This window comes from Emys orbicularis, chromosome 19 (assembly GCF_028017835.1).
Source record: "Emys orbicularis isolate rEmyOrb1 chromosome 19, rEmyOrb1.hap1, whole genome shotgun sequence".
NCBI lineage: Eukaryota > Metazoa > Chordata > Testudines > Emydidae > Emys > Emys orbicularis.
The window spans coordinates 5222776-5293666 of NC_088701.1; the positions used below are offsets into that span (position 1 = coordinate 5222776).

Sequence of the window (70891 nt, forward strand, 5' to 3'; positions counted from 1 at the left end):
GAGCCCTGAAAAGAACAACCCTGCCCTGGGTCCCAGTATGGGAGGTAAATGGATTAGACGGTCCAATGCCAGTCACCTGCTCCACCTCTGCTTTCCAAGATCCTGTCCCATAGTTCCACTCGCTGCAGTAGCCGCCCAGCATGTAGAGCAGTGATACTTGGACCTCAGTAGCTCAGGAGTCAAATTAGCCATCACCGTTACGCAAAAGAGCCACAGTAGGGTGAATTCATTGTTTCATTTACTATAGTACTATTCATATTTAAACAGTGTGATGGGAAATATTTAGTTTTATATCTATCTATATTAATCTCACAGCAAATAAGTTAGTAGCTTAGTGCAAGTTGATAACTCAATGGGTTAATAACATAGTAAAAGCATCCAGATTGGTTAATAACTTAGATCGGTTAATAATTAAATCACAGTGTTGTAATATCGTGTGCTGCAAAGAGCCAAAGGAGACACATTAAAACCTCTTGCAGCTCACGAGCGGCAGTCTGAGAATCACTGATTTAGAGAGATGATAGCTCCGGAGCAGTCCCACACGGGGCAGCCTGTGTGACACCTTCCCTCACTGCTGTGGTTTCAGGGACTCATCTAGCACTGCCGTTCGCAGATCCAGTAATGAGTCAAGGAGCAGATGGCATCGTTCCACTTCCCGTCAAAGAGCAGGGTGCCGCAGTCTTCCCCGTGCGCCCCAGAATTGTTGGGTTCCCCGGGCACCCAGAACCTGAGAAGGAAACCGAAGCCACATGAAATTGGAGGTCTCTGGTTTGAAAACCTCCTCCTTGCAGGTGCTATGAAATGAGCCAGCTCCTAGGGGACAGGTCTCCACATCACCAACGCCAATGGGCACTAACTGGTCTGATAGTTTTAACAGAGAGAGTCAAGGTGGGCATGGACTGATCTGCCTACTCACTCCTTGAGGTGATGCCTGGAGCTCACAGCCATGGCAGGTTGGTGGTAGCCACTGAATAGGGGGAAGCTGGCCCAGTCACTGCTCAAGCCGGAGCTGTTCTCAGCTTGGACAACATCAGTTTCCAGTGCATTTTACAGGTGAGGAAACTGAGGCACAGAGCAGGAAGAGACGTGCCTCACAGTCGGCCAGCAGAGCACACTCATGGGGCTGGGACTAGAACCCAGGAGTGCTGCCTCCTTGTCCACGGCCCTGTCCCCTGGGCCATGTTGCTGTTCTCCCCAGCACCGTTCCTTAGCAGGACATTCAGAATGCCCCATGGTCAAGCAGCTTTCTGCTCCCCAGGAACATCCCAGGTCCAGTCCCTGCTCTGTGCTGACCCTGGATGACATTAGCATGGAGGCAGTAGCAGACTCATAACCTTCTTTACGTGGTTTAGCCACTAAAGGGGACCAGAGACCCCTCTAGTATCAATTGCATTGGTATCAATGCTCCATCTGGCTCTTTAGCAGGACAGCAGATAAAGCAGAAACAGCTGATTGTAAGGGACAGTTCGCTCTTCAAAGAGGCTGAAGAAAGAGGAACTTGCCTAAGAGACAGGGGGCTGCCGTCCAGCCAGCGCCACTCTCCTTCCTTCGCTGAGTCGCTGAGGCCGAGCCAGTACATGTGGGGGTTAGTGATGTGGTTTGACAAAAATGTCTATGTGGGAAAACAGGTGAAGGAGACAATCATGATCCCAAGCAGAAGGTGAGGGGGGAGGTGAGGAGGTTTCATGGGGCCTGTGTTTGTGGCCAGCAGAGTCTGTCGCTGTAGATTCTCATCCCCCCCGCTGTTTTCCCAACCCTTTACATGAGGGCTGGCCACCCTACATTCCCATGATGCACCAGGCACTCCCATGATGCATTGCTTCCTCTCTTCAAGAGGAATGACTGTTCTACATCACGGGAGATGTAGACTGACTAGCTAACCTGACCTCTAAAGAATGGGGGCCTGAGGCATCCAAACTACAGCTCCCATGAGGCACTGCAGCAGCATTTCCAAATTGAAATGTTTAGATTTTCAGCCAAAAAATTGCAATATATAAATGTTTGCCCCCCAAAATGAAATTTTCCACAGGGAAAAAAAAGCTCATTTTCTGACCAGCTGTACTTCAAATGTCTCATCTCTGCCCTTAGCCCTGCAAATTTCCCCTTCACAATGGGAGGTGAACACTGGCCTGTTTTGGGCAGGAACTGTCCTTTTGTGATGTGTGTACAGCACCTAGCACAACAGGGCTCTGATTGGTACTTCTAGGTGCTACCACAATACAAATAAGTGATAATAATAAGGCTGAATATTACGCTGCTGTTCCCTGAGGGCTGTAGATAATTTTCAGTCCTTCTACAGCTGCTGAGGATCTGCCTCTGGGGACTGTGAAATCCATGGCCATAGGTCTCCTCCAGGCAGGGGAACCAAGGAATCATCTTACAGTCCCTGTTAAGTCCCATTCTGAACCCTGGTTACTGGGGGAGCCTTAAATCCAGAACTGAAGACGGGATAGCGAAATACACACGCTATGAGCTGTACTGCTCGTGAGTCAGATTTAGGTTCTGGTGACTCCAGATTCACACCAGTGTCTTGCCCACCTCTGCACTACATGGGCATCCTCCCAGCACCAACTAGTCTCCCAAAGTCCTGTTCCCAGCAGGCACTGGGTTCAATTTAAAACTTAAGGTGGATTCTCCCTCAGGGCAGGATTCCTTCTGCAATGTCTTGATGAGGAATCTGGAGTGGGGTCTTCCCTAGGATATCAAAAGGCCTTTCGTAGTGTAGAAGTGAGCGCCTGTGAAAAGCATTTTACCTCTGGGTCAGCAGCTGAAATCCTGCCTAGGTCAGAAGCAATCAAATATAATTTTTAGGTCCCCATGAAACTGTGATTTGGATTCACACGGGATTATAACTGCCCCCCCAACACACACACGCATGAAATTTTGTTTCACATCAAACCATCCACATCTGACACTGAGATTTCTTATCACAGAGCTCACTCGACATTTTTCAAATGACTAAGTATCGAGTTCCCCTCAATCCCCCTTGAACAGCAAGCTACAACCAAAAATATTTCTAAATTCCTGGAGAACTTGGGCCAGTCTGTGATCTCAGTTATGCTGGGGGTAAATCTAGAGTAACTCAAGATTCACCCTGGGGTAACAGCACAGAATCTGGCCCCTTGTGCTTAATCCCTTCCATTCTGCATGATCCACAATAGGAATCTGAGTGGCTGGTTTACCTGTTCCTCTTCGGTGTTAACGATAACCAGGCCAGACTTTTGATCCATACAGAACTGCTTAGCGTCCGGCCAGGATTTAGTCGATGTTGAAAAGAAGTAGCAACTTTTCTCAAAACGCTGCCAGCCAGGTGGACATTTCATGCAGGTGAATTCTGTGAGAAGTCAAATTATGGGACAAGCCTGCATTAGAGAGTCAAAATGCATTCTAACTGCTCACAAGCAGTTAAAGGAATTCAAGAATTTATTCAGTATTTGGACTTAAGCATGAATTTCACCCTCCTGAAAAGCTTGCTAAATAGTTTGTTGCAAATATTCATACTTTGATATTCATCCTCTGTGGGGTGGTTTTATAAGTTACATTAGGGTTACCATACGTCCGGATTTTCCCGGACATGTCCGGCTTTTTGGTCCTCAAATCCCCGTCCGGGAGGAATTTCCAAAAAGCAGGACATGTCTGGGAAAATAGAGAGGCATGGTAAGGGGACCGCCTCCTCCCTGGGCTCCAACTTTCCGGGGCCAGGCGGCGGCTGTTCGTTCTCCCCACCTGGGCAGCCGGACTCGGGAGCAGCCACTGCTGCAGCTCCCACTGCCACGGGAGGAAGCGGCCATAGCGCTCGGCGGCTGCGGCTCTGGTGCCCGGGGCGTGAACCCCTGAGCCCGCGCCTGCTGCGGGGACCCAGCTGGTGCAATCCTGCGGGCGGCCCCGGAGTGGGGGCAGCAGGCCCCAGCCCCCCCTGCCGCTCGGGTCCCGCAGGGGAACGAACGGGGCCGCCTGCGGGATTGCACCCAGCTGGGCAGCAGCCCAGACGTGACTGGCCAGGGGCTGGGCACAGCGTGCGCGCTGCTGGGTCCCCGCAGCAGGCCCAGGCTCGGAGGGTTCGGCCCCGGGCGCCAGAGCCGCAGCCGCCGAGCCCCACGTGCTTGGCCGCTTCCTCCCCCCGCAGCAGTGGCAGCTGCAGCAGCGGCTGCTCCCGAGTCCCGCTGCCCAGGTGGGGAGAACAGCCGCCGCCTGGCCCCGCGGGCCGCCCCCCTACTCTCCCTCCAGGTACCGCGCCAGAGTTCTGCCTGCGCTCGGGGCCAGGCCGGACACTCACTCACCCCGGCCCCGCGCTCCCCTGCGTCTCCCGGGCCTCCCTCCAGCACTTGCGGAGGAAGGAGGAATGGGGGGGGGGGGGTTTGCTCTGGTCACCCTGGGGGCGGAGTTGGGGCGGGGACTTTGGGGAAGGGGCGGAGTTAGGGCGGGGAAGGGGAAGGGGCGGAGTTGGGGCAGGGCCGGGGCCCCGTGGAGTGTCCTCTTTTCGCAGGATTGAAATATGGTAACCCTAAGTTACATGGCAGTGTCACCCCTCTGACATGTGGTAGCAGATGGCAGGGCCTGGTAGGTCGGTTTCCCATTGAAAATAAATCAGTGAGTTAATATTTTCCTAGTATAACTTGTTGATTTTCGCTCTGTGCACTAGTCCTGGAAAATAGGTGCCGATAAACAAAAAACAGCTGCCCCCCCAAAATATCACAGCCTGCAAACAACAACATATCATGTCTTCAAAGACTGAATACCACTGACATGCTCGGAAAGAGAACTTGCAAGCTGATGTACAGCAGCACCATCTGGTGGCTTCTGCCATACAGTATTGTATCCATCACATGTTAGTCTTCTTTATGTATTTAGCCAACTTGGGCCAAGATTATCAGCTGTGTCCATTTTCATTGGGTGAAGGGCAGATATCAGGGAATGGGTTATGGTTCCCTGAGTCTCTGGATGATTCTACACCAAATCTGGTGCCCAAGGCGTAGAACCAATGAGAGAATCGGGCAGACAGGAGGGTGGCATAGGAGACATCTGTGCTGGCTCTACAGTCACTGGGGACTCCCAGCTGGGGAGATGTGGTCAGTTTCAGTCCAGGGGGAGCTGCGCAGGCCATAGGCCTAATGGGAACATGACAGACGAAAGTGCTGTTCCCTGTTGCCTTTTACTGACACTGAGCCTTTCAGATAACGCTGTCACAGGCGTCACAGCCCTACCCGGCGACTATTTACCTGTGAGATTCTGTAACTCGTCCTGCACCCTGCTCAAGACCTGCTGGAGTCTGTCATGGTCCCTTCTCACCTCAGCCAGCTCCTTCGACATACTGTGCGTTAGGTTCCTTATCTCTGTCAGGGCAGGCAGGGGGTAGAAAAATGCCACCGGAATCAACAGGTTGATATTTCTGGGCTGGCTCAGACCTTCCTTTACAGCAGCTGGAAATGTGTCCATCTATCTGCAAATACACTGTCTGTCCCCTTTCACAGCCTTCGACCTATCTATGCTCTGATACTGGAGTCCACCATTGTATTACCTGAGCACCTCTGCTAGCCTGGGCTCGTTGATTTTCCTTCAAGCCAACTGTTGGATTCAGTGAGTGAATTTTTATGTCAGTAGGCTCACAATCAGGTAGCCCACACTCCACTTCTGCATCACAGAATCCGGCTCATGTTAGCACTGTATGGGCCTGATACCAGAAAGGCTGAGCATTCCCAAATTCCTTCTGCAGGCCCTGTGAACTCTCAGCAGCGCTGAGCGAACCAGAGTCCCCCCACAACCCCCGGCCTCTCACTCCAACGTATCTACAGGGTACTGAGACCACAATGCAGCAAAGCACTTAAAGACAAAGACAGTGATTTTCAACCTGTTTTCATTTGCAAACCCCTGAGCTTTTCAATGGTGGTGTGGACCCCTATTGAAATCTTAGGCATAGTGTGTGGATCCCCACAGGTCTACGGACCACAGGTCGAAAACGACTGCTCTGAGCATGTATCATCCCACACAGTAATCAGGAGCGTAGAGTTGTTTGACAGCTGCTATCGTGGGTAACAACTTGGGGATTGAACTGGGGTCCTCCAGGGCTAAAAGCAGGAAATACTACAGCTTGAGACAAAGCTACCCAATCATCTCCTAGATCAGCACAGTGGGGGACCTGTCACACGTGCTCACCAGTGGGTTACACATGCATAAGTGCCTTTGCTGGATCAGGGTCTGAGATCCAAAGTTCTGCTGCAGCATGAACGGGGCTCAGGATAAAACCTGGGGTGGCCCATGGGAGCAGGATGCAGCTGATCCCAAACTAAAATGGGATTATCCATACAGGGTTACCTGCTCCATCCTCACACTTCCCCTTTCTCATCCTCCTTCTCTCCTTCCATTTCAGCTTCTCCTCCACACGGGAAGATCAGACCCAGGAGTCCCTCTACAAGGAAGTAGCAGTGATCAGGCATTGGAAGGAAAAGGATGTTTCTCACCTATGGCGTCCTGGAGACGTGATGGGCCTTTCACGTGATCAGCTTGGATCTCCTCGATCCCCAGCCTAACCCCAGCCATCTCCTTGGACACTGCAGACAACAGGGGGCAGAAAAGAACTGCTGTACATGGGCGTGTCGAAGGGAGAGACCCCAGCCATGTGCAACCTCCACGATTTTATTGCACGTTTTGTGACATTTGATATGTTTCTTCAGCCCCAGCTCCTGGATTTATGCAGTTAGGAGAGAATCTCAGCTTTCATTAGAAAAAAATAATTTCTACCCTTCGTGGTAGCGGAGAACAGCTTAATAACGTGACCCAAGCATGACCCGAAAGGATCAGAAACCAGAACAGAATCAAGCCCAACATTTATTGAATTTCTAAAAAAATTAATGATTTTTAAGCCAGTCTCATGGGCTTCACTCATGATTTTTGAATGCTGGGGTTGGCAGTACAATGCCCAACCTCTTGAGAAACATCAGCAGAACATACCATTAAGAAGTCGACTGTTAAACACGTTGAATTCTTTGGACATCTTCAACTCTAAAAGGAAGATGAGAGAAGGGGGATTTTCCATTTTAAATAACAACACAGGACCTCATGCTGCCCCACTCACACGCTCCACCCCTGAGGAGTGCTGGGTAAGGACCATTCATCCAGGAGTGTGTGAAATTTATAGAGCGAGCGCAGTCGTTTGCAAGGATGTAAATGGGTTTCACTTATAGCTATTAATGATTTATATTACAATGCTGCCTAGAGGCCCCAACTGAGATTAGGGCCCCTTTGTGCCAGGTGCTGCACAAACCCAAACTGAGATTGGGCACTGTTGCTCTGGGCACTGCATAGACACAGAGCGAGAGATGGTTACAATACAAATAGACAAGAAATGTTACCCATTTCACAGATAGTGAAACTGAGGAACAAAGGAATGAAGTGACTCTGTCAAGGTCACACAGGGAGTCAGTGGCAAAACTAGGGACTGAAGCCAGATCTTGTGAATTCCAGCCCATGCCTTAGCCCCAACAGCAGCCAACCTCTGCTCAGCTGGGGCTCAGACCCTTTTTGGAGCAGCGGGATCTGAGTACTAACCCACTGTTACTGGGATGTTCTCAGTGCCCGTGACGTGCCGCACAGTGACACCCATCCTGTCCAGGTGGGTGCAGGCTCGTTACAGTGTTTAGTGTCCCAAAGGAAAATTAGGAAATCAATGACCCGTGCAGGGGGACTGTGGTAGAAAGAACAGGTCAGACCCAGGACTGCATTAAGGTAATCCAGGGGCATCAGGGACACCCAGCATGGTGGTTCCCATTGCCCTGCCTCTGTAGAATGGTTCCAACTGTAGGTGGGTTTGCAGGGACCATCTGCTGGATGATTGGGGACCCACCACTACACTTCTCCCCCGTCCAGATTATTGCTTCCTTACTTCCTTTAAACTGGGATCTTTCCTGGGGGACACAGGTCTCTGTTCCCACTCACCCAAGCAGTGACTGTTTATGGAAGTCCCAGGCACATGCCTACTCCTGGAACAGACAAATTCCATCTACGCCAAGGCTTCCCCAGCAGGACAACACTCTCAGCCAATGAGACACTGGTAGAAACGTGACTTCATCAGAACAAAATCTCACTGAACAATCAGTGATCCTAGGAGTAGGACAATGTTGTCCAACAACTTCTAAGAACTGCTTCCACCTCCTGTGGTCGTCCCACTCCCCACAATAATCTACAGTCCTGTCTTAGCTGTGGTCAGATCTCCAGCTGATGTATGTCTGCTCAGCTCCACTGAAGTCCAAGGAGCTACATCAACTTCACCAGCCCTGCAACTGACCCCGTGGGCCCATCTCTCCCCTCCCTTGAGGTGTAAGGACCAAAAAAGACTTGCGAAGTCCGACAAGGATTAGAAACATTTTCTTTATCCTCTCACCTATATAGTCCTGGTGATGTGACAGATTTCTCTTGGAATCTCTTCTTATTGTATCTCGATCCAGCTGGGCTTCGGCAAGACCCTGGGACACTGTAGATATGAGACTTTTGATTGCAGAGTAAAATTTAACAGGAGGGGAAACCCCTATCTGTGGGGACATCAGTGCTGCTGTATAGTGCACTTTCCTCCCAGTTACCACCCAAGACTTCTGATGTCCATTACCTCTTCCTAGCTGGGATCCTCTGCTACAGGTACACTGTGCTCAACACAGGGATTCATTATTCTGGACACCAGCTCGGTCCTCAGTACAATGTAGAGCTGCGTTGGGGCTGCTCTATGTTACACTGAGCTGCCAGTGGCCCAAGATGTGCGGTGCAGCTGCTACTGCTACACACGGGTGCAGAATGTGGCTGGAGAGCTCAAAGGGGCATAGCAAAGCTGAGAGTGAAAAGGCTCAGCCTTCCCAGAGCAATGCAGGGCTCTGACTGCTGTGCAGAGCAGAAAGCTGCTTCCTGCCACAAGGAGCCTGCATCGGTTTGTGTGTGGTTAGCTGGTTGCAAAGTTAAATAGGAAAGGAATGCATGTGTCGGGCCCAAGCTTTCCTTGTGTTAATGGGGAAGAGGCAATTGTGGCAGCGCACTGTGTCATGCCCCCGTTGCATTGTTGTCACTCCCAGACATTCCCTCTCCGCTAGCATGATCGGCCGACAGCCCTTTGCACTGGCCACAGAACACGACTGAAAAAAGAACATTTTTGTATGAATATTTCACAACCTTCAAAATGTCACCACAAACATGCCCCGGTTATTGATTTTGGGTGGGATTTTTCTGAGATTTACGAGCACAAGTCCCGTGGAAAGCTAGCGGAAGTTATGCTAAGGACAAATCCCACCCCTTTGAAAATCCGGTCACCTTAACTCAGAGGTGAGTGAAAGTTACCTAGCAATGGCAACTGCTCCATAATTAAGGTCACATCTGAGCCTCCAGTCTCAGCCCAATTTTGTGCCCCACTGCTAAAATCCACCCCAAACTAGTCAGAGCAGCCTCATTCTTGGCAGGTGAGATGTGAGGGCGAGGTAGAAACGAACAGGAGACTTACATTTCCCAAGGTTCACTACGATGAGAGCTGTGGCCACTGCAATGCAAATCACCAGCAGGACATACAGGATCGCAAAGGCCTTCCCTTGGGTGGAGTTGGAAAGGCAAAGAGCTGTGGGGAGCAGCACTGGTTAGATATCTCAATGCAGGATCAACCCCTCCTAACATTCCCTTTCGGGATAGACTCCCGGCACTGAACATGGTTCCCTACAAGAGAAGATGACTGAACAAAGGGAGGGGAGGGATTCACCATATGAATACCTTGAGGTAGTTCTCAGCCTTCCCTGTGTTCCATTTTCCATGTTGGGAATCCCTCTCCCTTTTAGCAATATGGGAAGGGCAGGGGAGTGTGACACCCAGATTGAGACGCTCCTGCCTTAAAGGGAGCATGGGAATCCTCTCAGGCTGTAGCGGGAAGATATGGGCAGGCTCACAGGACCAGTTTCATCCCTGGAATAGCAACACTGAAGGCACTGGAGTGACCCAGGGATGAGTTTGCCCCATGATAAGAAAGGAGTTGATGTGGATGATGGGACTATCCAGACTCAATCCAGACACTAATTTGGGGGAGAGAGAAACTCTCCTGATTGTTGGCACCGGCCAAACTCAAATAAGCAAAGCCAGGAATCGGACACAGGCCTCCTGACTCCCAGGGTAGCTCCTTAATCACAAGACCACCCTTCCTCAGGCCAGCTCACCTTTACCACCTCTCCCAGGTACGCTGCTCGCTTCCTGCACTGTCAGTTCCACCTGCTCTGAGTTGTCCCATTTGTGGTAGGAGCTGTCCGGGTGCATGGCTGCGGATGTCTATGTTCTGCTCCTGGCCGTCGGTGCAGTTTATATTGATAGGAGCCGTCATCATGCCTTTCCAGGGGAACGGACGCCTGTGGTCACACGGGTCAGGGACTCTGACCCAACCATTTCCTCTCCAGGTCAGTGCAGAATCATAGCGTCTCTGTGGTTCCAGTTTCTGGTCCTTAGACTTCCAGGCTCTGAGATTGCTCAACTCCCATTGACTTTTATCAGAATATGTTGAAATCAGCACTTCTCTCCCAGAGGCTGCTCAAGTCAATCTGCCGCCCTAGGCAAAACTTCAGTGTACCATCCCCCTCCTCAGAAGCCTAGGGTGGGAGATTTGGCTCAGTCACTCCTATATCATGAAGGAAAGGGCGGCAGTGCCAAATTCCAGTGAGTGGCAGTGTGGTCTTGCATGACATGGGGGCAGCCAGGCTAAATTTAGCAAAGAGTCCTGTTGCCCCTTATAGACTAACAGATGTATTGGAGCATGAGCTTTCGTGGGTGAATACCCACTTCGTCGGATGCATGTAGTGGAAATTTCCAGAGGCAGGTATAAATATGCAAGCAAGAGTGAGTCACGCTAGAGATAACGAGGTTAGTTCAATCAGGGAGGATGAGGCCCTCTTCTAGCAGTTGAGGTGTGAACACCAAGGGAGGAGAAACTGCTTTTGTAGTTGGCTGGTATGCCTACCTTCATGCCTCCAGCTTTCATCCCGGACACACCACACGATCCATTGTCTACAGCCAAGCACTGAGGTACAACCGCATCTGCTCCAACCCCTCAGACAGAGACCAACACCTACAAAATCTTCACCAAGCATTCTCAAAACTACGATACCCACACGAGGAAATAAGGAAACAGATCAACAGAGCCAGACGTGTACCCAGAAGCCTCCTGTTGCAAGACAAGCCCAGGGAACAAACCAACAGAACTCCACTGACCGTCACATACAGTCCCCAGCTAAAACCTCTCCAACGCATCATCAGTGATCTACAATCCATCCTGGACAACGATCCCTCACTTTCACAGGCCTTGGGTGGCAGGCCAGTCCTCACCCACCCACAGACAACCCACCAACCTAAAGCATATTCTCACCAGTAACTACACACCGCACCATAGTAACTCTAACTCAGGAACCAATCCATGCAACAAACCTTGATGCCAACTCTGCCCACATATCTACACCAGTGACACCATCACAGGACCTGACCAGATCAACCACACCATCACCGGTTCATTCACCTGCACGTCCACCCATGTAATATACGCCATTATGTGCCAGCAATGCCCCTCTGCTATGTACATCAGCCAAACTGGACAGTCCCTACGTAAAAGGATAAATGGACACAAATCAGATATTAGGAATGGCAATATACAAAAACCTGTAGGAGAACACTTCAATCTCCCTGGACACACAATAGCAGATTTAAAGGTAGCCATCCTGCAGCAAAAAAACTTCAGGACGACTTCAAAGAGAAACTGCTGAGCTTCAGTTCATCTGCAAATTTGACACCATCAGCTCAGGATTAAACAAAGACTGTGTATGGCTAGCCAACTACAAAAGCAGTTTCAGATCCAGACTAAGACGGCTACCCCTCTGATACTTGACAGGCTAAATTTGCCACTGTAGGCAACTGTTCAGAAGTCTGACACCATAGACAGCTGCCTACATTGCATGTACATAGAGCAGCCTCTGCCAGCACCTCACCTGATGGGGTCCTGTACTATTCCTTGAGACACACTAGACAAGATAGCAGGTGTCATTAGCAGAAGGTTTCATGATCAGAAAAATGTCAGTTTCTCACCAATAACTGGAGTTACAATCACTCTTCCAACTGGAAGCTTGTTGCATTTGCATCTTGATCCACAAAGGCAAATGAACACTTGAAGAACTAAGGGGACATTCTACACCAACCTGGACACCCCAAGGTCTGCTGGATCTGATAATCTCCTGTGGACTTCTCAGGGTATGTGGGAACATGTGCTAGCGACTGCAGGGCAGTGGAGTTCGCTACACCAGCTGTAACCCTGCCAGGGGCTCGTTCACACCAGCTAGTTAAGAGTTTAGTGGCAGTGTTCATTCTCTGAGCACCGCTTGTCCAGCTGAAGGAAGTCAGAGACTGTCCCATGGGTGGAACCAATGCCAAGGTATTCTGCTGATTGGCAATTTGAGTGGGCAGGCAGGCTAGCCGTGCAGGGGGATGTAGCCAGAATCCCTTCCTTCCACTTGTAATCCAAGAGCGGCCGTTGCCTTGTAGTGACTCCATGGGGACAGCAGCTCAGCATTTCACTGATAACTCTACACGCTCTCGCTCACGCCAGCACAAAATCCACTAGGTCAGTGATTACACGATCCCAAGGATGATCATGAGTACGGCCCTTCCAAATTCATGGCCAGGAAAAACATGTCACGGACCATGACATCTGGCTATTGCAGAGGGGTTGCAGGATTGCCACCCTTACGTCTGCACCACCACCAGCCACCAGCAGCTTCCTCCAGCCAGGGGAGGTTCCTGGAGGTGGGAGCGAGCCCTCAACTGGGGTGCCCTAAGCCCGGCCCCTCCCTGGCTCCAGGCCGAACGCTTGGGTTGAAGGGGGATAAAGAGGCCTTGGGTGGCTGTGGGTGGGCTTGCGGGGGGTGACCATGGCACCCCTTGGACAACAGCATCCTGGGTGGTCACCCCCCCATAATGCCGGCCCTGCTCCCCCCAATAAAGTTATGACCCCACCCATGTCACCCTCACTTCTGCACTGCTGCTAGTGGCAACGCTGCCTTCAGAGTTGGGCTTCCAGCCAGCAGCCGCCACTCTCCAGCCACCCAGCTTTGAAGGCAATGCCACCGCCAGCAGCAGTGCAGAAGTAATGGTGGCAATATCACGACCCCCGTACAGTAGCCTTGCAATCCCCCACCACCCATTTTTGGGTCAGGACACCCACAGTTTCAACACCATGAAATTTCAGATTTAAATAACTGAAACTGCGAAATTTACACTTTTTGAAATCCTTTGACTGTAAAATTGATCAAAACAGACCATGAATTTGGTAAGGCCCCAATCATGAGATTTTTGGGCAAGTAACAATTCTGAGACTAACTGTATTTTTTTTTAAAGCACCTTGAAGGTTACGTTGGAGGCAAGACAGTGGGGTCTGGTGGCAGTGGGGTTGGACTGAGGGTCAGAAGATCTGGGTTCCTGTCCCGGCTCTGTTGCAGGGTAACCCTCTGGGCATTTGTGTCCCCATCAGTAAAATGGGTATAATGACATTGACCTCCTTTATGAAGCATTTTGAGATCTGCTGATGAAGACCAGGGTACATTATATATATTAGACCTCACTGACTTGAACCACTATCACCACTTGAGTGGAAGGTGTAAGGAGCCCCTAGGTGGACACGCCTATGCCAGCACTGATTGGCTATTGGATATATTTGAGGAGGTGGCTATCAGTGGCGTTAAGCTGAACACTATTCTACTTTGAGATCCTGAATATGCCAATGACATTGTCCTGTTGGCCCAGTTCCGTGAATCGATGCAGCTGATGGTGAGCTGGTCAGGTGAGAAGTCGCATGCATTGGTCTGGCTATTAACCCAGATAAAATGAAGTCCCTGGCCATTAGCATCCAACAGCCTCCAGCTCCAAATTAGAAAGAGCTCAATGTTCACCTGTCTGGACTGTTAAATATTTGGGCAGCATCATAGACAGTCCTGGAAGATGCTTGAAAGATGTGGGTGCCCGTAGCTCATATAGCAGCAGCAGCTGCCGCGTTTCAGGTCCCTCAGGAGTCTCTGTGGGACCATCATGACATCAGGCTTGCTATGAAACTGTGGAAATTTAGAACCACAGTTATACTGACTGTGTAATCTGGAAGTGAAATGCGTGTGGTGAGGAAGGCTGAAGGACACCGGATTGATGCTGTCGATTCTCCTGATGTTGTCGTCGTTTCCATCAGCTGTTTCATATCAAGTGGCAGGACAAGATCAGAAATGAGGGTATTAGAAACTGACCTCAGCAATCGCCTGCATCAGGACTGGTTTGAGATCAGCAGCTTTCCTGGTAGGGAAGTATTATAAGATCGAAAGACCAACGAATTCCAAAGCATGTGTAAAAAGAAATGCTGCTAAACCACCAGCAATTATGTGGGAGCCAAAAGCTTATGATTGCCAGTGATGGACATAAAAGGAGTGAGCAGTCAGACCCCTCGAAGTATCTTGCCAGAGATTGACCTGGGTGGCGCTCACTTTGCAGGGGCCATGTCCCTTTGGGATTAGCCATTAATTCAAAACAAATAGAATTAAGGTGGACACTTCTGAAATATGGGGACATTTCTGACTCCAGGCAATTAGTGATTGGTTTGTGCCATGAAGCAGAAGGGCGCAGGGGTAGAGCCCTTATATTTATTTTTTTATCCTGCCTAATGTAAATGGTTCTTTTTATGCTTAATTTAAATATGGCCTGATTCTTAGTTACATGAAAGTCCCTTTAAATCAGTGCAAAGGGCCCTGTTTGGAAATCAGAATCGGACCCTTCACCCTCTGCCTCACTGACATCCAGTGGCAGTGAGTTCCCCTGGCTAATTCTCTGCTGTGTAAATTTTGGAGACATGTTTGTGGCAGTGCCTGCCATGTGCTAGGTGCTTTCCAGAGATGCAAGAAGGGACCGTCCTTGACCTGAGGAACTCACAGGCTAAGGATGGACAGAGAGACAGGGAGGGGCCAGGGAAGGGGAACAGGCAAACAGCCAAATGCCAATCAGCAGATTCACTAGAGACAGCCCAGCAGAGAGGGACTGAATTATACACAGAAGGCAGCATAAGGGAAATTGTACAAGGGGCAGATAAGACTGAGGAGATGGGTGCAATGAGGGTTGCAGATGACTGTACAAAGGGGAGATTAGGCTGGGACATAGAAGGAGGGCAGAGTTATTGGACAAGGGCAGACAAAGCCGGGGACGTGGGCGGGGTGAGGGGCACGGATGACTGTACCAGGGCAAACAAAACCAGGAGCATGGACGGCACAGGGGCTGTGGCAACCGGGGGTTATGAAGCTCAGCCAGAGATAAGCAGGGAGCCTCACTGTGCCTGGGTGTCTGGGCTTTGCCTCCTGTGGGGCTCCATGGTTTGCTTCCAGCAGCCTCTGCACAGAGTTTCCTCAATGTAACCATGAGGCTAATTTCTGATGAGCTTCCTCATTCTAGTTAATTTCCCTCTTCCTAGTCCCAGAGCTAGTTCTGGGCACAGTTCCATTCTTGAGTGTGTGGAACTTTATTACATAGGGCCAGATCCTTAGCTGGCATAAATGGGTGTATTGACCCCAATGGAGTGATGGCGATTTTCACAGCTGGGATCTGGCCCCATTGACTCCAATGGAAAGATGCTGTTTTATATCAGTGGGAGATCTGGCCCCCTTGTGGTCACTCTTCGGCCTTTTCTACATTATGAACTAAACTGCGAATTTAAATTGACTTTCTTATCCTAGGTTAACCCCTCGTGTGGATTCTCTCAGTCCAGCAGAAGAGTGACCTTTATTCAGTTTATTTTATGTCACTTTGGAAGGGGTTTAGGCTAAACAGAACAAGTTTGTCCACATGTGGGGTTAGATGAGGATAACAAGAGCTGTATAGCTGCATTGGCATAAGTGGTAACACTTTCCCATATAGACAAGCCTTTAGTCAGTGGCTCATCTACTGTTTCTTCTTCAACCAACTCCCAGCCTCGGTCATACTCCCCACAGATGTCTTTGTTTGTTTGGGTGGAGAGTTTCACTGTGTCCTGCAGGGTGTATTTTGCATGTCTGGGGACAGTGCTGGGGGAGGGAAGGGATACATACACGTCTGTATATCTTGAGGATGAAGGGCCAGAAACTTAGCAGATATAAAGCTGTGTAACTCCATATACTTTCATGGAGCTCAATGGATATATAGCAGCTGAGGACCAAGCCCCTGATTTTTACTGGCTATCAGAACATATGGGGAAGGGAATAATTGTATTTCTACACTGATAATTTGTGATCATGAACCTAACCCCCTTGAACCTTCATGACATCTGCTCAGAATAGCTTTGCCGGCTCTTTTATACTTGTCTCCAAGCAGCAACTCAAATGAGGATGTATCAGAGGGGTAACCATGTTAGTCTGTATCCACAAAAACAATGAAGAGTCCGGTGGCACCTTGAAGACTAACAGATTTATTTGGGCATAAGCTTTCGTGAGTAAAAAACCTCACTTCTTCAGATGCATGGAGTGAAATTTACAGATACAGGCATAAATATACTGGCACATGACAAATGAGGAAGGTCTGGATCCAATATAGTGTTAAGAGAACAAAGACTTTTTTGGTAGGACAATATAATTGCCCCCCTGATTAATGCCACCCCAATATTCAATGCCAGCATCACTCCACTGGCTCCCGGCAAACTGAAAGTCAAAGAAATATGTGTAGTCACTGGGAATTTGTTGTTCATTTGCGTTATTTCCTCCTCCAGCACCTCTTGAACAACTCACTACTGCTCACCACAATCCAGACAGAACAGCCACCAGGAAACATCGGAGAAAGGGGAATTCACTGGCCAAAGCCCATGAGTGTGTGCACTGTTTTCTGAATAGAAGATGGACGCATGATGTGCCAGTTCGTGAATGTGGAAACTTTGGAAGATTCCTCACAAGATCCAGCAGGTGTAAGAGAATGGAGAGATATATACAGAACATTTTTGAATGGCAGTTTGGCGTAGGGAGGCCACTTGTGTGGTTTCACACCAGACAGTCTTCTTTTTGTGTGGTTTCTCTCCCATCCGGTAGTGGTAAAAATTGGGGGTGTTTTTTCCAGTATCAGATGGGAGACCCCATTTTGGAGAGTGCACTTCTCTGCCCCACCCATATGACTTTGTACTGCTGCTACATCCAAGGTCAGGCCAGTGGGAGCGGAATGCTCTCAAACATGGCATCCCCCATGCAGTGTGACCTTGGACATACCATGTGGATGACATCACGCTGGCAGGGGTGAGGTAATGCCGGCAGGGGTGGGCTCATGCATTCCTAGAAGTGCCTTGATGTTTGGTATTCCAGGAACGTGAGTAGCCACCATAGCTTGGACCAACCTGTAAGAAAATCAAGCTTGGTTGAACAGAGTTCTCCAACTGTCCAAGGAAGACAGATGATCATTGCTAGAGATTCAATACTCCAAAGAATTGAAAGAAGTTTTGCAAGGAATAGGAAAACAAGAGGTGAGTGAGTTGCGCTTGCAGAGCCAAGACACCAGATATCACTCTGAGATTGGACAGGCTTCGGAAGTTGACAGGCAACCATTGGTGAGACTTCATATAAAAATTAATGTCACTGCACAGATAGTTGATGATTTCTGGGCTCTTGGAAGTGTGCTGAAGAAGAAGAATGTCCAAGCCATGTTTGAAAAAATCCTTCCTGTCCCACGAGTAAAGGAAGACAGAACACAGAAGATTATGGAAGTGAACTGCTGGCTAGGTAAGTGATGGAGGGTTATGGTTTTGTAGAACAATGGTCCACCTTCTGTAAGGAGAGGGGGCTGTATATTGTGGATGGCTTCCACCTCAGTGACAGGCTGTCTAGAGCTGGTTTGAGACAGGGTATATTTGGCCTGCTGGGGGCCCCGTAGCCCTCCTGCAACCTACTGCTCCCCAGTCCCAAAAACAGCAGGCTGAGAACAGAAGAACAGCAAAGGTGAGTCCTCGAAGACTGCCTAGAGAGGAGTCTCTGGAGCAGCCATTTTGGAAACCACAGAGACCTGGTCCTCCAAGGGCTAGAAGGGTGAGCAACAGCCAGTCAGAAACCTGCTGGCGCAGATAAAAGGAGTTCCTGCCTATAGCGGGTCAGTTCCAGGCTGAGGCCAGAGGAGTGCAGGAGGGGGCTCCTCTCTGGCCAAAGGAGCCAGACAATCAGACAGAGTTTATGGTTAGCTAACCTTACATAATTGGGATTGCAGAGAGCGTAGAACCTGAGGACGCTGGCCCTGAGACAGGGCTGGAGATAAAAGGGCCCGGTAGAAAGAGGTCCAGGGAATATAGCAGTGAAGAATTGAAGTGAGCAGTGTGTGCCTGCTGTGCATAGGGTCACTGCGTTGGAACCCAGAGTAGTGGGCGGGCCTGGGTTCCCCTTCCGGCCACAGATAAAGTGGCATAAACCCCAAGAATGGGATTGGGCATATTTGGGAGCCCAAACAAAGGGCTGAATTTAAAAGGCCCAGAGCTGGGCTGAAGACCCTAGCAAGGGCAAGGAGACTGGTTATTTGCTGGTCTCTTTAATACCCTGGAAGGGGTTCATTTGGACTTCCTGACTTGGCTGGGGGGACAACTCACTGAAGGTCAGCCAAGGTCGGTCAGCAGCCCGCAGGGGGCACCAAGAGCAAGAAAAAGGACAGTGGTACCACATCCCACCGCTCAGAGGCGCTCAAGAGGTTAGTGCCCATTTAAAGGGCTAAACCAATAGCAAAAGGGGAGGGTAAAAAGAGGGAAGATATGAGCACAGCACAAAATCAAGAGGCTGAGAACAAAATTAATCATGGAACCAAAGGACATGAAGAGAAGGAATTCTTGAATTGCCTCTATACCAATAATACTAGAGCCCTGAAAAGAACAACCCTGCCCTGGGTCCCAGTATGGGAGGTAAATGGATTAGACGGTCCAATGCCAGTCACCTGCTCCACCTCTGCTTTCCAAGATCCTGTCCCATAGTTCCACTCGCTGCAGTAGCCGCCCAGCATGTAGAGCAGTGATACTTGGACCTCAGTAGCTCAGGAGTCAAATTAGCCATCACCGTTACGCAAAAGAGCCACAGTAGGGTGAATTCATTGTTTCATTTACTATAGTACTATTCATATTTAAACAGTGTGATGGGAAATATTTAGTTTTATATCTATCTATATTAATCTCACAGCAAATAAGTTAGTAGCTTAGTGCAAGTTGATAACTCAATGGGTTAATAACATAGTAAAAGCATCCAGATTGGTTAATAACTTAGATCGGTTAATAATTAAATCACAGTGTTGTAATATCGTGTGCTGCAAAGAGCCAAAGGAGACACATTAAAACCTCTTGCAGCTCACGAGCGGCAGTCTGAGAATCACTGATTTAGAGAGATGATAGCTCCGGAGCAGTCCCACACGGGGCAGCCTGTGTGACACCTTCCCTCACTGCTGTGGTTTCAGGGACTCATCTAGCACTGCCGTTCGCAGATCCAGTAATGAGTCAAGGAGCAGATGGCATCGTTCCACTTCCCGTCAAAGAGCAGGGTGCCGCAGTCTTCCCCGTGCGCCCCAGAATTGTTGGGTTCCCCGGGCACCCAGAACCTGAGAAGGAAACCAAAGCCACATGAAATTGGAGGTCTCTGGTTTGAAAACCTCCTCCTTGCAGGTGCTATGAAATGAGCCAGCTCCTAGGGGACAGGTCTCCACATCACCAACGCCAATGGGCACTAACTGGTCTGATAGTTTTAACAGAGAGAGTCAAGGTGGGCATGGACTGATCTGCCTACTCACTCCTTGAGGTGATGCCTGGAGCTCACAGCCATGGCAGGTTGGTGGTAGCCACTGAATAGGGGGAAGCTGGCCCAGTCACTGCTCAAGCCGGAGCTGTTCTCAGCTTGGACAACATCAGTTTCCAGTGCATTTTACAGGTGAGGAAACTGAGGCACAGAGCAGGAAGAGACGTGCCTCACAGTCGGCCAGCAGAGCACACTCATGGGGCTGGGACTAGAACCCAGGAGTGCTGCCTCCTTGTCCACGGCCCTGTCCCCTGGGCCATGTTGCTGTTCTCCCCAGCACCGTTCCTTAGCAGGACATTCAGAATGCCCCATGGTCAAGCAGCTTTCTGCTCCCCAGGAACATCCCAGGTCCAGTCCCTGCTCTGTGCTGACCCTGGATGACATTAGCATGGAGGCAGTAGCAGACTCATAACCTTCTTTACGTGGTTTAGCCACTAAAGGGGACCAGAGACCCCTCTAGTATCAATTGCATTGGTATCAATGCTCCATCTGGCTCTTTAGCAGGACAGCAGATAAAGCAGAAACAGCTGATTGTAAGGGACAGTTCGCTCTTCAAAGAGGCTGAAGAAAGAGGAACTTGCCTAAGAGACAGGGGGCTGCCGTCCAGCCAGCGCCACTCTCCTTCCTTCGCTGAGTCGCTGAGGCCGAGCCAGTACATGTGGGGGTTAGTGATGTGGTTTGACAAAAATGTCTATGTGGGAAAACAGGTGAAGGAGACAATCATGATCCCAAGCAGAAGGTGAGGGGGGAGGTGAGGAGGTTTCATGGGGCCTGTGTTTGTGGCCAGCAGAGTCTGTCGCTGTAGATTCTCATCCCCCCCGCTGTTTTCCCAACCCTTTACATGAGGGCTGGCCACCCTACATTCCCATGATGCACCAGGCACTCCCATGATGCATTGCTTCCTCTCTTCAAGAGGAATGACTGTTGTACATCACGGGAGATGTAGACTGACTAGCTAACCTGACCTCTAAAGAATGGGGGCCTGAGGCATCCAAACTACAGCTCCCATGAGGCACTGCAGCAGCATTTCCAAATTGAAATGTTTCGATTTTCAGCCAAAAAATTGCAATATATAAATGTTTGCCCCCCAAAATGAAATTTTCCACAGGGAAAAAAAAGCTCATTTTCTGACCAGCTGTACTTCAAATGTCTCATCTCTGCCCTTAGCCCTGCAAATTTCCCCTTCACAATGGGAGGTGAACACTGGCCTGTTTTGGGCAGGAACTGTCCTTTTGTGATGTGTGTACAGCACCTAGCACAACAGGGCTCTGATTGGTACTTCTAGGTGCTACCACAATACAGGTAAGTGATAATAATAAGGCTGAATATTACGCTGCTGTTCCCTGAGGGCTGTAGATAATTTTCAGTCCTTCTACAGCTGCTGAGGATCTGCCTCTGGGGACTGTGAAATCCATGGCCATAGGTCTCCTCCAGGCAGGGGAACCAAGGAATCATCTTACAGTCCCTGTTAAGTCCCATTCTGAACCCTGGTTACTGGGGGAGCCTTAAATCCAGAACTGAAGACGGGATAGCGAAATACACACGCTATGAGCTGTACTGCTCGTGAGTCAGATTTAGGTTCTGGTGACTCCAGATTCACACCAGTGTCTTGCCCACCTCTGCACTACATGGGCATCCTCCCAGCACCAACTAGTCTCCCAAAGTCCTGTTCCCAGCAGGCACTGGGTTCAATTTAAAACTTAAGGTGGATTCTCCCTCAGGGCAGGATTCCTTCTGCAATGTCTTGATGAGGAATCTGGAGTGGGGTCTTCCCTAGGATATCAAAAGGCCTTTCGTAGTGTAGAAGTGAGCGCCTGTGAAAAGCATTTTACCTCTGGGTCAGCAGCTGAAATCCTGCCTAGGTCAGAAGCAATCAAATATAATTTTTAGGTCCCCATGAAACTGTGATTTGGATTCACACGGGATTATAACTGCCCCCCCAACACACACACGCATGAAATTTTGTTTCACATCAAACCATCCACATCTGACACTGAGATTTCTTATCACAGAGCTCACTCGACATTTTTCAAATGACTAAGTATCGAGTTCCCCTCAATCCCCCTTGAACAGCAAGCTACAACCAAAAATATTTCTAAATTCCTGGAGAACTTGGGCCAGTCTGTGATCTCAGTTATGCTGGGGGTAAATCTAGAGTAACTCAAGATTCACCCTGGGGTAACAGCACAGAATCTGGCCCCTTGTGCTTAATTCCTTCCATTCTGCATGATCCACAATAGGAATCTGAGTGGCTGGTTTACCTGTTCCTCTTCGGTGTTAACGATAACCAGGCCAGACTTTTGATCCATACAGAACTGCTTAGCGTCCGGCCAGGATTTAGTCGATGTTGAAAAGAAGTAGCAACTTTTCTCAAAACGCTGCCAGCCAGGTGGACATTTCATGCAGGTGAATTCTGTGAGAAGTCAAATTATGGGACAAGCCTGGATTAGAGAGTGAAAATGCATTCTAACTGCTCACAAGCAGTTAAAGGAATTCAAGAATTTATTCAGTATTTGGACTTAAGCATGAATTTCACCCTCCTGAAAAGCTTGCTAAATAGTTTGTTGCAAATATTCATACTTTGATATTCATCCTCTGTGGGGTGGTTTTATAAGTTACATTAGGGTTACCATACGTCCGGATTTTCCCGGACATGTCCGGCTTTTTGGTCCTCAAATCCCCGTCGGGGAGGAATTTCCAAAAAGCAGGACATGTCTGGGAAAATAGAGAGGCATGGTAAGGGGACCGCCTCCTCCCTGGGCTCCAACTTTCCGGGGCCAGGCGGCGGCTGTTCGTTCTCCCCACCTGGGCAGCCAGACTCGGGAGCAGCCGCTGCTGCAGCTCCCACTGCCACGGGAGGAAGCGGCCAAGCATGTGGTGCTCGGCGGCTGCAGCTCTGGTGCCCGGGGCGTGAACCCCTGGGCCCGGGCCTGCTGCGGGGACCCAGCTGGTGCAATCCTGCGGGCAGCCCCGGAGTGGGGGCAGCAGGCCCCAGCCCCCCCATCCTGCTCGGGTCCCGCAGGGGAACGAACGGGGCCGCCCGCGGGATTGCACCCAGCTGGGCAGCAGCCCAGACGCGACTGGCCAGGGGCTGGGCGCAGCGTGTGCGCTGCTGGGTCCCCGCAGCAGGCCCAGGCTTGGAGGGTTCGGCCCGGGCGCCAGAGCCGCAGCTGCCGAGCTTGGCCATCGGCCGTTTCCTCCCCCCGCGGCAGTGGGAGCTGCAGCAGCGGCTGCTCCCGAGTCCCGCTGCCCAGGTGGGGAGAACAGCAGCCGCCTGGCCCCGCGGGCCGTCCCCCTACTCTCCCTCCAGGTACCGTGCCAGAGTTCTGCCTGCTCGGGGCCAGGCCGGACTCACACTCACCCCGGCCCCGCGCTCCCCTGCGTCTCCCGGGCGTCTCTCCAGCGCTTGCGGAGGAAGGAGGAATGGTGGAGGGCGGGGGGGGGGGGGTGTTGGGGTTTTTTTTTTTGCTCTGGTCACCCTGGGGGCGGAGTTGGGGCGGGGACTTTGGGGAAGGGGCGGAGTTAGGGCGGGGGCGGGGAAGGGGCGGAGTTGGGGCAGGGCCGGGGCCCCGTGGAGTGTCCTCTTTTCGCAGGATTGAAATATGGTAACCCTAAGTTACATGGCAGTGTCACCCCTCTGACATGTTGTAGCAGATGGCAGGGCCTGGTAGGTCGGTTTCCCATTGAAAATAAATCAGTGAGTTAATATTTTCCTAGTATAACTTGTTGATTTTCGCTCTGTGCACTAGTCCTGGAAAATAGGTGCCGATAAACAAAAAACAGCTGCCCCCCCCCAAAATATCACAGCCTGCAAACAACAACATATCATGTCTTCAAAGACTGAATACCACTGACATGCTCGGAAAGAGAACTTGCAAGCTGATGTACAGCAGCACCATCTGGTGGCTTCTGCCATACAGTATTGTATCCATCACATGTTAGTCTTCTTTATGTATTTAGCCAACTTGGGCCAAGATTATCAGCTGTGTCCATTTTCTTGGGTGAAGGGCAGATATCAGGGAATGGGTTATGGTTCCCTGAGTCTCTGGATGATTCTACACCAACTCTGGTGCCCAAGGCATAGAACCAATGAGAGAATCGGGGCCAGACAGGAGGGTGGCATAGGAGACATCTGTGCTGGCTCTACAGTCACTGGGGACTCCCAGCTGGGGAGATGTGGTCAGTTTCAGTCCAGGGGGAGCTGCGCAGGCCATAGGCCTAAGGGGAACATGACAGGCGAAAGTGCTGTCCCTGTTGCCTTTTACTGACACTGAGCCTTTCAGATAACGCTGTCACAGGCGTCACAGCCCTACCCGGCGACTATTTACCTGTGAGATTCTGTAACTCGTCCTGCACCCTGCTCAAGACCTCCTGGAGTCTATCATGGTCCCTTCTCACCGCAGCCAGCTCCTTCGACATACTGTGCGTTAGGTTCCTTATCTCTGTCAGGGGAGGCAGGGGGTAGAAAAATGCCACCGGAATCAACAGGTTGATATTTCTGGGCTGGCTCAGACCTTCCTTTACAGCAGCTGGAAATGTGTCCATCTATCTGCAAATACACTGTCTGTCCCCTTTCACAGCCTTCGACCTATCTATGCTCTGATACTGGAGTCCACCATTGTATTACCTGAGCACCTCTGCTATCCTGGGTCTCATTGATTTTCCTTCAAGCCAACTGTTGTATTCAGTGAGTGAATTTTTATGTCAGTAGGCTCACAATCAGGTAGCCCACACTCCACTTCTGCATCACAGAATCCGGCTCATGTTAGCACTGGATGGGCCTGATACCAGAAAGGCTGAGCATTCCCAAATTCCTTCTGCAGGCCCTGTGAACTCTCAGCAGCGCTGAGCAAACCAGAGTCCCCCCATAACCCCCGGCCTCTCACTCCAATGTATTTACAGGGTACTGAGACCACAATGCAGCAAAGCACTTAAAGACAAAGCCAGTGATTTTCAACCTGTTTTCATTTGCAAACAGCTGAGCTTTTCAATGGTGGTGTGGACCCCTATTGAAATCTTAGGCATAGTGTGCGGACCCCCACAGGTCTACGGACCACAGGTCGAAAACGACTGCTCTGAGCATGTATCATCCCACACAGTAATCGGGAGCCTAGAGTAGATTGACAGCTGCTATCGTGGGTAACAGCTTGGGGATTGAACTGGGGTCCTCCAGGGCTAAAAGCAGGAAATACTACAGCTTGAGACAAAGCTACCCAATCATCTCCTAGACCAGCACAGTGGGGGACCTGTCACACGTGCTCACCAGTGGGTTACACATGCATAAGTGCCTTTGCTGGATCGGGGTCTGAGATCCAAAGTTCTGCTGCAGCATGAACGGGGCTCAGGATAAAACCTGGGGTGGCCCATGGGAGCAGGATGCAGGTGATCCCAAACTAAAACGGGATTATCCATGTAGGGCTCCCTTCTCCAGCCTCATACTTCCCCTTTCTCATCCTCCTTCTCTACTTCCATTTCAGCTTGTCCTTCACACGGGAATATCAGACCCAGGAGTCCCTCTACAAGGAAGTAGCAGTGATCAGGTAAAGGAAGGAAAAGGATGTTTCTCACCTATGGCGTCCTGGAGATGTGATGGGTCTTTCACGTGATCAGCTTGGATCTCCTCGATCCCCAGCCTAACCCCAGCCATCTCCTTGGACACTGCAGACAACAGGGAGCAGGAAACAACTGCTGTACTTGGGCGTGTCGAAGGGAGAGACTCCACCCATGTGCAACCTCCACGATTTTATTGCAGGTTTTGTGACACTTGATATGTTTCTTCAGCCCCAGCTCCTGGATTTATGCAGTTAGGAGAGAATCTCAGCTTTCATTAGAAAAAAATAATTTCTACCCTTCGTGGTAGCGGAGAACAGCTTAATAACGTGACCCAAGCATGACCCGAAAGGTTCAGAAACCAGAACAGAATCAAGCCCAACATTTATTGAATTTCTAAAAATATTAATGATTTTTAAGCCAGTCTCATGGGCTTCACTCATGATTTTTGAATGCTGGGGTTGGCAGTACAATGGAACTGTTTATGCCCAACCTCTTGAGAAACATCAGCAGAACATACCATTAAGAAGTCGACTGTTAAACACGTTGAATTCTTTGGACATCTTCAACTCTAAAAGGAAGATGAGAGAAGGGGGATTTTCCATTTTAAATAACAACACAGGACCTCATGCTGCCCCACTCACACGCTCCACCCCTGAGGAGTGCTGGGTAAGGACCATTCATCCAGGAGTGTGTGAAATTTATAGAGCGAGCGCGGTCGTTTGCAAGGATGTAAATGGGTTTCACTTATAGCTATTAATGATTTATATTACAATGCTGCCTAGAGGCCCCAACTGAGATTAGGGCCCCTTTGTGCCAGGTGCTGCACAAACCCAAACTGAGATTGGGCACTGTTGCTCTGGGCACTGCATAGACACAGAGCGAGAGATGGTTACAATACAAATAGACAAGAAATGTTACCCATTTCACAGATAGTGAAACTGAGGAACAAAGGAATGAAGTGACTCTTTCAAGGTCACACAGGGAGTCAGTGGCAAAACTGGGGACTGAAGCCAGATCTTGTGAATTCCAGCCCATGCCTTAGCCCCAACAGCAGCCAACCTCTGCTCAGCTGGGGCTCAGACCCCTTTTGGAGCAGCAGGATCTGAGTACTAACCCACTGTTACTGGGATGTTCTCAGTGCCCGTGACGTGCTCCATAGTGACACCCATCCTGTCCAGGTGGGTGCAGTCTCGTTACAGTGTTTAGTGTCCCAAAGGAAAATTAGGAAATCAATGACCCGTGCAGGGGGACTGTGGTAGAAAGAACAGGTCAGACCCAGGAGTGCATTGAGGTAATCCAGGGGCATCAGGGACACCCAGCATGGTGGTTCCCATTGGCCCTGCCTCTGTAGAATGGTTCCAACTGTAGGTGGGTTTGCAGGGACCATCTGCTGGATGATTGGGGACCCACCACTACACTTCTCCCCCGTCCAGATTATTGCTTCCTTACTTCCTTTAAACTGGGATCTTTCCTGGGGGACACAGGTCTCTGTTCCCACTCTCCCAAGCAGTGACTGTTTATGGAAGTCCCAGGCACATGCCTACTCCTGGAACAGACAAATTCCATCTACGCCAAGGCTTCCCCAGCAGGACAACACTCTCAGCCAATGAGACACTGGTAGAAACGTGACTTCATCAGAACAAAATCTCACTGAACAATCAGTGATCCTAGGAGTAGGACAATGTTGTCCAACAACTTCTAAGAACTGCTTCCACCTCCTGTGGTCGTCCCACTCCCCACAATAATCTACGGTCCTGTCTTAGCTGTGGTCAGATCTCCAGCTGATGTATGTCTGCTCAGCTCCACTGAAGTCCAAGGAGCTACATCAACTTCACCAGCCGTGCAACTGACCCCGTGGGCCCAACTCTCCCCTCCCTTGAGGTGTAAGGACCAAAAAAGACTTGCGAAGTCCAACAAGGATTAGAAACATTTTCTTTATCCTCTCACCTATATAGTCCTGGTGATGTGACAGATTTCTCTTGGAATCTCTTCTTATTGTATCTCGATCCAGCTGGGCTTCGGCAAGACCCTGGGACACTGTAGATATGAGACTTTTGATTGCAGAGTAAAATTTAACAGGAGGGGAAACCCCTATCTGTGGGGACATCAGTGCTGCTGTATAGTGCACTTTCCTCCCAGTTACCACCCAAGACTTCTGATGTCCATTACCTCTTCCTAGCTGGGATCCTCCGCTACAGGCACACTGTGCTCAACACAGGGATTCATTAGTCTGGACGCCAGCTCGGTCCTCCGTACAATGTAGATTTGTGGTGCAGCTGCTACTGCTACACACGGGTGCAGAATGTGGCTGGACAGCTCAAAGGGGCATAGCAAAGCTGAGAGTGAAAAGGTTCAGCCTTCCCAGAGCAATGCAGGGCTCTGACTGCTGTGCAGAGCAGAAAGCTGCTTCCTGCCACAAGGAGCCTGCATCGGTTTGTGTGTGGTTAGCTGGTTGCAAAGTTAAATAGGAAAGGAATTCATTTGTCGGGCCCAAGCTTTTCTTGTGTTAATGGGGAAGAGGCAATTGTGGCAGCGCACTGTGCCATGCCCCTGTTGCATTGTTCTCACTCCCATACATTCCCTCGCCGCAAGTGGGATCCACAGGCAGCCCTTTGCATTTGCCCCAGAACACCGTTGAAAAAAGAACATTTTTGTATGAATATTTCACAACCTTCAAAATGTCACCACAAACATGCCCCGGTTATTGATTTTGGGTGGGATTTTTCTGAGTTTTTCGAGCACAAGTCCCATGGAAAGCTAATGGGAATTATGCTAAGGACAAATCCCACCGCTTTGAAAATCCTGTCACATTAACCCAGAGGTGAGTGAAAGTTACCTAGCAATGGCAACTGCTCCATAATTAAGGCCGCAGCTGAGCCTCCAGTCTCAGCCCAATTTTGTGCCCCACTGCTAAAATCCACCCCAAACTAGTCAGAGTAGCCTCACTCTTGATAGGTGAGATCTGAGGTCAAGGTAGAAATGATCAGGAGACGTACATTTCCCACGGTTCACCACGATGAGAGCTGTGGCCACTGCAATGCAAATCGCCAGCAGGAGATACAGGATCGCAAAGGCCTTCCCTTGGGCGGAGTTGGAGAGGCAAAGAGCTGTGGGGAGCAACACTGGTTAGATCTCTCAATGCAGGATCAACCCCTCCTAACATTCCCTTTGGGGAGAGACTCCAGGCACTGGACATGGTTCCCTACAGGAGATGATAACTGGACAAGGGGAAGGGAGGGATTCACTGTAGGGTAAATACCTTGAGGTAGTTCACAGCCTTCCCTGAGTTCCATTTTCCATGTTGGGAATCCCTCTCCCTTTTGGCAATATGGGAAGTGTAGGGTGAGTGTGACGCCCAGATTGAGAAGCCCCTGCCTTAAAGGGAGCATGAGAATCCTTTCAGGCTCTAGTGGGAAGATATGGGCAGGTTCACAGGACCAGTTTTGTCCCTGGAATAGCAACACTGAAGACACTGGAGTGACCCAGGGATGAGTTTGCCCCATGATAAGAAAGGAGTTGATGTGGATGATGGGAATATCCAGACTTAACCAAGACACTACTTGGGAGAGAGAGAAACTCTCCTGATTGTTGGCACCGGCCAACCTCAAATTAGCAAAGCCAGGAATTGCACACAGTCCTCTTGACTCCCAGGGCAGTGCCTTAATCACAAGACCACCTTTCCTCAGGCCAGCTCACCTTTACCAGCTCTCCCAGGTGCGCGGCTTCCTCCCTGCACTGCCAGTTCCACTTGCTCTGAGCTGTCCCATTTGTGGTAGGAGCTGTCCATCTCCATGGCTGTGCAGATCTCTGTTCTGTTCTTTGCCGTCAGTGCAGTTTATATGGATAGGAGCCGTCATCATGACTTTCCGGGGCAACGGACGCCCGTGGTCACATTTCTCATTCTCACAATTGCCAGGCCAGGGACCGTGGCCCAACCATTTCCTCTCCAGGTCAGTGCAGAATCATAGCGTCTCTGTGGTTCCAGTTTCTGGTCTTTAGACTTCCAGGCTCTGAGATTGCTCAACTCCCATTGAATTTTATCAGAGCATGTTGAAATCAGCACTTCTCTCCCAGAGGCTGCTCAAGTCAATCTGCCATCCCAGGCAAAACTTTGGTGTTCCATCCCCCTCCTCAGACGCCTAGGGTGGCAGATTTGGCCCAGTCACTCCTATATTGTGAAAGAAAGGGTGGCAGTGCCAAATTCCAGTGAGTGGCAGTGTGGTCTTGCATGACTGGGGGGCAGTGAGGCTAAATTTGCTACTGTAGGCAGCTGCTCAAAAGTCTGCCACCATAGACAGCTGCCTATATTGTATAGAGCAGCCTCTGCGAACACCTCACCAGATGCGGTCCTGTACTATTCCAGGACACACTAGATAGGATGGCAGGTGGATTTAGCAGAAGGCTTCATGGCCAGAAAAATGTCAGTTTCTCACCAATAACTGGAGTCACAGTAACTCTTTCAACTGGAAGCTTGTGGCATGGGCATCTTGATCCCACAATGGCTAATGAACAGCTGAAGAACTAAGGGGACATTCTACACCAACCTGGAGACCCCAGGGTCTGCTGCATCCGATAATCTCCCGTAGACTTTTCAGGGTTTGTGGGAACATACGCTAGCGACTGCCGGGCATTGGAGCTCACTACACCATCTGTAACCCTGCTAGGGGCTCGTCCACACCAACTAGTTAAGAGTTTAGGGGCAGTGTTCACTCTCTAAGCACCACTTGTCCAGGTGGAAGAAGCCAGACTGTCCCACGAGTTGAACCAATGCTTATGTACTCTGCTGAGGGGCAGTTTGGCAGGCAGGCTAGCCATGCGGGGGGAAGTAGACAGAATCCCTCCCTTCCACTAGTAATTCTGAAAGGAGAAGCCCTTGGGGAAAGGATGTGCAATAACAGCAGAATCCAAGAGCAGGCGTTGCCTCGTAGTGACTCCATGGAGACAGCAACTCAGCATTTTCCTCATAACTCTACATGCTCTCGCTCATGCCAGCACAAATCCACTAGGTCAGTGATTACACGATCCCACAGAGGGTCATGAGTATGGCCCTACCAAATTCATGGCCATGAAAAACATGTCACAGACCATGACATCTGGCTATTGCAGAGAGGTTGCAGGATTGGCACCCTTACATCTGCACCACCACAACCAGCACTTCCTCTAGCCAGGGGAGGTTCCTGGAGGTGGGAGCAAGCCATCAGCAGGGGTGCCCTAAGCCCCGCCCCTCCCTGGCTCCAGGCCGAGCGCTTGGGTTAAAGGGGGTTATAGAGGCCTTGGCCTGGCTGTGGGTGTGTGTGAGGGGGTGACCATGGCACACCCTGGACCACAGGATACTGGGTGGTCACCCACCCATAAGGACCTCCCTGCCCCCCCCCAAAAAATATGACCCCACCCATACCATGTCACCCTCACTCCTGCACTGCTGCTGGTGTCAACACAGCCCTCTGGGCATTTGTGTCCCCATCAATAAAATGGATATAATGACTGACCTACTTTATGAAGCATTTTGAGATCTGCTGATGAAGACCAGGGTACATTATATATATTAGACCTCATTGACTTGAACCACTATCACCACTTCAGTGGAAGGTGTAAGGAGCCCCTAGGTGGACATACCTATGCCAGCACTGATTGGCTATTGGATATATTTGAGGAGGTGGCTATCAGTGGCGTTGAGCTGAACACCATTCTGCTTTGAGAACCTGAATATGCCAATGACATTGTCCTGTTGGCCCAGTTCCGTGAATCGATGCAGCTGAAGGTGAGCTGGTCAGGTGAGAAGTCGCATGCATTGGTCTGGCTATTAACCCAGCTAAAATGAAGTCCCTGGCCATTAGCACCCAACAGCCTCCAGCTCCAAATTAGAAACAGCTCAATCTTCACCTGTCCAAACTGTTAAATATTTGGGCAGCATCATAGACAGTCCTGGAAGATGCTTGAAAGATGTGGGTGCCCGTAGCTCATAGAGCAGCAGCAGCTGCCGCGTTTCAGGTCCCTCAGGAGTCTCTGTGGGACCATCATGACATCAGGCTTGCTATGAAACTGTGGAAATTTAGAACCACAGTTATACTGATTGTGTAATCTGGAAGTGAAATGCGTGTGGTGAGGAAGGCTGAAGGACACCGGACTGATGCTGTCGATTCTCCTGATGTTGTCGTCGTTTCCATCAGCTGTTTCATATCAAGTGGCAGGACAAGATCAGAAATGAGGGTATTAGAAGCTGAACTCAGCAATCACCTCCATCTGCACTGATTTGGGATCAGCAGCTTTCCTGGTAGGGAAGTATTATAAGATTGAAAGACCAACGAATTCCAAAGCATGTGTAAAAAGAAATGCTGCTAAACACCAGCAATCATGGTGGAGCCAAAAGCTTATGATTGCCAGTGATGGACATAAAAGGAGTGAGCAGTCAGACCCCTCGAAGTATCTTGCCAGAGATTGACCTGGGTGGCGCTCACTTTGCAGGGGCCATGTCCCTTTGGGATTAGCCATTAATTCAAAACAAATAGAATTAAGGTGGACACTTCTGAAATATGGGGACATTTCTGACTCCAGGCAATTAGTGATTGGTTTGTGCCATGAAGCAGAAGGGCACAGGGGTAGAGCCCTTATATTTATTTTTTTATCCTGCCTAATGTAAATGGTTCTTTTTATGCTTAATTTAAATATGGCCTGATTCTTAGTTACATGAAAGTCCCTTTAAATCAGTGCAAAGGGCCCTGTTTGGAAATCAGAATCGGACCCTTCACCCTCTGCCTCACTGACATCCAGTGGCAGTGAGTTCCCCTGGCTAATTCTCTGCTGTGTAAATTTTGGAGACATGTTTGTGGCAGTGCCTGCCATGTGCCAGGTGCTTTCCAGAGATGCAAGAAGGGACCGTCCTTGACCTGAGGAACTCACAGGCTAAGGATGAACAGAGAGACAGGGAGGGGCCAGGGAAGGGGAACAGGCAAACAGCCAAATGCCAATCAGCAGATTCACTAGAGACAGCCCAGCAGAGAGGGACTGAATTATACACAGAAGGCAGCATAAGGGAAATTGTACAAGGGGCAGATAAGACTGAGGAGATGGGTGCAATGAGGGTTGCAGATGACTGTACAAAGGGGAGATTAGGCTGGGACATAGAAGGAGGGGCAGAGTTATTGGACAAGGGCAGACAAAGCCGGGGACGTGGGCGGGGTGAGGGGCACGGATGACTGTACCAGGGCAAACAAAACCAGGAGCATGGACGGCACAGGGGCTGTGGCAACCGGGGGTTATGAAGCTCAGCCGGAGATAAGCAGGGAGCCTCACTGTGCCTGGGTGTCTGGGCTTTGCCTCCTGTGGGGCTCCATGGTTTGGTTCCAGCCGCCTCTGCACAGAGTTTCCTCAATTTAAACATGAGGGTCATTTCTGATGAGCTTCCTCATTCTAGTTAATTTCCCTCTTCCCAGTCCCAGAGCTAGTTCTCGGCCCAGTTCCATTCTTCAGTGTGTGGAAGCTTATTACATAGGGCCAGATCCTTAGTTGGTGTAAATGGGTGTACTGACCCCAGTGGAGTGATGCTGATTTTCACAGCTGGGGATCTGGCCCCATTGACTCCAATGGAAAGATGCTGTCTTATATCAGTGGGAGCTCTGGCCCCCTTTTGGTCACTCTTAGGCTTTTTCTACGTTATACTGGTATCAACTAAACTGTGAATTTAACTTGACTTTCTTATCCTAGGTTAACCCCTCGTGTGGCTTCTCTTTGTCCAGCATAAGAGTGACCTTTATTCAATTTATTTCATGTCACTTTGGAAGGGGTTTAGGCTAAAAAGAATAAATTTGTCAACATATGGGCTTAGATGGGGATAACAAGACCTGTATTGCTGCATTGGCATAAGTGGTAACACTTTCCCATATAGAGAAGTCAGGGGCTTATCTACAGTTACTTCTTCAACCAGCTCCCATCCTGGGTTTTGCTCCCCACCGATGTCTTTGTTTGGGTGGAGTGTTGTGCTGTGCCCTGCAGGGGGTGTTTTGCATGGCTGAGGTCAGGGCCAGGGGAGGGGAGGGCCAGGGCCAGCTCCAGTCACCAGCGCAGGAAGCAGGAGCTTGGGGCAGCCCCAATGGAAAGGGGCGGCACGTCCGGGACTTCAGCGGCAACTCAGCAGCGGGTCCCCCAGTCCCTCTCAGAGGGAAGGACCAGCCGCCGAATTGCCGCCGAAGAATGAAGCAGTGGCGGGAAAGCTGCCGCTGAAGTGACGCTGATCACATTTTTTTTTTTTACCACCACTTGGGGCGGCAAAAACGCTGGAACCGGCCCTGGGGAGGGATACTTATATGTCTATATATCTTGAGGGTGAAGGGCCAGAAACATAGCTCATGGTGCTCCATGGACTTATAGATTCATAGATTCTAGGGCTGGAAGGGACCTCGAGAGGTCATCGAGTCCAGTCCCCTGCCCGCATGGCAGGACCAAATACTGTCTAAACCATCCCTGATAGACATTTATCTAACCTACTCTTAAATATCTCCAGAGATGGAGATTCCACAACCTCCCTAGGCAATTTATTCCAGTGTTTAACAACCCTGACAGTTAGGAACTTTTTCCTAATATCCAACCTAGACCTCCCTTGCTGCAGTTTAAGCCCATTGCTTCTTGTTCTATCCTTAGAGGCTAAGATAACAAGTTTTCTCCTTCCTCTTTATGACACCCTTTTAGATACCTGGAAACTGCTATCATATCCCCTCTCAGTCTTCTCTTTTCCAAACTAAACAAAGCGAATTCTTTCAGCCTTCCTTCATAGGTCATATTCTCTAGACCTTTAACCATTCTTGTTGCTCTTCTCTGGACCCTCTCCAATTTCTCCACATCTTTCTTGAAATGCGGTGCCCAGAACTGGACACAATACTCCAGTTGAGGCCTAACCAGCGCAGAGTAGAGCAGAAGAATGACTTCTCATGTCTTGCTCACAACACACCTGTTAATACATCCCAGAATCATGTTTGCTTTTTTTGCAACAGCATCACACTGTTGACTCATATTTAGCTTGTGGTCCACTATAACCCCTAGATCCCTTTCTGCCGTACTCCTTCCTAGACAGTCTCTTCCCATTCTGTATGTGTGAAACTGATTTTTCCTTCATAAGTGGAGCACTTTGCATTTGTCTTTGTTAAACTTCATCCTGTTTACCTCAGACCATTTCTCCAATTTGTCCAGATCATTTTGAATTATGACCCTGTCCTCCAAAGCAGTTGCAATCCCTCCCAGTTTGGTATCATCTGCAAACTTAATAAGCGTACTTTCTATGCCAACTATTAAGTCGTTGATGAGGATATTGAACAGAGCCGGTCCCAAAACAGACCCCTGAGGAACCCCACTTGTTATACCTTTCCAGCAGGATTGGGAACCATTAATAACAACTCTCTGAGTATGGTTATCCAGCCAGTTATGCACCCACCTTATAGTAGCCCCATCTAAGTTGTATTTGCCTAGTTTATTGATAAGAATATCACGCAAGACTGTATAAAATGCCTTACTAAAGTCTAGGTATACCACATCCACCGCTTCTCCCTTATCTACAAGACTCGTTATCCTATCAAAGAAAGCTATCAGATTGGTCTGTCATGATTTGTTCTTTACAAATCCATGCTGGCGATTCCCTATCACCTTACCACCTTCCAAGTGTTTGCAGATGATTTCCTTAATTACTTGCTCTATTATCTTCCCTGGCACAGAAGTTAAACTAACTGGTCTGTAATTTCCTGGGTTGTTTTTATTTCCCTTTTTATCGATGGGCACTATATTTGCCCTTTTCCAGTCTTCTGGAATCTCTCCCGTCTCCCATGATTTTCCAAAGATAATAGCTAGAGGCTCAGATACCTCCTCTATTAGCTCCTTGAGTATTCTAGGATGCATTTCATCAGGCCCTGGTGACTTGCAGGCATCTTTTCTAAGTAACTTTTCTAAGTGATTTTTAACTTGTTCTTTTTTTAATTTTATCTGCTAAACCTACCCCCTTCCCATTAGCATTCGCTATGTTAGGCATTCCTTCAGACTTCTCGGTGAAGACCAAAACAAAGAAGTCATTGAGCATCTCTGCCATTTCCAAGTTTCCTGTTACTGGTTCTCCCTCCTCACTGAGCAGTGGGCCTACCCTGTCCTTGGTCTTCCTCTTGCTTCTAATGTATTGATAAAAAGTCTTCTTGTTTCCCTTTATTCCGGTATCTAGTTTGAGCTCATTTTGTGCCTTTGCCTTTCTAATCTTGCCCCTGCATTCCTGTGTTGTTTGCCTATATTCATCCTTTGTAATTTGTCCTAGTTTCCATTTCTATATGACTCCTTTTTATTTTTTAGATCATGTAAGAACTTGTGGTTAGGCCAAGCTGGTCTTTTGCCACATTTTCTATCTTTCCTAACCAGAGGAATAGCTTGGGTTTGGGCCCTTAGTAGTGTCTCTTCGAAATACTGCCAACTGTCCTCAGTTGTTTTTCCCCTCAGTCTTGATTCCCATGGGACCTTACCTATCAGCTCTCTGAGCTTACCAAAATCCGCCTTCCTGAAATCCATTGTCTCTATTTTGCTGTACTCCCTTCTACCCTTCCTTAGAATTGTGAATTCTATGATTTCATGATCACTTTCACCCAAGCTGCCTTCCACTTTCAAATTCTCAACGAGTTCCTCCCTATTTGTTAAAATCAAGTCTAGAACAGCTTCCCCCCAGTAGCTTTTCCAATCTTCTGAAATAAAAAGTTGTCTGCAATGCAGTCCAAGAATTTGTTGGATAGTCTGTGCCCTGCTGTGTTATTTTCCCAACATATATCTGGATAGTTGAAGTCCCCCATCACCACCAAATCTTGGGCTTTGGATGATTTTGTTAGTTGTTTAAAAAAAGCCTCATCCACCTCTTCCACCTGGTTAGGTGGCCTGTAGTAGGCTCCTAGCATGACATCACCCTTGTTTTTTACCCCTTTTAGCTAACCCAGAGACTCTCAACACTTCCATCTCCTATGTCCATCTCTACCTCAGTCCAAGTATGTACATTATTAATATATAAGGCAACACCTCCTCCCTTTTCCCCCTGTCTATGCTTCCTGAGCAAGCTGTATCCATCCACACCAACATTCCAATCATGTGTATTATCCCACCAAGTTTCGGTGATGCCAACAATGTCATAGTTGTATTTATTTATTAGCACTTCCAGTTTTTCCTGCTTATTACCCATACTTCTCGCATTTGTATATAGGCATCTAAAATACTGATTTGATCTTGCCTCCCAGTTTTGCCCTGACCCTCCTTTCTCTCTGCCATTGTAGCCCACGCTTCCTCCTATTTCTGACCCATCTCCCAGGTCTCCATGTTCTCCACTTACCTGTGGGCTTTGCTCACCTGTCCCCGTCGAACCTAGTTTAACACCTAGACTTATAGCAGCTGAGTACCACACCGATGATTTTTACTGGCTATCAGAACATATGGGTCAGGGAATAATTGTATTACAACTCTGATAACTTTTGATCATGAACCTAACCCCCTTGGACCTTCAAGACATCTATTCAGAACAGCTCTGAGGGTTCTTATTCAGGCAGGGACTGGGGAGTTTACACTTCTCTCCAAGCAGCCACTCAAATGAGGAATATCTGGATCCAATATAGTATTAAGAGAACAAAGACTTTGTTGGCCCCATCTGATTAATGCCACCCCATACACAATGCTAGCAGCACTCCACCGGCTCCCGGCAAACTGAAAGTCAAAGAAATGTGTGTACCTCTGACCCCACTGAGGATTACCAAAAGAAACTATACCATCTGCTCAAGAAACTCCCTAAAGAAGCACAGGAACAAATCTACACTGACACATCCCTAGAGCCCCGACCAGGGGTATTCTACCTGCTACCCAAAACCCATAAACCTGGCAATCCCGGATGCCCCATCATCTCAGGCATTGGCACCCTGACAGCAGGATTATCTGGCTATGTAGACTCTCTCCTCAGACCCTATGCTACCAGCACTCCCAGCTATCTTCGAGACACCACTGACTTCCTGAGAAAACTACAATCCTTTGGTGATCTTCCAGAAAACACCATCCTAGCCACTCTGGATATAGAAGCCCTCTACACCAACATTCCACACAAAGATGGACTACAAGCCATCAGGAATAGCATCCCTGATACCATCACGGCAAACCTGGTGGCTGAACTTCGTGACTTTGTCCTCATCCACAACTATTTCTGATTTGGGGACAATTTATACCTTCAAGTCAGCGGGACTGCTATGGGTACCCGCATGGCCCCTCAGTATGCCAACATTTTTATGGCTGACTTAGAACAATGCTTCCTCAGCTCTCGTCCCCTTACGCCCCTACTCTACTTGCACTACATTGATGACATCTTCATCATCTGGACCCATGGGAAGGAGGCCCTTGAGGAATTCTACCAAGATTTCAACGATTTCCACCTTACCATCAACCTCAGCCTGGACCAGTCCACACAAGAGGTGCACTTCCTAGACACTACAGTGCTAATAAGCGATAGTCACAGAAACACCACCCTATATCGGAAACCTACTGACCGCTATACTTACCTACATGCCTCCAGCTTTCATTCAGACCACATCACACGATCCATTGTCTACAGCCAAGCTCTAAGATACAACCACATTTGCTCCGATTCCTCAGACAGAGACAAACACCTACAGAATCTCTATCAAGTGTTCTTAAAACTGCAATGCCCACCTGGTGAAGTGAAGAAACAGATTGACAGAGCCAGAAGGGTACCGAGAAGTCACCTTCTACAAGACAGGCCCAACAAATAAAGTAGCAGAACGCCACTAGCCATCAACTACAGTCCCCAACTAAAACCTCTCCAGCGCATCATCAAGGATCTACAACCTATCCTGAAGGACGATCCCTCACTCTCACAGACCTTGGGAGACAGGCAAGTCCTTGCTTACAGACAGTGCCCCAACCTGAAGCAAATACTCATCAGCAACTACACACCACACAACAAAAACACCAACCCAGGAACCAAACCCCACTACAAACCCCAGTGCCAACTCTGTCCACATATCTATTCAAGGGACACCATCATAGGACCTAACCACATCAGCCACACCAGCCGGAGCTTGTTCACCTGCACATCTACCAATGTGACATATGCCATCATGTGCCAGCAATGCCCCTCTGCCATGTACATTGGCCAAACCGGACAGTCTCTACGCAAAAGAATAAATGGACACAAATCTGACATCAGGAATCATAACATTAAAAAACCAGTAGAAGAACACTTCAGTCTTTCTGGTCACTCAATAACAGACCTCAAAGTGGCAATTCTTTAACAAAAAAACCTTCAAAAACAGACTCCAACATGAAGCTGCAGAACTGGAATTAATTTACAAACTGGATACCATCAGATTAGGCCTGAATAAAGACTGGGAGTGGTTGGGTCATTAGAAAACCTAAACTTAATTTCCCCAATACTAATTTCTCCCTTGTCAACTGTCTGTAATGGGCCACTCTCTTACCACTTCAAAAGTTATTTTTCCTCCCTTGGTATCCTGCAGTTAATTGATTTATCTCATTAGACTGACCTACACTTGGTAAAGCAACCCCCATCCTTTCATGTATTTATACCTGCTCCTGTATTTCTCACTTCATACATCTGGTGAAGTGGATTCTAGCCCACAAAAGCTTATGCCCAAATAAATTTGTTAGTCTCTAAGCTGCCACAAGGACTTCTCGTTTTTTGGGGGAATGTGTTGTTCATTTGCCTTATTTCCTCCTTCGGCACCTCTTGAACAACTCCCCACTTCTCACCACAATACAGACAGAACAGCCACCAGCGAACACCTGAGAAAGGGGAATTCACTGGGCAAAAATTGACTTTATATGGCCAAAGCCCATGAGTGTGTGCACTGTTTTCTGAATAGAAGATGGACACATGATGTGCCAGGTCGTGAATGTAGAAAATTGGAAGATACCTCACAAGATCCAGCAGGTGCAAGAGAACGGGGAGATATAAAGAACATTTTTGAATGGCAGTTTGGCGTATGGAGGCCACTTCTCTGGTTTCAAACCAGATGGTCCTCTTTTTGTGTGGTTTGTCTCCCATCCGGTAGTGGTAAAAACTGGGGGTGTTTTTTCCCCGTATCAGATGGAAGACCCCATTTTGGAGAATGCACTTCTCTGCCCCACCAGTATGACTTTGTACACCTGCTATATCCAAGGCCAGGCTAGTGGGAGTGGGACGCTCTCAAAACCTAGTGAGGAGGGCTTTAAACTAGGTTCGACGGGGACAGGTGAGCAAAGCCCACAGGTAAGTGGGGAACATGGAGATCTGGGAGATGGGTCGGAAACAAGAGGGAGCGTGGGCTATAATGGCAGAGAGAAAGGAGGGTCAGGGGAAAACTGGGAGGCAAGATCAAATCAGTATTTTAGATGCCTATATACAAATGCGAGAAGTATGGGTAATAAGCAGGAAGAACTGGAAGTGCTAATAAATAAATACAACTATGACATTGTTGGCATCACTGAAACACGGTGGGATAATACACATGATTGGAATGCTGGTATGGATGGGTACAGCTTGCTCAGGAAGGATAGACAGGGGGAAAAGGGAGGAGGTGTTGCCTTATATATTTAAAATGTACACACTTGGACTGAGGTAGAGATGGACATGGGAGACAGAAGTGTTGAGAGTCTCTGGGTTAGCTAAAAGGGGTAAAAAACAAGGGTGATGTCATGCTAGGAGTCTACTACAGGCCACCTAACCAGGTGGAAGAGGTGGATGAGGCTTTTTTTAAACAACTAACAAAATCATCCAAAGCCCAAGATTTGGTGGTGATGGGGGACTTCAACTATCCAGATATATGTTGGGAAAATAACACAGCGGGGCACAGACTATCCAACAAATTCTTGGACTGCATTGCAGACAACTTTTTATTTCAGAAGATTGGAAAAGCTACTGAGGGGAAGGTGTTCTAGACTTGATTTTAACAAATAGGGAGGAACTCGTTGAGAATTTGAAAGTAGAAGGCAGCTTGGGTGAAAGTGATCATGAAATCATAGAGTTTGTAATTCTAAGGAAGGGTAGAAGGGAGAACAGCAAAATAGAGACAATGGATTTCAGGAAGGCGGATTTTGGTAAGCTCAGAGAGCTGATAGGGAAGGTCCCATGGGAATCAAGACTGAGGGGAAAAACAACTGAGGACAGTTGGCAGTATTTCGAAGAGACACTATTAAGGGCCCAAAAGCAAGCTATTCTGCTGGTTAGGAAAGATAGAAAATGTGGCAAAAGACCACCTTGGCTTAACCACGAGATCTTGCATGATCTAAAAAATAAAAAGGAGTCATATACAAAATGGAAACTAGGACAGATTAAAAAGGATGAATATAGGCAAACAACACAGGAATACAGGGGCAAGATTAGAAAGGCAAAGGCACAAAATGAGCTCAAACTAGCTACGGGAATAAAGGGAAACAAGAAGACTTTTTATCAATACATTAGAAGCAAGAGGAAGACCAAGGACAGGGTAGGCCCACTGCTCAGTGAAGAGGGAGAAACAGTAACAGGAAACTTGGAAATGGCAGAGATGCTTAATGACTTCTTTGTCATAGCGAATGCTAATGGGAAGGGGGTAGGTTTAGCAGATAAAATTAAAAAAAGAACAAATTAAAAATCACTTAGAAAAGTTACTTAGAAAAGATGCCTGCAAGTCACCAGGGCCTGATGAAATGCATCCTAGAATACTCAAGGAGCTAATAGAGGAGGTATCTGAGCCTCTAGCTATTATCTTTGGAAAATCATGGGAGACGGGAGAGATTCCAGAAGACTGGAAAAGGGCAAATATAGTGCCCATCTATAAAAAGGGAAATAAAAACAACCCAGGAAACTACAGACCAGTTAGTTTAACTTCTGTACCAGGGAAGATAATGGAGCAAGTAATTAAGGAAATCATCTGCAAACACTTGGAAGATGGTAAGGTGATAGGGAATCGCCAGCATGGATTTGTAAAGAACAAATCATGACAGACCAATCTGATAGCTTTCTTTGATAGGATAACAAGTCTTGTAGATAAGGGAGAAGCGGTGGATGTGGTATAGCTAGACTTTAGTAAGGCATTTTATACAGTCTTGCGTGATATTCTTATCAATAAACTAGGCAAATACAACTTAGGCTACTATAAGGTGGGTGCATAACTGGCTGGCTAACCATACTCAGAGAGTAGTAATTAATGGTTCCCAATCCTGCTGGAAAGGTATAACAAGTGGGGTTCCGCAGGGGTCTGTTTTGAGATCGGCTCTGTTCAATATCCTCATCAACGACTTAATAATTGGCATAGAAAGTACGCTTATTAAGTTTGCAGATGATACCAAACTGGGAGGGATTGCAACTGCTTTGGAGGACAGGGTCATAATTCAAAATGATCTGGACAAATTGGAGAAATGGTCTGAGGTAAACAGGATGAAGTTTAACAAAGACAAATGCAAAGTGCTCCACTTATGAAGGAAAAATCAGTTTCACACATACAGAATGGGAAGAGACTGTCTAGGAAGGAGTACAGCAGAAAGGGATCTAGGGGTTATAGTGGACCACAAGCTAAATATGAGTCAACAGTGTGATGCTGTTGCAAAAAAAGCAAACATGATTCTGGGATGCATTAACAGGTGTGTTGTGAGCAAGACATGAGAAGTCATTCTTCTGCTCTACTCTGCGCTGGTTAGGCCTCAACTGGAGTATTGTGTCCAGTTCTGGGCACCGCATTTCAAGAAAGATGTGGAGAAATTGGAGAGGGTCCAGAGAAGAGCAACAAGAATGATTAAAAGTCTTGAGAACATGACCTATGAAGGAAGGCTGAAAGAATTCGGTTTGTTTAGTTTGGAAAAGAGAAGACTGAGAGGGGACATGATAGCAGTTTTCAGGTATCTAAAAGGGTGTCATAAGGAGGAGGGAGAAAACTTGTTCACCTTAGCCTCTAAGGATAGAACAAGAAGCAATGGGCTTAAACTGCAGCAAGGGAGGTTTAGGTTGGACATTAGGAAAAAGTTCCTAACTGTCAGGGTTGTTAAACACTGGAATAAATTGCCTAGGGAGGTTGTGGAATCTCCATCTCTGGAGATATTTAAGAGTAGGTTGGATAAATGTCTATCAGGGATGGTCTAGACAGTATTTGGTCCTGCCATGAGGGCAGGGGACTGGACTCGATAACCTCTCGAGGTCCCTTCCAGTCCTAGAATCTATAAAATGGCATCCCCCATGCAGTGTGACCTTGGACACACCATTCGGACTAAGTCACGCTGGCAGGGGCTAGGTAATGCAGGCACGTGTGGGCACATGCCATTCCGAGAAGTGCCCTCATGTCTTATATTCCAGGAACGTGTGAGTAGCCACCAGTGCTTGGCCCAACCTGTAAGAAAATCAAGCTTCATTGCACAGAGTTCTCCAACTGTCCAAGGAAGACAGATGATCATTGCTGGACATTCAATCCTCCAAAGAATCAAAAGAATGTTCTGCAAGGGATAGGAGGACAACAGGACAGGACAGGGGAGAGGGGGCTGTATAGTGTGGATGGCCTCCACCTCAGTAGAAAGGGGACCACTCTTCTTGGGGACAGGCTGGCTAAAGTTGGTTTGAGATGGGGTATATCTGGCTTGCTGGGGGCCCCGTAATTCTTCTGCAACCTACTGCCCCCCCAGCCCCAAGAAATATGAGGCTGAGAGGAGAAGAGCAGCGAAGGTTAGTCCTCCAAGGTTGCCTAGATAGGAGTCTCTGGAGCAGCCATTTTGGAAACCACAAAGGCCTAGTCCTCCAAGGTCTAGAAGGGTGAGCAACAGCCAGTCAGGGACCTGGTGGCCCAGATAAAAGGAGCTCCTGACCTTAGCTGTTCAGATAAAGCACAAGCTCGGGTATTAGTTGGGGTGTCTGCTACAGACCATCAGATAACAGTAGGGAACAGGATGACCGTGTCCTTATGCACCTATCTGTAGTGAGTAGGGAAAAAATGCTGCATTATCATGGGGACTTCCGTTTGAGCTGCTGGTTCCGCCCCCTCCCAGCAGCAGCCTGCTGCCCCCCCACCCCCACCCCACAGCAGCAGTCTCAGGGTCGGCCGGAGCAGCTCCTCCTCAGCAGCCCCCAGCAGCTAGTGCTGCTGGCCCCGGCACCCCAATCTAGGAGTAGTGGCCCCCCGGGGTGTCCCACCCACCACTGCCCCCCTCCAAGTTTTAGTCAGGGGTATAAGACAAAAAAACCAAACTCTGACCTTGGAAACAGACAAGCCATTCCACTGCCTTCAATGGGAGCCGAGAGTATGCATCTAATGGAAGAACATCCCCCTAAAGATGCAGATAGGTGATTTGGGAGAATTTACAGGAGCAGCTATCGGCCCCATCTGAGATCACAGCCCCATTGTGCCGGGTGTGGCGCTGACACATAATGAGACACGCCCTGCCCCACAGGGCTCACAGGCTCAATAGACAAGAGAGACACGGGAAGGGTTATTATCTCCATTTTAAAGAGAAGGAAACTGAGGCCCAGACAGGTGAAGGAGTCAGTGGCAGAGCTGGAACTGAACCCAGGTCCCAGTCCTGTGCCTTACACATCAGATCATCTTTCCTCTCAGCGGAGACACCCGGGGGCAGAGTGAGGAGCAATGGGATGAAATTAAGAAAAGGACGTTTGAGGGCGAATGGCCCCGATTCTGATCTCACTCACATCGATGTCAGTTCGGGGTGTCTCCCCTGAAGCCAGTACAGCCGCTGCATTTACAGCAGCTGAGATCAGACTCTGGCCCAGTGTCAGGAAGAACAGCCTGGCAATGAGATCGACCAGGCCGGGAATTGCAACCTCTTGGGGGAAGGGCGGGAGCCACATTTAATGCTAGAGCCCTGAGGAGAACAACCCCGCCCTGGGCACCTGTATGGGAGGGAAATGGATCAGACGGTCCAATGCCAGTCACCTTCTCCACCTCTGCTTTCCATGATCCTGTCCCATAGCTCCACTCGCTGCAATAGCCGCCCAGCATGTAGAGCAGTGATACTCGGACCTCAGTAGCTCAGGAGCCAAATTAGCCATCACCGTTACACAAAAGCGCCACAGTAGGGTGATTTTATTGTTTCATTGACTATAGTACTATTCATATTTAAACAGTGTGACGGGAGATATTTAATTTTATATCCGTATATATTATTCTCACAGCAAATAATTTAGTAGCTTAGTGTAGGTTGATAACTTAATGGGTTAATAACATAGTAAAAGCATCCAGATTGGTTAATAACTCAGATTGGTTAATAATTAAACCACAGTGTTTTAATAGCATGAACTGCAAAGAGCTGCACGAGAGACATTAAAAAGCCTCTTGCAGCTCACGAGCGGCAGTCTGAGAATCACTGATTTAGAGAGACGATAGCTCCGGAGCAGTCCCACGTGGGGCAGGCTGTGTGACACCTCCCCTCCCTGCTGTGGATTCAGGGACTGAGCTAGCACTGCCGTTCGCAGATCCAGTAATGAGTCAAGGAGCAGGTGGCATCGTTCCACTTCCCGTCGAAGCGCAGGTGGACACAGTCCTCCCCGTGCTGCCCAACATTGTTGGGTTCCCCGGGCCCCCAGAACCTGAGAAGGAAACCAAAGCCCCATGGTATTAGAGGTGGATATGGAAGTTCTAAAAGGGAGGTGCGGGAACCAATAACTTTGGATGGAAGGACCCTGGTGGATGCCAGCTGCTTCATACAGCTCTAGCTGCCTTTAAATGTCACCATCCAAACAGCAGGGGTTGGCAGGCCAGGTGGTGCAGTAGGTGGGTAAGAGGAAGATGGATGGATGGAAGAAGGCAGAGGATGGGTGGCTGCTCATCACAACACAGAGGGCAGTCAGGGCACAAAGAGACCTATGCTTGACTGTGCCTGCACTGCAGAAACATGATTTAGATGGCTCTGCTCCTAGAGCAACTCCCACTTGTAGTTGCTGTGTATCCCAGCAGCCCTGCAAATGCTCCACTTGCTCCTGGCTTCCACAGACTGCCCCTGCTGGCAATCACCTCCCATCCCATTCCCATTGTGGCTGTGGGTCTTAGCAACAGAACAGAGTCCACATGCGTACAGCGTCTCTGGTTCGAAAACCTCCTCCATGCAGGGGGTGTGAAATGAGCCAGCTCCTAGGGGACAGGTCTCCACATCACTGCCGCCAACGGGCACTGACTGGTCTGATAGTTTTAGCAGAGAGAGTCAAGGTGGGCATGGACTGATCTGCCTACTCACTCCTTGAGGTGATGCCTGGAGCTCACAGCCATGGCAGGTTGGTGGTAGCCACTGAATAGGGGGAAGCTGGCCCAGTCACTGCTCAAGCCGGAGCTGTTCTCAGCTTGGACAACATCAGTTTCCAGTGCATTTTACAGGTGAGGAAACTGAGGCATAGAGCAGGGAGAGACGTGCCTCACAGTCGGCCAGCAGAGCACACTCATGGGGCTGGGACTAGAACCCAGGAGTGCTGTCTCCTTCTCCATGGCCCTGTCCCCTGGGCCCTTTTGCTGTTCTCCCCAGCACCGTTCCTTAGCAGGACATTCAGAATGCCCCATGGTCAAGCAGCTTTCTGCTCCCCAGGAACATCCCAGGTCCTGCCCCTGCTCTGTGCTGACCCTGGATGACATTGGCATGGAGGCAGTAGCAGACTCATAACCTTCTTTACCTGGTTTAGGCACTAAAGAAGACCAGAGACCCCTCTAGTATCAATTGCATTGGTATGAGTGCTCAGTCTGGCTCTTTAGCAGGACAGGAGATAAAGCTGAAACAGCTGATTGTAAGGGACAGTTCGCTCTTCAAAGAGGCTGAAGAAAGGGGAACTTGCCTGACAGACAGGGGGCTGTCATCCACCCAGCGCCACTCCCCTTCCTTTGCTGAGTCGCTGAGGCCCAGCCAGTACACATCGGGCTCAATGAGTTGGTTTGACAAAAACGTCTATGTGGGAAAACAGGTGAAGAAGACAATCATGATCCCAAGCAGAAGGTGAGGAGGGAGGTGAGGGGGTTTCATGGGGCCTGTGTTTGTGGCCAGCAGAGTCTGTCGCTGTAGATTCTCACACCTCCCCCTGTTTTTCCAGCCCTTTACATTGGGGCTGGCCACCCTACATTTCCCATGATGCACCAGGCACTCCCATGATGCATTGCTTCCTCTCTTCAAGAGGAGCAGGGCCGGCTCTAGGTTTTTTGCCGCCCCAAGCAAAAAAATGTTTGTCTGCCCGCCAACCCAGCCCTGGGCTACCCCCCGCACCCCTCTGCCACCCCAGCCCTGGGCTCTCCCCCCCACCCGCACCCCCCTGCCGCCCCAGTTCTGGGCCTCCCCCGCCACCTGCACCCCCTGCTGCCCCAGCTCTGGGCCTCCCCCCACCACACCCCCCTGCAGCCCCAACCCTGGGCTCCCCCTCCACCCGCACCTCCTGCTGCTCCAGCTCTGGGCCTCCCCCCACCCACACCCCTCTGCCGCCCCAGCCCTGGGCTCCCCCCCCACCCGCACCCTCTGCTGCCCCAGCTCTGGTTCCTCCCCTTTCCCCCCCACCAGTGCCCACCTACCCACACACACCCTGCTGCCCCAGCCCTGGGCTCTCCCCCCTCCACCCGCACTCTCCTTCTGCCCCAGCCCTGGGTCACTGGTAACTCGCTCCCAGGGCAGGTCATTCAGCAGGAATTTTAGATGTGCACAGAACACAGACAGGATTGGTTCCCATATGGTTACAGAACTGCAGTAAAGTGGAACAATTTTCAGCTTGTGTGATTGGAGGATATCTGGATGCATATTATAAGACTGTCCTACATAAATGAGGAAAAGTTGAGGTGCCTTTATTATTCTTTTGTTCCACTCTTTGTTTCTATGGGGAATTTGCCAATGCAAATCACTGTCTTCTCTTTAAACAAATAAAAGTTAAAGAAAAAAAGGCAATGGCTGTTGAAAATAGCAATTCCAGTCCTAATAACCACTGGGAAGCATTTCTTGCTCAATTTTATCCTAATTTTTCTACAGCAAGTTACAGTGGATCAGTATATTTGATTTGGGAGAAATGAAGTAACAGCTGCGCAAATTGAGCTTGAGCACTCCTGAATTTTGAGGGTGTTCAAATCTGGAAGGCAGGTGCTAGATTCCCTTTCTGACTATTAGCTAAATCTGGAAAGGAAAAGTCAATTTCTGCTTCCATGGCTCAGAAGTAGAAATCCTCCTACGTGCCTGGTACTGTATCTAAAGCTGCCCAGGTTCAGTAGAGCCTCCCCTCCCTTAGTTTTCATTTTAAATTCTAGTGGGATCCACGTACCTCCCTTGCTAGGCTTCAGATAGAGAGGGGCACTGTCCATTTAGTCCACCCAATTCCTTCTTTGGGGGCTGCAAGGTGAGGTCACACCAGTATCCCTAATCCAGGCTGGGGATGTCTTCTGAAGGGGATAGCTGGGGCAAAGCCTTCTACTCCTGGAGCATACTTGTTCCCCGTTCACAGTGCCACCCCGTTCTAGCAGTGAGCTCTCCATTCATAGCAAGCTGCAGCATGAGGTTTCAGCTACAATACTCCCTCCCCCTCCCTTTCCTGTTGATAGCAGCTAAGGGAATGCTGGGAAATGTAGTTCTTTCCCTGCTCCAGAGCTGGATCTAGAGGCAGGGAGCTAATGAAGGAACTACAGCTCCTAGGGCCCCCTGTTGGTTCTCTGCTCCCATGCTGGCTCCCTGCCTGCTGCCACCCCTGCAAATGGGCTGCCCCAAGCACCTGTTTGCTTTGCTGGTGCCTAGAGCCGCCCCTGAAGAGGAGTGACCGTTGTGCATCATGGGAGATGTAAACTGACTGGGTAACTGACCTCTAAAGAATGGGGGCCTGAGACATCCAAATTAAAGCTCTCATGGGGCACTGCAGCAGCATTTCCAAATTGAAATGTTTCAGTTTTCATTCAAAAATTTGCAGTATATAATTTTTGGCCCAAATAAATGAAATTTTCCACAGGAAAAAAACCGCTCATTTTCTGACCAGCTGTACTTCATATGCATCATCTCTGCCCTTTGCCCTGCAAATCTCCCCTATAAAATGGGAGAGGAACACTGGCCTGTTTCGGGCAGGGACTTTCTTTTTGTGACATATGTACAGCACCTAGCACATGGGGCTCTGATTGGTGTTTCTACATGCTATCTCAATACAGATAAGTGATAATAATAAGGCTGAATATTACACTGCTGTTCCCTGAGGACTACAGGTAATTTTCAACCCTCCTACAGTTGCTGAGGGCCTGCTTTTGGGGCCCATCAATCCCATGGCCATAGGTCTCCTCCATGCAGGGGGACCAAGGAATCATCTTACAGTCCCTGTTAAGTCCCATTCTGCACCCAGGTTACTGGGGGTACCTTAAATCCAGGCCCGAGGACAGGATGGCAAAATGGACACGCTATGAGCTGTGCTGCTCGTGCATCAGATTTTGGTTCTGGCGACTGCAGATTCACACCAGTACCTTGCCCACCTCTGCACTACATGGGCATCTTCCCAGCACCAACTAGTCTCCCAAATCCTGTTCCCAGCAGGCACCAGGCTCAATTTAAAACTTAAGGTGGATCCTCCGTCAGGGCAGGATTCCTTTTGCAAAGTCCCGATGAGGAATCTGGAGTGGGGTCTTCCATAGAACATCAAAAAGCCTTCCCTAGTGTAGTAGTGAGCTGCTCTGAAAAGCATTTCACCTATGGGTCAGCAGCTGAATTCCTGCCCAGGTCGGTAGCAATCAAATATTATTTTTAGGTCCCTATGGGACTCTGTGATTTGTATTCGCAGGGGATTAGAACTGAATCACGTGAATTTTGATTCATATCAAATCATCCATATCTGACACTGAGATTTCTGTTCACAAAGCTCACTCGACAATTTTCAAATGACTCTAAGTATCCAGGTTCCCTCAATTCTTCTTGAACAGAAAGTTACATCCAAAGATATTGCTAAATTCCTGGAGAACTTGGTCTAGACTGTGATCTCAGTTATGCTGGGGTAAATCTAGAGAACTCCAGATTCACCCTGGTGTAACAGAACAGAATCTGGCCCCTTGTGCTTAATCCCTTCCATTCTTCATGATCCACAGTAGGAATCTGATTGGATGGTTTACCTGTTCCTGTTTGTTGTTAACAATAACTAGATGAGACTCTTGACTGGTACAGAACTGCTTAGCATCCAACCAGGATTTAGTCGATGTTGAAAAGAAGTAGCAATTTTTCTCAAAATGCTGCCAGCCAGGTGGACATGTTGTGCAGATGATTTCTGAGAGAAGTAAAATTATAGGACAAGCCTGCATCGGAGAGTCAAAATGCAGTCTAACTGAAATGCAAAAACTCATCTGTGTCTCCATACTCTTTATTTACTTCTGAAATTCTCACTGGGATCAAGAAAATAATTTTCACTGAATTTGCATATTCCCTGAAATTAGATTCTTTTTTTCCTTCGACCAGCTGCTCTCAAGCTGTCAGAGACTGAATACTGCTGACATGCTTCGAAAAAGATCTTGCAAGCTGATGTACAACACCACCATCTGGTGGCTTCTGCCATACAGTATTATATCCATACCCTGTTAGGCTACATTATGTATTTAGCCAAATTATCAGCTGTGTCCAGGGCCGGCTCCAGGCACCAGCTTGCCAAGCAGGTGCTTGGGGCGGCCGCTCCAGAGAGGGGCGGCACGTCCGGCTATTCGGCGGAGGGTCCCTCACTCCGCCTGGGAGCGAAGGACCTCCTGCCGAATTGCCGCCGCAGATCGCGATCGCGGCTTTTTTTTTTTTTTGCCGCTTGGGGAGGCAAAAACCCTGGAGCCGGCCCTGGCTGTGTCCATTTCCATTACGTGTAGGGCAGGTATCAGGGAATGGGTTATGGCTCCCTGAGGCTCTGGCTGGTTCTACACCAACTCCGGTGCCCAAGGAATGGAAACAATGATGGAATCATGGTCAGGCAGGACTGTGGCATGGAAGACATCTGTGCCGGCTCTACTGCCACTGGGGACTCCCAGCTGGGAGATGTGGTCAGTTTCTGTGCAGGGGGAGCTGCGCAGGCCATAGGCCCTTTGGGAACCTGAAAGTCGAATGCCCTGTTCCCTGTTGCCTTTCACTGATTCTGGGCATTTGCGATTAACACTGTCACTGGTTTCAAGCCCTGTCTGGTGCCCCCTTACCTGTGATGTTCTGTAACTCCTCCTGCACCCTGCTCAAGACCTCCTGGAGTCTGTCATGGTCCCTTCTCACCTCAGCCAGCTCCTTCGACATACTGTGCGTTAGGTTCCTTATCTCTGTCAGGGGAGGCAGGGGGTAGAAAAATGCCACCGGAATCAACAGGTTGATATTTCTGGGCTGGCTCAGACCTTCCTTTACAGCAGCTGGAAATGTGTCCATCTATCTGCAAATACACTGTCTGTCCCCTTTCACAGCCTTCGACCTATCTATGCTCTGATACTGCAGTCCACCATTGCTTCATCTAAGCACCTGTGCTATCCTGAGCTCCTTGATTTTCCTTCAAGCCAACTGTTGTATTCAGTGAGTGAATTTTTATGTCAGTAGGCTCACAATCAGGTAGCCCACACTCCACTTCTCCATCATGGGCCTCTTCTTGGAAGTCTAAATCCATAGTCATGACACTGACACCAGCAGAACCAAGATCAGACTCCAGCTCATGTTTCCACTGGATGGGCCTGATACCAGAAAGGCTGAGCATTCCCAAATTCCTTCTGCAGGCCATGGCAGCTGTGAGCTCTCAGCAGCGCTGAGCAAACCAGAGCACCCGACCACCGCCACCACCACTCCCACGTATCTACAGGGTACTGAGACCACAATGCAGCAAAGCACTTAAACACAAAGCCGGTGATTTTCATCCTGTTTTCATTTTCGGACCCCTGAACTTTAGAATGGAGGTGAGGATCCCTTTGGAAATCTTACGCATAGTCTGCGGACCTCCACGGGTCTATGGACCACAGGCAGAAAACCACTGCTCTGAACATGTGTTACACCACACAGTAATCAGGAGCGTAGAGTTGTTTGACAGCTGCTATCGTGGGTAACAACTTGGGGATTGAACTGGGGTCCTCCAGGGCTAAAAGCAGGAAATACTACAGCTTGAGACAAAGCTACCCAATCATCTCCTAGATCAGCACAGTGGGGGACCTGTCACACGTGCTCACCAGTGGGTTACACATGCATAAGTGCCTTTGCTGGATCGGGGTCTGAGATCCAAAATTCTGCTGCAGCATGAATGGGGCTCAGGATAAAACCTGGGGTGGCCCTTGGGAGCAGGATGCAGCTGATCCAAACTAAAATGAGATTATCCATGTAGGGCTCCCGGCTCCATCCTCACACTTCCCCTTTCTCATCCTCCTTCTCTACTTCCATTGCAGCTTGCCCTTCACATGGGAAGATCAGACCCAGGAGTCCCTATACAAGGAAGTAGTGGTGATCAGACGTTGGAAGGAAATGATGTTTCTCACCTATGGCGTCCTGGAGATGTGATGGGCCTTTCACATTATCAGCTTGGATTGCCTTAATCCCCAACCTAACCCCAGCCATCTCCTTGGACACTGCAAACAACAGAGGGCAGAAAAGAACTGCTGTACATGGGCATGTCAAAGGGAGAGACCCCACCCATATGCAACCCCTATAATTTTATTTCATGTCTTGCGACAAGGGAACTGTTTATGCTGAACCTCTTGAGAAACATCAGCAGAACCTACCATTAAGAAGTCGACTGTTAAACACGTTGAATTCTTTGGACATCTTCAACTCTAAAAGGAAAATGAGAGAATGGGGAGTTTCCATTTTAAATAACAACACAGAACCTCATGCTGCCCCACGCACAAGCTCGACCACTGAGGAGCGCTGGATAAGTACCATTCATCCAGGAGTCTGTGAAATTTATGGAGCAAGCACAGTCATTTGCAAGAATGTAAATGGGTTTCACTTATAGCTATTACTGATTTAAATTACCGTGCTACCTACAAGCCCCACCTGAGATTAGGGCCCCTTTGTGCCAGGTGCTGCACAAACCGGAACTGAGATTGGGTACCCTTGCTCTGGCACTGCATAGACACTGAGCGAGAGAGTTCCAATACAAATAGACAAGAAATGTTACCCATTTCAAAGATAGTGAAACTGAGGCACGGAGAAATGAAGGGCCATTTGCTGGGTGTTTGGGGACACACTATCACACTCTGCTGGGCAGACTGTGGCGTCCACTGACCCATATTCCTGCTTCCTTTTTTCAGATGGTCAGGGGAGTGTCCTGGACAAGACGGGTCTCAGTTCCCACTCACCCAAGCAGTAGTTGTCTTTATGGGGGCCCCAGGCATGTGCCTACTCCTTGTACAGACAAATTCCGCTCATGCCCATGGCTTCCCCAGCAGGATAACACTCTCAGCCAATGAGACACTGGTAGAAACGTGACCTCATCACAACAAAATTTCATTGGATAATCAGTGATCCTAGGAGCAGGACAATGTTATCCAAAAAATCTAAGAGCTGCTTCCACCTCCTGTGGTTGTCCCACACCCCACAATAATCTAGAGTGCTGTCTGAGCTGTGGTCAGTTCTCCAGCAGATGTATGTCTGCTCAGCTCCAAGGAGCTACATCAGCTTCACCAGCCCTGCAACTGACCCCTTGGGCCCAACTCTCCCCTCCCTTGAGGTGTAAGGACAAAAAATAGATCCGCGAAGTCTAACAAGGAATAGAAACATTTCCTTTATCCTCTCACCTAGATAGTCCTGGTGATCTGACAGATTTCTCTTGGCATCTCTTTCTATCGTATCTCGATACAGCTGGGCTTCGGCAAGACCCTGGGACACTGTAGACATGAGACTTTTGATAGCAGGGCAAAATATATCAGCAGGGGAAACCCATATCTTTGGGGACATCCGTGCTGCTGTAAAATTCACTTTCCTCCCAGTTACTACCCAAGACTTCTGATGTCCGTTACCTCATGTTAGCTGTGATCCTCCGCTACAGGCACACCGTGCTCAACACAGGGACACAGGGATTCATTATTCTGAATATCAGCTCGGTCCTCGGTACAATGTAGAGCTGCGTTGGGGCTGCTCTATGTTACACTGAGCTGTCAGTGGCCCCAAGATGTGCGGTGATGCTGCTACTTCTACACACGGGTGCAGAATGTGGCTGGACAGCTCAAAGGGGCATAGCAAAGCTGAGAGTGAAAAGGCTCAGCCTTCCCAGAGCAATGCAGGGCTCTGACTGCTGTGCAGAGCAGAAAGCTGCTTCCTGCCACAAGGAGCCTGCATCGGTTTGTGTGTGATTAGCTGGTTGCAAAGTTAAATAGGAAAGGAATGCATGTGTCGGGCCCAAGCTCTCCTTGTGTTAATGGGGAAGAGGCAATTGTGGCAGCGCACTGTGTCATGCCCCCATTGCATTGTTCTCACTCCCAGACATTCCCTCTCCGCTAGCGTGATCGGCCGACAGCCCTTTGCACTGGCCACAGAACACGACTGAAAAAAGAACATTTTTGTATGAATATTTCACAACCTTCAAAATGTCACTACAAACATGGCCGGTTATTGATTTAGGGTGGGATTTTTCTGAGATTTACGAGCACAAGTCCCCTGGAAAGCTAGCGGGAGTTATGCTAAGGACAAATCCCACCCCTTTGAAAATCCGGTCACCTTAACTCAGAGGTGAGTGAAAGTTACCTAGCAATGGCAACTGCTCCATAATTAACGTTGCAGATGAGCAACAATTCTCAGCCCAATTTTGTGCCCCACTGCTAAAATCCACCCCAAACTAGTCAGAGCAGCCTCAGTCTTGGCAGGTGAGATCTGAGGCCGAGGTAGAAATGAACAGGAGACTTACATTTCCCACGGTTCACCACGATGAGAGCTGTGACCACTGCAATGCAAATCGCCAGCAGGACATACAGGATGGCAATGGCCTTTCCTTGGGAGCAGTTAGGGAGACAAAGAGCTGTGGGGAGCAACACTGGTTAGATCTCTCAATGTGGGATCAACCCCTCCTAACATTCCCTTTGGGGAGAGACTCCAGGCACTGAACATGGTTCTCAGCAAGAGAAGATGACTGGACAAAGGGAGGGGAGGGATTCACCACAGTTCTCAGCCTTCCCTGTGTTCCATTTTCCATGTTGGGAATCCCTGTTCCTTTTGGCAATATGGAAAGGGCAGGGTGAGTGTGACCCCCAGATTGAGAAGCCCCTGCCTCTCAGGCTCTAGAAGTAAGATATGGGCAGGCTCACAGGACCAGTTTCGTCCCTGAAATAGGAACTCTGAAGGCACTGGAGTGACCCAGGGATGCGTTTGCCCCATGGTAATAAAGTAGTTTATGTGGATGATGAGAATAGCTTCATAGATTCTAGGACTGGAAGGGACCTCGAGAGGTCATCGAGTCCAGTGCCCTGCCCTCATGGCAGGACCAAATACTGTCTAGACCATCCCTGATAGACATTTATCTAACCTACTCTTAAATATCTCCAGAGATGGAGATTCCACAACCTCCCTAGGCAGTTTATTCCAGTGTTTAACCACCCTGACACTTAGGAACTTTTTCTTAATGTCCAACCTAAACCTCCCTTGCTGCAGTTTAAGCCCATTGCTTCTTGTTCTATCCTTAGAGGCTAAGGTGAACAAGTTTTCTCCCTCCATACTTAACCAAGAAATGAATTGTGAGAGAGAGAGAAACTCTCCTGGGTGCAGGCACCGGCTAACCTCAAATTAGTGAAGCCAGGAATCGGACACAGGCCTCTTGACTCCCAGGGCAGCTCCTTAATCACAAGACCACCCTTCCTCAGGCCAGCTCACCTTTACCACCTCTCCCAGGTGCGCAGCTCGCTCCCTGCATTGAGAGTTCCACCTCTTCTGAGTTGTCCCATTTGTGGTAGGAGCCGTGCGGCTGCATGGCTGCAGATGTTTCTGTTCTGCTCCTTGCCTTCGGTGCAGTTTATATTGATAGGAGACGTCATCATGACTTTCCAGGGGTACGGACGCCTGTGGTCACACTTCCCATTCTCACAATTGCCAGGTCAGAGACTGTGGCCCAACCATTTCCTCTCCAGATCAGTGCAGAATCATAGAGTCTCTGTGGTTCCAGTTTCTGGTCCTTAAACCTCCAGGCTCTGTGATTGCTCAACTCCCATTGACTTTTATCAGAGCATGTTGAAATCAGCACTTCTCTCCCAGAGGCTGCTGAAGACAATCTGCCGCCCTAGGCAAAACTTCAATGTTCTAGCCCCCTCCTCAGAGGCCTAGGGTGGCAGATTTGGCCCAGTCACTCCAACATTGTGAAGGAAAGGGCCGCAGTGCCAAATTTCATTGAGTGGCGGTGTGGCCTTGCATGACTGGGGGGCGACCAGGCTAAATTTGCCACTGTAGGCAGCTTCCCAGAAGTCTGCCACCGTAGACAGCTGCCTACATTGCATGTACATAGAGCAGCCTCTGCCAGCACCTCACCTGATGGGATCCAGTGCTATTTCTGGACACACTAGACAGGATGGCAGGTGGGTTTAGCAGAAGGCTTCATGGCCAGAAAAATGTCAGTCTCTCACCAATAACTGGAGTCACAGTAACTCTTCCAACTGTTAACTTGTGACACGGGCATCCTAATGCCACAAGGGCAAATGAACACTTGAAAAACTAAGGGGACATTCTACACCAAGCTGGACTCCCCAGGCTCTGCTGGATCAGTTTATCTCCTGTGGACTTCTCAGGGTTTTTGGGAACGTGCAAGAGTCTGTGGGGCATTGGAGCTCGCTACACCAGCTGTAACCCTGCCAGGGGCTTGTCCACAACAGCTGGTTTAGAGTTTAGGGGCAGTGTTCACTCTCTAAGCACTGCTTGTGCAGCTGAAAGAAGTCAGAGACTATATAGTGCCCATTTTTAAAAAAGGGAAGAAGTAAAACCTGGGGAACTACAGACCGGTTAGTCTCACTTCAGTCCCTGGAAAAATCATGGAGCAGTTCCTCAAGGAAACCATTTTGAATCACTCGGAGGAGAGGAAGGTGATCAGGAACAGTCAACATGGATTCAGCAAGGACTGACCATGCCTGACCAACCTGACTGCCTTCTATGATGAGATAACTGGCTCTGTGGATATGGTCAAAGCACTGGACGTGATATATCTTGACTTTAGCAAAGCTTTTGATACAGTCTCTCACAGTATTCCTGAGAGCAAGTTAAAAAAGTATGGGTTTGATGAATGGACTATAAGGTGGATAGAAAGCTGGCTAGATTGTCGGGCTCAATGGGTAGTGAACAATGGCTCGATGTCTAGTTGATAGCTGGTATCAAGCGGAGTACCCCAGGAATTGGTTGTCAGGCTGGTTTTCAACATCTTTATTAATGATCTGGATGATGGGATGGATTGCACCCTCAGCAAGTTCGCAGATAACACTAAGCTGGATGGAGAGGTAGATGCACTGGAGGGTAGGAATATTGTCCAGAGTTACCTAGACAAATTGGAGGATTGGATCAAAAGAAATCTGATGAGTTTTAACAAGGACAAGTGCAGAGTCCTGCACTTAGGACGAAATAATCCCAGGCACTGGTACAGGCTGGCTAAGCAGCAGTATTGCAGAAATGTACCTGCGGATTTCAGAAGACGAGAAGCTGGATAGGAGTCAGCAGTGTGCCCTCGTTGCCAAGAAGGCCAACGACATATTGGGCTGCATTAGTAGGAGCATTGCCAGCAGATCGAGGGAAGTGATTATTCCCCTCTATTCGGCACTGGTGAGGCTTCCAGATCACCTATTTTTGGTAGCTTTTCTGCTATTAGACGCAGATATTCAGCTCCCATTGAAGGCAGTGGAGTTGGTTATGTGTCTCCAAAGGCAGAGTTTGGCTCTTTGTCTTATATCCCTCACTAAATCTTGGGAGGGGCAGTGGTGGGTGGGGCACCCCGGGGGGCGACTGCTCCTTGGGTTGGGGGCAATGCCAGCAGCACCAGCTGTTGGGGACCGCTGCTGGGTGGGGGAAGGGCCAGCGGCACCAACTGTGGGGGGCCATCCCAGGAGCACTGCTGAGGCCCACCAAGCAGAGGTGGCTCCTGCAGCCCCTGGGACCACTGTTCAGGTGGTTCCCGGGGCCAGCCTCACCCCGGGCCAGTCGTACTGGCCGCTGCTCAGGGGGTCCCCAGGGCCAGCTGCCTAGGATCACCCAATCAGTGACCGGTTCAGGTGGCTGCGGGGCCAGAAGTCATGGAGGGTGCGGAAAGTCACAGACAGGGGTCCCTATTTATGATGTTTAGAAATGCCAAGGATGTTTTAGTACCGGCAGCATGAGACTTCCAGCATGTGTCACTCAAACTAAAGTCCCCTATGACCACGCGGCATTTTTTCCTACTCATTACAGATAGGGGCATAAGAAGATGGTCATCCTATTCCCTACTGTTATCTGATGGTCTGTGCATATCTGTTAGGACATTGATCCACAAGCATTCAAGATCCTTCCTAAAGAGGTTATAACAATTGATTTGAACATTCCAATCATGGGAATCATCCCACCAGGTTTCAGTAATACCAACTAGATCCAATTTATGCTAATAAACGAGCCATTCCAATCCCTCCTTTGTTACCTAGGCTCCTAGCATTGGTATAAAGGCAATTCAAGAATTCCTTCTCTTCATGTCCTTCGGTTCCATGATTAATTTTGTTCTCAACCTCTTGATTTTGTGCTGTGCTCATATCTTCCCTCTTTTTACCTTCCTCTTTTGCTATTGGTTTAGCCCTTGTGATAAACTCAGGACAGACAGCTGCAAGGGGGGGGGGGGGAGAAATCAGTCTCAGAGGGTTAAAAGGCCCTCCTCCCTATCAACTGAGGGGTGGTAACTACAGGTCAATCAGGTTCAGCTGAGAAGAGGTTATCAGAGTATCAATTAGAATCAGCTTAGGGGGAGCTACCTGCGCTCAATTTGGATCAGCTGATTCCAACTAAGGGCTGCCTGAGACCTTTTTAAACCCTCCCCTGGTAGGAGAAGGAGTCCTGCTGCCAGTAGATTAGGAGCAGCAAGACTCACCAGGAGGGGAGGCTGCATTCCCTCCCATAAGGGAGAAAAACAAGCTAAAAAGACTGGTGGAGGCAAGTGTTAGGATATAGCTATTCAGGCCTGTCTGTAAAGGCCTATACTTTAAGAATTTAGGTGTATTCTTATCACTTAGCTAGTTATAGAGGTATAAAAGAGAGAATCAGAATCACTGCCTGTCTGTTTAAGGGCCTTCTCTTGCTGTGACAGTCTGAGGCCTGGTTCTTAGGCTAAGGCCTTTAGCTAAGCAGCAGAGGCAGCCATAAACTGGAAAGTGAACGGTCACATCCTCACATTCCAACTAGTCACATTGAAATAAGGTGCTATTGGGCTGTTAGGACAGGATTGTATTCCTGATATTCCTATCACCTCCAGAGAAAGGGAAGAGCCTAGAAGATGTAAAAGGAAACTTAGTTTGATAGCATCCTTATCAATAGCTGGAATGTGAAATCCTCATTTCTGTCTTGTTCTATCACTGTAGTTTTCACTTCCCTGTTGTTTGTCTGTATAATCTGTCTGGTTCTGTGATGGTTTCTGTCTGCTGTATAATTAATTTTGTTGGGTGTAAACCAATTAAGGTGGTGGGATATAATTGGTTAAATAACCATGTTAGAATGTGTTAGGATTGGTTAGTTAAATTTCAGTAAAATGATTAGTTAAGGTATTGCTAAGCAGAACTCAAGTTTTACTATATAGTCTGCAGTCAATCAGGAAGTAAGGGGGGGGGAATGGGAGCAGGGAATGGGGGGGGGGAATTGGAATCATGTTTTGCTCAGGGCCTCTGCAGCTGGTAGCTCTGGGGCTCCCAGCCGGAGCCCCAGGGCCTTTAAATCCTGAAAGGCCCTGCCTCTTCCAGTTGAGGCCACACCCCTGTTCAGGACTCCGGCATACTGGTAAGTCCTTTAAGTTACTTTCACCCCTGGGAGGGGGTGAATTTCATGAGCTTACGCTGTACAGTTCCCTGTGCAGCGCAAGATGGTATAAGTTTGGGCTTACCCTTCAAGGGGGGGGTGTACTTGAGAAACTGGGCTGTTCCTTAGTCGAGCCTTCCCATGAAGAGCTGACCTCGGCATCTGTGTGTGAAGCTGAAGCTGCATATGTCCCAACCTATATGTGTGCTGGAGGGGGCTTAAGAACCTGTCATAGAAGCACAATGTAAAGGGAGCCCAGGCTGGTGGGTCAGGCAGGCTCAATGGTACCTAGTTCTAGGTGGCACCCTGGGGGAACCTGTCACATGCTATTCAAACATGTCCTGTATATCCCTCCAGTCTCTCAAACCAGCTGGATCTTGAGAGGTATTTTCCAAAGTTATCATTCATGACCTGGTAAATCTGTTAGACCCGCAATAGAGGTCTTTTTATGAGATGGGGAACAGGCAGATACTAGACACCTTGTTGGTATATACTATTCTAAATGCTCTTTATTGGTTACCAAAAAAAACGTACTCACTCCACATTCATACCGCAAACCTATTATACCAGAGTCCAAAGGTCAGAATGGTCCCAATGGCCAGTCAAGATTCCTTCCGATAATAAGATCATAAAATGTGGGGAGCTGTCAGTTTGACATCTGTAGTATGCAAGGTCTTGGAAAAAATGTTGAAGGAAAAAGTAGGCAAGGACATTGAGGTCAATGGTAATTGGGACAAAATACAACATGGTTTTACAAACCAACCTCATCTCCTTCTTTGAGAAGGTAACAGATTTTTTAGACAAAGGAAATGCAGTGAATCTAATTTACCTTGATTTCAGTAAGGCATTTGATATGGTTCCACATGGGGAATTATTAGCTAAATTGGAAAAGATGGGGATCAATATGAAAATTGAAAGGTGGATAGGGAACTGGTTAAAGGGGAGACTACAACGGGTCATACTGAAAGGTGAATTGTCAAGCTGGAGGGAGGTTACTAGTGGAGTTCCTCAGGGATTGGTTTTGGGACCAATCTTATTTAATCTTTTTATTACCAACTTTGGCACAAAAAGTGGGAATGTGCTAATAAAGTTTGTGGATGACACGAAGCTGGAAGGTATTGCCAATACAGAGAAGGACCGGGATATCATACAGGAAGATCTGGATGACCTGGTAAACTGGAGTAATAGTAATAGGATGAAATTTAATAGTGAAAAGTGCAAGGTCATGCATTTAGGGATTAATTACAAGAACTATTGTTATAAGCTGGGGAGGCATCAGTTGGAAGTAACAGAGGAGGAGAAGGACCTCGGAATATTGTTTGATCACAGGATGACTATGAGCCGCCAATGTCATATGGCCGTGAAAAAAGCTAATGCGGTCTTGGGATGCATCAGGCGAGGTATTTCCCATAGAGACAAGGAGGTGTTAGTACCATTATACAAGGCACTGGTGAGACCTCATCTGGAATACTGTGTGCAGTTCTTGTCTCCCATGTTTAAGAAGGATGAATTCAAACTGGAACAGGTACACAGAAGGGCTACTAGGATGATCTGAGGAATGGAAAACTTGTCTTATGAAAGGAGACTCAAAGAGCTTGGCTTGTTTAGCCTAACCAAAAGAAGGCTGAGGGGAGATATGATTGCTCTCTATAAATATATCAGAGGAATAAATACCAGGGAGGGAGAGGAATTATTTAAGCTCAGTGCCAATGTGGACACAAGAACAAATGGATATAAACTGGCTATCAGGAAGTTTAGACTTGAAATTAGATGAAGGTTTCTAACCATCAGAGGAGTGAAGTTCTGGAACAGCCTTCCAAGGGGAGTAGTGGGAGCAAAAGACATAACTGGCTTCAAGACTAAGCTTGATAAGTTTATGGAGGGGATAGTATAATGGGATAGCCTAATTTTGGCAATTAATTCATCTTTGACTACTAGCGGTAAATATGCCCAATGGCTTGTGATGGGATGTTAGATGGGGTGGGATCTGAGTTACTACAGAGAATTCTTTCCTGGGTGTCTGGCTGGTGAGTCTTGCCCACATGCTTAGGGTTTAGCTGATCACCATATTTAGGGTCGGGAAGGAATTTTCCTCCAGGGCAGATTGGCAGAGGTCCTGGGGGTTTTTCACCTTCCTCTGCAGCGTGGGGCATGGGTCACTTGCTGGAGGATTCTCTGCACCTTGAAGTCTTTAAACCATGATTTGATGACTTCAATGGCTCAGACACAGGTTTGATACCGTAGTGGGTGGGTGAGATTCTGTGGCCTGCATTGTGCAGGAGGTCAGACTAGATGATCATAATGGTCCCTTCTGACCTTAAAGTCTATGATTCTATGAGGGGGGCTTATATGCTGTATATGTTAGAAGTATATGCTTTAACACCTTACTCCTTAAAATGATTATTCATTACCACAGCAGTATTGACTGACATTTCCATCCCCTTCTTCACTCGGCACTGTAGCTTAGCTTTCTTGGTTTGACGTAACAGGTAACAGCACATTCCCATGAGAACAATGATTGTGAGGGCGTGGATTCCCATTAGGATTACGCTAAGGGTTCAGACCACTGGATGTAAAGTCACTTCCTACAGAATTGCCTATCAGGGTTTTTCCACCTCTCTTTGTACATTTGCTTCTGAATCAATTGAGTTATTGGTATTAGGGATTCCTTGGTCTTTGCCCCCAAATCATGTATATCCAACTGCAAGTATTCCACTGGGGGGAACAGTTCAATCAGTAAATCTTGTAAGTGTTCATGTGGGATGATCGTTTCAGTGACAGTACTGCCTTTGCTTGTTGGCCAGAAGGCCTGGGCTTCTATTTGGATGGTGCTGGGAACAGGTAGGCAGAATATATCATCACTTGTAGGGCAAATGTTGCTAGTTATGGAAAAATTATGATAACCTATAGCACATACCACGTCTTGAATTTGTACTACCTCATTAACCAGTTCCTTCTGTACTAGTCGAGCCCAGCCTTTCCTTGTGTTATTAATATCAAGTGTGGCGTAGCACTCACACAACCACCATCCATTCTGTTTTACGCAATGAGCTTGATTAATTTCCAAGCCAATTTCAGTTACTAGGCGCACAGTGGGGTAATGCTGGATATGTGTCTTGTTTACAAGCGTCCCCCACACTATTTGCATAATATACCTTAACTGGCTCCTGCAACCATCTAGGGACTGCCATCATGAGATATACGCTTTTGCCATGCACATAGTCCAATCTTGGAACCCTATCAAATTTAGCAAATTGTAGAAAGACAGGTGTAATATGGTTTATGCCTTGTTGCTGTATTTGTTTCAAGATGTCTGTGGGGTTTAATATCCTGTGGCCAATTCTGAAGTTGCAACTGCAACAAACTTTGCTGTACTATTTTGATTACTCTATTGCCATAGGCCATGCAAGCAACTGCCAATGAAACATCATTATTTTTTGTGCTGTTGATGAGGGACAGAATGGTAGTATTCAGGTGGCTAAACCTTGAGCAATCAAATACATATTATCAATAGTGATTGCATGCTGGTCCAGTAATAAACTGCTAATACCGCCTCCTGTTTGAACTGCTTTGCCTATTCCATTTGCAATGGTGTTTAATTTTAAATTAAGATTTTTCAATATCTGCGGAGTTCCATATGGACATGCCGAGACTGGAGCCTCCCAACACTCTTCTAGTAAATCCCTCCTTTTTCTATCCTGTTGTAGGATGATTTGGGAGCCCTTCCAGAATTGTAATTGCATCTCCACTTCTGAATTAAACCAATCCTTAGTGTCTGGGGCACTGCCTTGGCATGGTCATACTGGCAAAATCGAGTTTTAGTGGCATGTAGATCCATCCTACATTTTCTACCATATACTCTGCAGTAGGATGCAGGAATAATCCTGAGGTAGGCCATGGTTGTACAGTGGGACACTCCCTCCTTGTAACGTTGGTACATGGAGGAGCAGAAGGAGGCGAAGTTGAGGCTGTTGTTGGGCAGGCGTCTTCACATACCTGCCCAGGGTAGATGCATTTACTGATACTTGGGGTTATAGACCAAGTTCCCATGTTTGTTCCTGTATCTTTCAGTTGAATGTTAAGATTGTGAATAGACGCACTCCATCTATCCTGCAAGTCAGTAAACTCCACCCGGCTTGTCCAACCTTGTATGTTTTTAGAATTCCATTCAAGTAACTAATCACTGTGTCCCCTGTTCGAAACCAGTCCAAGGATACTGTATCGGCCTCGAGTTTGTGTGCTTGGACAACACATACCAGAGTCAGATCCTCCCCCACCACTCCTGAGAAATAGTGCTCCACTACTTGATTTGGTGCCACTAGAGCGAGCTCCATTTCAGGAGTGGCTTGTTTTCTTTCCTTACTTTGTATATGTTCATGTTGACTTTGTGTCTTAATGTCAGGAGTGTTAATGGAATCTGCATGAGGAATTGCAGTAAGAACAATAACCTGATCCCAATTAACAACAATATCAATCTTCCAACAGCATGCATACTCTTCCAGTGTCTCTTTACTCAAAGGGCAGGTCTTCGGGTAGTGGTCGATCTATTGGGGATTGATTTTTATCACATCTCATCTAGACATGGATAAATCGATCCCCGAACGCGCTCCCCATCAACTCCGGAACTCCAGCTCACAGAAAGGTAAATCGACCTAAGGTACACATAGCTGAAGTTGGCGTATCTTAGGTCGACACCCCCCCCCCCCCAGTGTAGACCAGGAAAGTCAGTTCCTTTTCAATCCACCGTCAGGCGTTATCAACCTCTTGGACAGGAACATGTTGAGCCTCACTATGGTTTCCAGCCCAACCAAAGCCATCTTAATAGCAAAGGTGCTCCATTTGTTGCTTTCCTTCAGTTGCTGCATCCAATACAGTGGAGTTAACTGTTTCTGTCCAAAGAGTTGTGGTCACTGAATGCGTTTCGTTGATCTTTTTGACAATGACCCATCTCTTTGCCCCTTGGGCCACTACCAGAACACCCAACAGGTTCCATATCCAGGTTGGCATCATAACCAATTAAAATATAAAACCACACTCGCTTCTCTCTCATAGGTAAATGTGTATAATGTAAGGTTAAGGTAGCAGTAGTATTCGTAGCAGTGGTAATGTCAAACTGTTAATGTCATAGGACCTAAATGGTTTAACTTCACTCCAGCCGTTTGTTTTTTGCTGGCCTGCTCCACGGGAATATAATCCCGGTTCAATAATGCCAGCGTCGTTTGGTCACTTAGGGGGTTCAGGAACAAGAATCTTATTCCCAAGGGAACAATACGTGTGGTATTAATCCATGAAATTCCTGGTCCCAACATCCACAAAGGCTGTTTCCCTACCTGGTCCAGCTTCCACGCGGAAATGTATTTATCATTCCACCAGATGGTCATCACATTACCAATACCCCAAGCAATTTGTCCTTTTGCTCTCAATTGTCTAATGGGGTACAGTCTGGACACATCAAAACTTTTTAATTGACTGGAAGTAATATATATAAATAATCAGAGTGTTGATGGAGCTCGGAGATTAATGCTCATAAAACTTCCATTATTCATTTGGAAAGATTCCATTGTGCTTACCTTAACCACTTATCCTGTATGTTTTTCTGTAAAAAAGCACAGAACATGTAATATGCAGTTTAACCCTTGTATTCCTTTTAATTGCATGACATGTTTCCACCGAGGCTGTTCCTCTGTTTCAACCAAGTACAGAGAGGGCCCTAATTTATCCAAAATTGGCCAAGGACCTAACCACTCTCCTTTGGGGAAAAATTTTTTTTGGAGCTGGTTCAGTTTTAACCGTAACTTGGCTTCCAATTCGCCGTTGTTTGATATCCCTGCTTTCATCAAATGCCTGATTCATTGTTTGCTGTTCTGCAGCCTGCTGTGCTGTAGCTGCTCCTTGAACGGTGCCCAACCGATATTTAAAGCTGGTCATCCAGATGGTGGTTGCCAGTGCTGTAACTGTTTCCCAATCTGGGGGATACAGCAAGTTTTCCCAGCTGGGCTTAGGTCTCCCAAAGAGTATTTCATAGGGACTAAATCCTGTCATGTGGTTTGAATGGCTCCTGATTCTCACCAGAACCCATGGATGTACCATGTACCAATTTGTTCCCAGCTCATTACACACTTTAGACAGTTCAATTTTAAGAGATTGATTCATCCTTTCCACCTGTCCCCCATCTTGAGGGCAGTAGAGGACATGTAATGGTGGGGGAATACCAGCCCATGTCCCCATAATTTGGTATACCTGTCCAATAAAAGCAGGACCATTGTCAGAATCAATGCTGTGTGGCAGCCCCCACCTAGGAAAAATTTGCTAAAACTATCCACAATAACCAACAACAATCTGTTTCCCCTAGGAATAGTAGGGACGGGTCCCATGAAATCAACCTGTGAACGTTGGAGGGGGCCTTTGAACACTTCATGCATTAACTCTCCACATCTTTTTCTTCTAGCAGGGTCTTGCTTAGCACACGTTAAACAGCTATGAATATGCAGGTTTAAATCCTCTTTCATTCCAGGCCACCATTCCAGTTTTTTTTAAGTTTTTCTAATGCCTCTTCCTGTTTTGGGTGACCTCCCACAATTGAACCATGTACCCATCCTAAAAGGAGGTATTGCATCTGCTGAGGGATTACCAGAACCCATTCATTTTCTGGTTTTGCCAGAATTAGGTTTCCCTTCTTTCTCAATGGGACACTCTACTATCCATTGCTTGCAGGTCCTGTAAAAGCTGTAGCTCTTTCTGGTTGTTCTCTTCACTTTCTTTTTGTTTTGCCTGTGCCTGGGTGGTTACTGCCACAGGCATGGGCTCCCACAGTGTTCCAGTGAATGCTGCTTCCTTAGCAAATTTATCTGCGTGTTTATTTCCTTTTTACAACGGACCTGTCCTTTTATGGGCTTTTATTTTAACCATTTGGATCCTCTGTTACTGCCCTGCCAATTTCTCTATTTGCTGCCATAAGGTCTTGTGTTTTATTTCGGCTCCGTCAGTTCCTGTAAAACCTACACTGTTCCACCATGGTAGGTAAGCGGTGGTTCCCTTGTAAACATAAGCTGAATCAGTTCCTATTATTAGCTCCATTTGCTTGTTCTTCATTCTAGCTAAAACTTCCAAGACTGCTGACACTTCTGCAGATGGTGTTCCTCCTTTGATCAATTTGTACTGGATGAAGTTAACTATTTGCAGGTTTCCAGTTAAACAAATCTCTGCAAAGCCAGTGACTCGTCTTCCTTCAGTGTAAAATGAGCTACCATCCACAAACCAAATGATTTTTCCAATCACCTGTTCAATTGGGGTTGGTTAAAGACAGGGTGTGCTTTGGATTCCTGTTGGGGTTCAGAAACATGTTCTCGACCGCTCATAGTCAATCCCCATACAGATATTTCACGTTCTTTCAATGGGACTAATTGAACGTTCTCGGACATGAGAGCAAAGACCCCATTGAATGGCCTTACCTACTCACAAGTCCTTTAGACAGATTTTCCTGACTAAGTAATTTTCCCAGCAGCTGGTGACTCTTTACAATCACCTTGCTTGCTCCAATTATTGCCTGAGCTTTTTGTAATGTCCAGTAGGCAGCGAGAGCAGTTTGCTCACAAATTCCCGGTTTGCTTTCTGGACCTGTTAATGCTCTGCTATAATAAGCAATGGGTCTCTCCCCAGCACCAGTATCCTGTGTAAGCGCACTAACAATACAGACATTCTTCACACTAGGGTACAATAGAAAGGGGAAATCATTGTTAGGGGCTGTCAAGGTAGGTGCCTCCATTAAACCTTTTTTCAGGCTTTCCCATGCATTATTTGCCTCCTCTGTCTAGGTCCACTGTGGTCTTCTAAGTACCTCATACAGGGGATCTGCCTTCTCTGCATATCCAACCATAAATTCCCTGCAGAAGTTAGTGAGCCCCCAAAAAGATTGCAAAGATTTAGTATTTACCGGCATAGGGAGGTTAACAATACACTTCATCCTTTCCTTATTCACAGACCTTCCCCCCTGTCCTGAGTCGAATTCCAAGATATTGCACTTCTTTCTGTTTAATCTGGGATTTAGAGGGGATAAGCTTCAAGCTGTATGCTTGGCAGCAAGTCAGTAACTGCCGCATTAATGCTTCATGTTCCTGTTCTGTTTCACTGACTATTAAAATGTCATCTACATACTGGACTATCCTTCCCGTTTGTAACAGTCCCTCCTCTCTAGCATATTTCTCACTACAGTATGAAATGTTGTAGCTGCGTCACAGTACCCCATAGGCAAAACTTTCCAGCAATATTGCATACCCCGGAATACAAAAGATGTTCTGTATTGAGACTCTGGATTTAAAGGTAAACTCCAAAAGCCATTTGCCACATCAAATATTGAGACGCACTTCATGTCAGGGGCTACTACCTCCAACAATTCTGGGTAAGCAGCCACTACTGGTGCTACCCGTTTGGCAGTTCTGCGCGTTGGGCACTGAACACCTTCGAATTAATTTTCATTTTTCCAATTCTTCTATAACTGGCCTTACAGATTCTTTTGCTCCCTGAGGTATTGGGTATTGTTTTATGTATGGGGATATGTCTCCTTCTAATGTAATGGACGTTTGTATTTTTCCCATATCTAGGGAGTCCACTGCCCAGACGATTTGAATCTCAGCCCACCAGACTTCCCAGCCTTCTGGGACAGGAGGTGGCTGTTTAGGCTTTATTGCTTTCACCATCTGAGTAGCAAGTCCCATTGGGATCAGGTTAGTGTTGTTTATTTCTCCCATTACAGTGAGAGTTTGTCTGATACACATATTTGGGAAGTCCAGGAGTATTCCCAATTATTTAACTGTTTCTGCCCCAATTAGTTTTTCTCTCCCTGCAATAGCACACTTCTCCTGAATGGTATGTACACCAAACTGGAGAGGGAGGGTTTTAACATCATATGTTGGCTTAGGTCCTGATATGCCCTGTATTTGTACAGCCTCCACAACTGGATATACATTAAATACATATTTTACTATAGGAATTCCAGCCCCCATGTTCAATAGAAAATCTGCAAGCCCATCCCCGACTCGGATGCTTCATTCCATATGTTCCCAGTGCAGCCTCCACTCCAGTTGTCTCATTTTTCCATCTTTTAATTTAGCTAGGGCCACCTGTTTCCATTTCTGCCCCCATCCTTCAGGTACTGTAAAAGCACTCTAAATCTGTTGAGCAACAGGGGATGGTACCTTTTTATCCTGCAGGTTTTCCACAGCTGTCTCCAATTTTTTTTGTTTTCCTCCTTTCTCTGTTTGAGCATATCGTGAGTCTGGACCGCCTCTTGCCCTGTTAAAAGAGCTTGGGCTTTCCAGTGCTCGACTGCCTGGGTTGCCTCCGCCAAGGTTTTAGTTATCTTTTCTACTTCCCTGGTTTTCTCCATTACTTGCATTGCCAGTATGTCAGCGTGTTGTTTAAGCCATCTTACTGCCATAGAAATTAATTGCAAAATCCTAGCTTTTTCTTTTACTTTTTTATTATTTTTAAAGCTTCTGATTCTACCATTGCTTTACATATGCCAGTCCATGTTTCCCCACTTTCTTTTTTTAAATTCATATGAACCCCCTTTACTAGCAATTCAGCGGGTCCATGAGGTTATCAAACTCTGCAGGAATTTGAAGGGAGGGGATAAGGTTGTTCCCTAGCACAGTTTTCTGTCATGTTAGATCGTGATTCCGACAGCAGACAGCTCGCTTACTCACCAGATCAGCAGTCGGGGATACCAGTGTGATGCTCTGCTCTGTCCAATGTTGATAACAGTCAGCTGAATGCATGTGTTCCCTCTGTGTGCTGGCCCGGCTCTGCGCAGAGAGCTGGCACAGCAGATCCCGAGAGAAACCCCAATGACCACAGACTCTGATAAAGTATGAAGGCACCCGGCCAGGTTTATTGAAACAGTCTCTAGCTCCCTGGATCAGATGTCTACAGTTTTGCTAGTACATATGTGCTCCCTGACAATGGACCGGCTTAGTCATTTGCGGGACTTACCACTGCCCCCTAGGCCAGACAAAGACAACCCCTCAGAGGTCCATTTTTATACACCAGTACTAACAAGTTACACATCACTCCTAATTTATTGAAGTACAACCCCTCTACGTGTCCAGGTGCCGCCTATTACCTTGTACATATTGGTTCGAGCAAAACAACTCTATCCATCATATTATCCTTTTAACCCTGTCTTTAGGATGGGTCAGCATGTTCCTCTTATCTGAGGGGGATTATACTTGTGCTGGAATGTGTTTACATCACTTGTGCCCAGTACCTTTTAGGTATGTGGGTTTTTTTTTTTTTTTTTTTGCAGCATCAGCCCCCTTCATGCCAGATTCTCTGAGCAGGGCCTGCTTCTTGCTCACAGCTTAACTTTGTTTTATATCAGCAAAGTCTTCATCATTACTTTAGCTCAGGCCTTAGGCCTCATACCAGGCTGCTAATACAAGGACTTATGTTTTAGAACCTCATCTTACCACACATGGTATCCTGATCTATAAACACTCTCATTTGAATGTTATTGCTTCAACAAAAGGTACTCTGGGTTTCAATCCTTCTACCTGACTTCCCCCTTTCATCATTTGTTGGCATACTACCAAGTGCATCCATAACAGTTAACCCCTCATCCTGGGCTGCTTGGTTCACCAAATTAGTAGAAATCACTAATAAATTTCTGTCCAATCCTTCAAACACCATCTGTGACATTGCACTCCGTATGTTTCATCAAAATCTGCTTTGTGCAAAAGGTCTCCTGGATGGTATCGCTACAAAGCTTATAATCTACTGTGTGGTCATCCTATTTGTATAAATGTATCGTTTTTGTATGTGAAATTAGACATGAAATTTAACTCGGAGGTCCTGTTGTAATTATGCAAAGTGTGGGCCATTAATGGTGGTTTGGAATCTTGATGGCTCCCATTAACCAGGACAATTGTTTGTAAATGGCTTTGTTTACTTGTAAGCCTTCCTGTATACCTGTGTGCCAGCAAGTGGGTAATGACGTCTTACAGTGACATGTAATCATGTCATCTGAACTGGAATCCATCTTTAACCTGGTCCTTTTCCATTGAGAAGGAGGGTTGGGAACCCAGAGAGAGACAAAGGAGTCCTGCCTTGTGCCAAAGATGTATAAGCAGGTGGAACAGAAAAAAGGGGGCTGCCAGTCATGAGAGAGCCCTGGAGTTACCCCCTGAGCTGGAGCTAACAAGAACTGTATTGGGGAAAGGATTGGGCCCAGACCAGGAAGACATCTAGTCTGTGAAAGAAGCTTATTGGAACAACTCTGAGGTATTCAGTTTCTTAATATATTAGGCTTAGACTTGCGTGTTTTGTTTTATTTTGCTTGGTAACTTACCTTGTTTTGTCTGTTATTACTTGAAACCACTTAAATCCTACTTTTTATACTTAATAAAATCACTTTGGTTTATTAATTAACCCAAAGTAAGTGATTAATACCTGGGGGAACAAATAGTGGTGAATATCTGCATAACCTTTATACAGAGTAAGAAGGATTTATTTGGGGTTTGGATCCCATTGGGAACTGGGTGTCTGGGTGCTGGAGATAGGTCACCTGCTGAGCAGTTTTTGGTTTATGTCTGCAGCTTTGGGGGCGTGGGCCAGAACTGGGTCTGTGTTGCAGCAGACTTGCATGTCTGGCTCAACAAGGCAAGGTTCTGGAGTGCTAAGCTGGCAGGGAAAAC

The 70891-nt window shown here is 48.0% G+C and overlaps 3 protein-coding genes across 3 annotated transcripts; all 3 read right to left on the minus strand.

Annotated features, from left to right (window-relative positions):
* Positions 1-594: 594 nt before the first annotated feature.
* LOC135891618 (CD209 antigen-like protein C) lies at positions 595-10269 on the minus strand. The gene is made up of 9 exons (XM_065419228.1): positions 10173-10269; positions 9476-9586; positions 8378-8467; positions 6949-6999; positions 6459-6548; positions 5220-5333; positions 3183-3334; positions 1503-1612; positions 595-727 (listed from the first exon to the last, which is right to left on the minus strand). Exons 1-9 carry the CDS (start codon positions 10267-10269, stop codon positions 595-597), a joined length of 948 nt encoding a protein of 315 aa, XP_065275300.1.
* A 9182-nt stretch (positions 10270-19451) lies between these two features.
* On the minus strand, positions 19452-29124 carry LOC135891620 (CD209 antigen-like protein C). The gene is made up of 9 exons (XM_065419229.1): positions 29028-29124; positions 28328-28438; positions 27279-27368; positions 25849-25899; positions 25347-25436; positions 24107-24220; positions 22040-22191; positions 20360-20469; positions 19452-19584 (listed from the first exon to the last, which is right to left on the minus strand). Exons 1-9 carry the CDS (start codon positions 29122-29124, stop codon positions 19452-19454), a joined length of 948 nt encoding a protein of 315 aa, XP_065275301.1.
* Positions 29125-44765: 15641 nt separating this feature from the next.
* LOC135891617 (CD209 antigen-like protein C) lies at positions 44766-55173 on the minus strand. The gene is made up of 9 exons (XM_065419227.1): positions 55077-55173; positions 54118-54228; positions 53012-53101; positions 51995-52045; positions 51752-51841; positions 50450-50563; positions 49397-49548; positions 46129-46238; positions 44766-44898 (listed from the first exon to the last, which is right to left on the minus strand). Exons 1-9 carry the CDS (start codon positions 55171-55173, stop codon positions 44766-44768), a joined length of 948 nt encoding a protein of 315 aa, XP_065275299.1.
* Between the last annotated feature and the right edge of the window lie 15718 nt (positions 55174-70891).

Bases quoted from the DNA above. Each gene is read 5' to 3' on its own strand.
- LOC135891618 (XM_065419228.1), bottom strand. From the start codon at position 10,269: ATGCACCCGGACAGCTCCTACCACAAATGGGACAACTCAGAGCAGGTG. The intron at 1,613-3,182 runs GTAAACCAGCCA...TTTCCCACATAG, and splicing joins TTAACACCGAAGAGGAACAG to ACATTTTTGTCAAACCACAT. The intron at 728-1,502 runs GCAAGTTCCTCT...TTTCCTTCTCAG, and splicing joins GGCAGCCCCCTGTCTCTTAG to GTTCTGGGTGCCCGGGGAAC.
- LOC135891620 (XM_065419229.1), bottom strand. From the start codon at position 29,124: ATGGAGATGGACAGCTCCTACCACAAATGGGACAGCTCAGAGCAAGTG. The intron at 25,900-27,278 runs GTGAGAGGATAA...TCTTCCTTTTAG, and splicing joins ACATCACCAGGACTATATAG to AGTTGAAGATGTCCAAAGAA. The intron at 20,470-22,039 runs GTAAACCAGCCA...TTTCCCACATAG, and splicing joins TTAACACCGAAGAGGAACAG to ACATTTTTGTCAAACCACAT.
- LOC135891617 (XM_065419227.1), bottom strand. From the start codon at position 55,173: ATGCAGCCGCACGGCTCCTACCACAAATGGGACAACTCAGAAGAGGTG. The intron at 52,046-53,011 runs GTGAGAGGATAA...TTTTCCTTTTAG, and splicing joins AGATCACCAGGACTATCTAG to AGTTGAAGATGTCCAAAGAA. The intron at 51,842-51,994 runs GTAGGTTCTGCT...TGTTGTTTGCAG, and splicing joins TAACAGTCGACTTCTTAATG to TGTCCAAGGAGATGGCTGGG.